Source organism: Eucalyptus grandis, chromosome 6, assembly GCF_016545825.1.
Source record: "Eucalyptus grandis isolate ANBG69807.140 chromosome 6, ASM1654582v1, whole genome shotgun sequence".
NCBI lineage: Eukaryota > Viridiplantae > Streptophyta > Magnoliopsida > Myrtales > Myrtaceae > Eucalyptus > Eucalyptus grandis.
The window spans coordinates 25787830-25859918 of record NC_052617.1 but is presented as its reverse complement, the minus strand read 5'-3'; the positions used below and the strand labels follow the sequence as shown (position 1 = coordinate 25859918).

The 72089-nt window shown below is 39.5% G+C and overlaps 4 protein-coding genes and 1 pseudogene across 4 annotated transcripts; 3 read left to right on the top strand and 2 right to left on the bottom strand.

Annotated features, from left to right (window-relative positions):
• The first annotated feature begins 15226 nt into the window (after window positions 1-15226).
• On the top strand, window positions 15227-17499 carry LOC120294402 (probable amino acid permease 7). The gene is made up of 7 exons (XM_039314466.1): window positions 15227-15296; window positions 15395-15628; window positions 15722-15815; window positions 15914-16128; window positions 16391-16524; window positions 16651-16878; window positions 16997-17499. Exons 1-7 carry the CDS (start codon window positions 15227-15229, stop codon window positions 17402-17404), a joined length of 1383 nt encoding a protein of 460 aa, XP_039170400.1. The 3' UTR covers window positions 17405-17499.
• Window positions 17500-17752: 253 nt separating this feature from the next.
• On the bottom strand, window positions 17753-34247 carry LOC104449081 (proteasome activator subunit 4). Its single transcript, XM_010063101.3, is given in 37 exon segments — window positions 17753-18191; window positions 18288-18441; window positions 19218-19310; window positions 21003-21127; window positions 21454-21518; window positions 21521-21534; window positions 21757-21935; window positions 22151-22246; window positions 22331-22594; window positions 23039-23739; window positions 23742-23939; window positions 24348-24442; window positions 24661-24806; window positions 24880-24922; window positions 25055-25098; window positions 25176-25344; window positions 26105-26275; window positions 26400-26517; window positions 26634-26713; window positions 26800-27016; window positions 27286-27494; window positions 27601-27677; window positions 27804-27959; window positions 28049-28264; window positions 28355-28472; window positions 28590-28717; window positions 28806-29039; window positions 29201-29417; window positions 29505-29606; window positions 29694-29761; window positions 29853-29969; window positions 30980-31145; window positions 31227-31328; window positions 32001-32123; window positions 32493-32605; window positions 32699-32801; window positions 33900-34247. Coding segments are annotated over 37 exon segments (5424 nt in total). The 5' UTR covers window positions 34061-34247; the 3' UTR covers window positions 17753-18149.
• Window positions 34248-40270: 6023 nt separating this feature from the next.
• Window positions 40271-41639, top strand: LOC104449079. The gene is made up of 2 exons (XM_010063099.3): window positions 40271-41153; window positions 41266-41639. The coding sequence occupies exon 1, from the start codon at window positions 40392-40394 to the stop codon at window positions 41076-41078; it is 687 nt and encodes a 228-aa protein (XP_010061401.2). The 5' UTR covers window positions 40271-40391; the 3' UTR covers window positions 41079-41153; window positions 41266-41639.
• A 43-nt stretch (window positions 41640-41682) lies between these two features.
• On the bottom strand, window positions 41683-46113 carry LOC104449080 (THO complex subunit 3). Its single transcript, XM_010063100.3, has 11 exons — window positions 45960-46113; window positions 45717-45812; window positions 44911-45040; window positions 44391-44482; window positions 44126-44194; window positions 43637-43694; window positions 43397-43496; window positions 42594-42680; window positions 42419-42497; window positions 42020-42152; window positions 41683-41936 (listed from the first exon to the last, which is right to left on the bottom strand). The coding sequence occupies exons 1-11, from the start codon at window positions 46020-46022 to the stop codon at window positions 41902-41904; spliced, it is 942 nt and encodes a 313-aa protein (XP_010061402.1). The 5' UTR covers window positions 46023-46113; the 3' UTR covers window positions 41683-41901.
• A 3332-nt stretch (window positions 46114-49445) lies between these two features.
• LOC120294401 lies at window positions 49446-53127 on the top strand (annotated as a pseudogene).
• Window positions 53128-72089: the final 18962 nt, after the last annotated feature.

Sequence of the window (72089 nt, the reverse complement as noted above, 5' to 3'; positions counted from 1 at the left end):
GCGCTAAATATAATGTCATCCCTTAAGGCATTAAATTGTTCAGATATCCGAAGCAACACTAAACCATCCAACATAAAGTTCTAGATCAACAACAAAACCTATCAAAATTCCATAATTGCAAACAAACCCACGCCACTCTTTGTTGAGAAGTGAATCCACTAATTATCAAATGAAAACCAACTAATCAAACTCTCAAACGATTGCATTCACTGCACTTACAATCCTCGACCACATCACCTAGAAGAAAATATTATGATAGATGGGTAATTACGCGCACATCACCTAGAAGAACTTCATGTCCTATTGCTTCAAAGTGCTCCAAAAGTCCGAAACATCGGATGCTCCCCGAGTGAGGAAGGAGGAGCAGACCTCGTCCGTGACACCAAATCTGGTTGCAAGGATAGGCGATCACGGCTATGGTTTGGACGACGCAAAATCTGGTAGCTGAGCCTTGGCGACAATGACGAGAATGTTGTGGAAGTCGCCGTCCAGCCATGGTGGTTCTTTGGTGATGTAATGATGACCATCGGCAGCTAGGGTAAAAGGTTTAATTTTATGGCTCTGATACCATGTGAACAAAAGAGTTTATTATATATAGTGAGAATTAGGGTTCACTAACAATAAAGAAGACTAAATCACCCTTCAACAAAAGAGAGCAAGGGTCCGTTTGGTAACATTCTTATTTCTCTCAATTTTTGTTCTTTTGTTTCCTAGAACAAAAAAAAAAAAATCCATTTAATAACATCAACTAATTTTTCTATTCTTTGGAATAGAAAATTAGCTAGTGGATAGATTTGTAACATAAACATAAACAAGAAATAAAAAAAAAAAAAAATTGCTTATTGTCCCCGAGAATAATTTCTAGAAATAATTCATTTTCTTTCTTTTCCTTTTTTTGTTGTCTTCTTCTTCCTCGTCGCTTGTTGTTTGCCATCCCTTATCGCCGATTGCTTGCCGACGTACCGCTGCGGGTCGCCGAGCACCGTCGGCAGCAGCAGTCATCGAACGCTGGTTACCAAACACCGACGACAACAACTAGAGGAGGAGCAAGAAGAAGAAGAAAAAGGGAAAAAAATAAAATCTAAAAAATTAAATAAAAACTTAAAAGAAATTCTATACTAAAAAAAAAAAAAAAAAACCGTGGGTTATACCAAATGCATTTATATTCTTTTCTATTCTGAAAATAGAAATTTTATCTAGTTACCAAACATGTTCTTTTATTCAGAATTTTTTTTAGGAAATAGAAATAAAAAAAGAATTTTTCTAAAAAAAATTATCACCCAGAACAGAAATTTTACCAAATAGACCATAAACTATCCTTCAACAGTTCTAATGCCGCATGAAATTTTATGGCCATCACACATATATGTTATGTTTAGAGTAGTGCATTCATAATTTATACTCCAGGGTCTTCATATTTAGGCAATGCATAGAATAATACATAGTTTTCATAAATGAAAAAAAAACGTTGTTTAGGTTTCACATAGATTATATATAAACTTAGGGTTAATCAGTCTCATATCATGAAATATACGGCATTTAGAAAATCATATAGGTAATTTTAATTGTTAATGAAAACAAAAAATAACGAATTAGCATTGTATCATTTAATCATTAGTCATATAATATTTAATGTCTAGTTCATTAGGTCACGTTAGAGTCCTAAGATTTAGATTCACTGCTTTTATAATAAAAAATAAAACATAGAATTTTATATAGTTTGCATTATAGAATTAATTTGTGATTATCTTTCTGTTATTCATTCATGTGGATTAATTTGGGATAGAAAACATAAAATATGTATATGTCATTTTGCATATAGGATTTAGAATGCATGTAGGGTCAATTTGATCTTTTGTTAATTAACAAAGAAAAGGAACAAAAAAATAAAATCTAATTAGAGAGTCTCATATACATTTCATTAATTAGTAGAATTACTTTTAAACTACACAATGCATGTCGTTTAGTGATTCGCATGTCATTTAGGATTAATTTTAATTAGTATGCCATATAGATAACGTTTTGAATTAATGCATGTCTAATTCCATGATATGTCAGGTGAGGATAGTTTAAGGTAAACTAGGAATCGAACCAAACTGGCCATAGGAATTGGTTCGATTCCAAGTTTTGACGGTATTGGTTTTTGTTGGGATTAACGGATTCCCAAAAAATCGGATTCGATACTAAATCGAACCCCTAAAACGAATGCAGAAGACAAGCCTGGGAAAATCACGTATCACCGATCCTAAAGCACACCACGAATTCGAGCGTACCTTGTTAGCCACAGATTAAACACTGACGCCGATAAGAGGAAGAGAAAAACGATCCTGTTCGATCCGATGACGTCAATTGGCCTTGAAGGGAAGATGGCGTCACTTTAAGCTTTTTGGTTTTCTTTTTGGAGGGAGAGAGGGAGAGGAAACGTACGCTCTTTTTGCCAAAAGGTGTCTTTGTCTCACTCTTTTTTCCCTTATATACGTTCCCTCAAAAATAGAAATGTACCCCTTCATCGTATCCCTCCATCCATGGGCCCTAATCCTGTGGGCCGGGCTTTCAGGCCTAACATGGGCGGACGGGCCTTAAGCCCATCACATAAAACCATCATCTCCCACTCGCACATGGTGGGCTGAACATGATTCTCTTTACCTCTCTTCAACATTCATACCGGTGAATAATCCGTGTGACCAGCATACTTTGAGAGCTCGTTGCTATACATCTGTTAGGAATATATAGCAGCTCATAATGGGCATCACACTTTGAGTAGATTTTGTATGCAGTACCCTAGATCGATCGATCACATTTATATCTCTCTTGATCTCTTTTAACCAATGATATATATATTGTATTCACAATTATGATTATCCCAAAGACAGTCATAATTGGTCGACCAGTGAACACAAAACTTAGAATGTGATTCTCCAAATTCGATCTTCATTTTCCCTTCAAACTCTCAATTTCAGTTCAGCTTGCTTTTCTAGAAATGCCCCATTAGATCGAATCAACTCATGACCATTGGCAACATCCTAAGAGAGCAAACACTAAATAGAAATCTTGAGAATAAGTAAGAGTCCTGAGGGCACTAAAATTGAGGAACTATTTTCCTCAAGAGTCTCACACGGCATAAAAGTTGAGATCAAACTTTTGCCACTCTTATTGGTCGTCTCATGCATACATAGTATGAAATACGTATTACGGTATTAACTCCTTTCCCATGGAGCGTATGTCTTTTCCTTCAATACCGTACAGATGATAGTTCAGACATACCCAATGTCTAACTTGAGTTCACGTATCTACTCATTCACAAAAATTCATCAGAACTCACATCTGGCATCTTAGACAGATAAAGTAAAATATGTGGGTTATTTTACTTTCGGACATAATAAATATTATATCATCATCTTAACATTTAGTTAATGCGACATATATATTTTAAGCTTGAGCTCTCAATTATTACCTAGATAATAAGCTTAAAGACAGTCTCATCTCTATTTATCACACAGTAAATAGAGGCGATTACTCGTGTGAGTAGGCTAATCTTTTATTTGTCCGACATACTTTCTCAACTTAATGTAATGCACTGAGCATTAAGATGCATAAAGATCAAACAAAGATTCATAGGCATTAATAATGAAAAAACACAAGTTCATAAATGTGAACAACTTAGGGAAATTACAATCCAGTACATCAGACTCTACGCAGTCCTAGAGATTTTACATGATCACAAAACACATCTCTAGGTATTGGCTTTGTCATAGGATCTGCTACCATTCTATGCGTAGATATGTACTGTAAGTTCACATTCTTTCGTGCAACCATATCTTTGACAAAGTTATACTTGGTATCTATATGTTTGGTCTTGCCATGATATTTTGGATCTTTGGTGTACGCTATAGCTGCTTGGCTATCACAGTTAACCAACAATGGATTTGCAGCTTTTTCAATGACACCTAAATGATCCAAAAATCTCTTAAGCCAAACTCCTTCTTGTACCGTTGCTGATAATGCCACGAACTTAGCTTCCATCGTGGACAAAGCTATACATGTTTGCTTCTACTGCTTCATGATATGGCGCCATTGTTCAGTAAGAAAGCAAATCCAGAGGTAGATTTCCTTTCATCTAAATCTCCTCCCTAATCAGCATCTGAATAGCCTTCAAGTCGCAGATCCTTTTCTTGGTAATTCAACTTGTAATCAGCAGTTCCCTTCAGATACCTTAGTACTCTCTTAACGGCTTTCCAATGTGCTGGACCTGGGTTGGATTGGTATCTACTCACTATTCCAACTGCATAACATATGTCAGGTCTTGTACACATCATAGCGTATATCAAGCTTCCAACAGCACTAGCATAAGGAACATGTTTCATTTGTTCATTCTCTTGTGGAGTCCCTAGACACAATCTATGGCTCAATCCTTCACCTTTTGCAATAGGAGTGTCTATGGGTTTACAATCTTGCATACGAAATCGTTCAAGAATCTTATTTATATATGTTTCTTGCGAAAGAGACAACGATCTCTTCGAATGATCTCTTGAAATCTTAACTCCAAGAATGTATGTAGCCTCACCCATATTTTTTATCTCAAAGTTGGAAGACAATCAACTCTTGACAGTATTGACAAGCTCCATATTACTTCCGGCAATTAGTATATCATCAACATATAATGATATGATCACAAATTGATCATTGGATCTTTTGATATGTACACAATGATCCTCATCAATCATTGTAAAATCATATGCCATTATGGCACTATGAAAACGTATATACCATTGTCTCGATGACTGCTTAAGGCCGTATATCGATCTCAAAAGTCGACATACCTTTTCTTCTTGGCCTTTCACTATGAAACCAGCAGGTTGTTCCATATATATTTCTTTCTCTAATTCTCCATCGAGGAAAGCAATCTTTACATCCATTTGATGTAACTCAAGATCCATAATAGCCACTATTGCCAGAATAATGCGAGTCGAGGTAAATCTCACTACAGAAGAAAATGTATCTTCACAATCAATTCATTCCTGTTGATTATATCCCTTTGCCACAAGGCGAGCCTTATGCCTTTCTATCGAGCCATCAGCCTTTCGCTTTATTTTGAGAACCCACTTGTTCCCAATAGCTCGCATCCTTTTGGAAGATCAACCAGTTCCCGGACTTAGTTTGATTTCATTGACTCAATTTCCTCTTCCATTGCATGAATCCATTTTTCCTTACTAGGGCAATTCGAGCCTCATTAATATTTCTTGGCTCATCCTCATCTTGCGAAGCAATCATAAAAGTTTCCCCTTCAATGTCAAAACGTCGACGGGGAATACTTTGGCAACTTGTTCGCCGTATGGGAGATTGTACACTTTGCACATCATTCCCCATTATGCTCCCACTTGGATTAGATAATGATGACGTCATCTCATCATGTGGTTGCAATTGAGAATGAGTTGAATTCAATTCATCACTTCTCATATTACTCCCACTTGGACAAACTCCACTAATATCATTATCTTGATCCAAGGTCTCAAATAGGGAGTAATCTTCCCCTATTTCGCCCTTCTTAGGAAATTCATCCTCTAAGAATGTGACATCTCGTGATTCAAATTCAGTTATACTCCCACTTTCCTGCTCACCTATGAACACATACCCTTTCGAGTGTTCGGAGTATCTTATGAAAATACTTTTCTTTCCTTTGGGACCCAATTTCCCAAACTTGTGAGAGGACTCATGAGTATAGGCAGCACAACCCCATGGCTTAAGAAAACTTAAGTCCGGTTTTTCTACCTATCCATAACTCATATGGAGTAGAAGTAACTGATTTAGAATGCACTCGGTTAAGTATATAGGTAGCAGTTAACAACGCATCACTCCAAAAAAGTAATAGGTAAGTTAGCATGCGCCATCATGGACCTAACCACTTCCAGTAGGGTTCTGTTGCTTCTCTCCGCAACACCATTTTGTTGAGGAGTATATGGAATAGACAACTGTCTTTCTATTCCTTTTTCACCACATAATTTTCTGAACTCATCAGATAAATATTCTCAACCTCGATCGGATCTAAATGCTTTTATTTTCTTGTCTAATTGATTTTCTACCAAGGTTCATAAACCTTTTGAAACAACTTAATGCTTCAGATTTATGAGAAATCAAATAAACATATCCGTATCGAGTATAATCATTTATAAAAGTGATTAAATAAACAGCCCCATGCCTTCCTTTCACATTCATTGCACCACATACGTCAGAATGGATTAAATGCAGAGGAAATTCAGCTCTTTTACATTTTCCAAATAGTTTCCCTGTCGTTATCCCTACTAGGCAATGCTCATATATGGACAAATCGACTTTTTCAATGTTACCCAACAAGCCCTCTTTGGCCAGTATATTCATATGTTGTTGGCCAATATGACCAAGTCTAGCATGCCACACATTCACATCATTATCAAATGAATTAGGAGATGTGAGAAGGGAATAACAAACATTTGTATTAACATAGTCAATATCTAATATAATGAAACCATCCAGAAAATAACCACAAGCATAGTAGTTTGTATCCAAACACAAATCTACACCTCTATTATGGAAGTTCATATTAAAATCAAGCTTAACCAACACCAAAACAGACACTTAATTTCGACGAATCTCTAGAGCATATAGAACATCATGTAGGAACAAGGTGCGTCCACCACGCATGTTCAATTGGCAGGTGCCAATCCCTTTAACTTCATCTCTGGAGTTATATCCCACATAAATCCACTTAGTTCCAGTTGATACTCGTCGGAATTCCACGAAGAATTCTCTATTCTTCGCTACATGGTCTGTCGTTCTTGAATCTACAGTCCACAAAGGATTGGATTCAGCCAATAATACAGAACTTGACACATAAGCAAAGTTCTCAAATGTACAAGATGTGTTTACCTTTTTCGGCTCACAACACTTGCGAGCATAGTGACCTTTCTTGTCACTATTGTAACACCTCACCCTTGACATTTTCTTCACTTGATGTCGTTTTCCTCTCTTGTGTTGGTTAACTATTGATTTCTTGCAATAAGAACTTGATCATTTGCATTCCCACATATTGAACGAATCAATACGCTTGCGCTTAGAGCTCAAAACCCTTTCTAAGCTAGAACCTGCATTGCAAATATCTATTTTCGGCTCAAATGCCGTTATGCGGTCCTCTTCTAGCTCAAGGTGGCGCACGGCATCCTCAAGATCTTCAATAACATGGTCAAGAGCTTCTAGTGCTTATTGCTTTTCCAGCATATATTGAATCTTCACAATTGTTGTCGTTCATATCAGCAATTATGTTCTTAGTTGCTGAAACCATCGATTTGAACACATCAGACATATATGCACGAATAATTAATGCCTATCATTTATGCATCCACTTTGCACAGACCCATCATATCAATGAACAATTTCAAGTAAGGTTTTAGAATCAAAAGGTCACTATGTTTCCAATCATCCTCCAAAAATCCTAACTTAAAACTATTATTAATATAATTGTCTTATGCAAAATAAATTCTATGAAGTTACAAAAACTTCTATGAACTACCTACATCAGTCAACAATAAAAGAAAGCAAATAATATTTGACATCCAATAGAAATATAATGCTTTCACATAATATAATTATCTATTACACTAAGTAATATACTCAGAAGAAAATATCAACATAGAAAGAGATATTTACACCAAAAAACATCTCAAACTAATCTAAGAAATAAATATGGAATGTCCCTTCTAATCTATCAGTCAAAATATCTGAGAAATTTGAAGGCACATTTGCCAACCATGGAAAGTTTTTTGGAGAGCTTTCATGTCGCCTCCAAGGCGCATTCATTCTGCGCCATGTGGCGCTCAATCTAAGGGTTGAAGTTTTGGTTAACTCAATCCTATAGTACTATCTTACAAAAGCTACCACTAGCCTTCTATAACCCGGGACCACGTTGACCTCCCATAGCCGATCTAACACTGCTTGCCATTCAGGTGGAAGAGTGTTCATCAAAGCCGGCACCTTCTCAAAATCCGGCATAAGATAACCATTCCAGATGATTTCTGTATCATCCGATTGATCCCGACTACGTGTGATACTAAATCACCGTCATGCCACCGATAATTAGCTAACTCTGTCATCAGCCTTTTAAGTCTTTCTTTTCCTTTGTTCGTTCTCGGGATTGCAAGTATCCGTGCATAACGCATCATAGTTCCTGCAACAAATGCAGAACTAAAAATGGATCACTTATAATCCATAATAAACATAATGGAAAATACATAATTTTCCATGATTCATGCAACAAATGCAGAATTAAAAAATGGATTACCTCTAACCCACATAGACATAATTGAAAAAGAAACAAATTCTTTTTTTTTTTGTCAACGGTCAACGGTCGTCGGTCAACGGTCAATGGGTCTGGTCATCGGATCGGACCGGTAGGACCGGTCGGGCCGGGTTGGACGAACTGACTCGGCACGTGCCTCGCACGCGCGAGCGACCGGTCGGGTGCGGTCGCCGGCCGGCAACTGTTGCCGGCGATGACGTCATCGATGATGTCATCCCAGCGGTTACTGACCGTTGGGTGACATCATCACGCGTCGGTTTGCCGGCCGGCGGCGTCGCGCACGTGCCGGTTCGCCGACCGGCGCATGTGGCACACGCGCTGGCTGAGCCAGCGCTTCAGGCACGTGGCGCCCACGCGCAGCGGCTTCTGGCCGCGCGTGTGGGTGCGTGCAGCGTCTTCCGGTGGCGGTCGACCAGTCGACGGACTCGTCTCGACGAGCTCTTTCACCCTATATCATCAGAAATTGATTTCGACTTACAGAAACTCGAAAAAATGGATGAGCAGTGCTCGGGTGTTGGGATTTTTCGCCCCGATCGATTTCGGCCGAATAATTCTGCGAAAAATCAATCAAAAACATTCATAAACATGAAAGGGGTTGGGAAAAACATGAACTTGAGCTCTGATACCAATGTTGGGATTAACAGATTCCCAAAAAACCGGATTCGACACTAAATCGAATCCCTAAAACGAATGCGGAAGACAAGCCCGGGAAAATCACGTATCACCGATCCTAAAGCACACCACGGTTCGAGCGTACCTTGTTAGCCACAGATTAAACACCGAAGCCGATTCGATCCGATGACGTCAATTAGCCTTGAAGGGAAGACAGCGTCGCTTTAAGCTTTTTGGTTTTTTTTTTGGAGGGAGAGAGGGAGAGGAAACGTACGCTCTTTTTGCCAAAAGGTGTATTCGTCTCACTCTTTCTTCCCTTATATACGTTCCCTCAAAAATAGAAACGTACCCCTTCATCGTATTCCTCCATCCATGGGCCCTAATCCTGTGGGCCGGGCTTTCAGGCCCAACATGGGCGGACGGGCCTTAAGCCCATCACATAAAACCATCAGTTTTTAAAAAAAAGTAGGACTGATTTTATACAGTTTGTTTCCCGAGTCTTGGTAAGAACTGAACCAAAAATTGAATTATTGAACTGGGAATTAGACCTAACAAAATATGTCCCAGGATAGGTGTGTCGTGTTGTTACTAGATTCAGTAACATTTACACTTCTACATTTTTACATCTAGAGACAGTACAAAGGCAATACGACACAAACATCATATAATGTTCCATGAAGCAATGTTGTCCACACTATATGCGTAACTTGTTTTATATATTTGTGACGCTCGAAAGCTTCCAATCGTGATGGCATATCAATTTGTCCTAAAACTCTACTAGAGAGAGTTTTAGACAAACTTGCCTATGATAACACCAATTCTCCATAAATTGAGAGGCTACTTCTCTAGCATCTGTCTCTACTCTTCTAATGCCAACAACAAGGTCTTTTTCTTGTTTGGTTAGTATGTAGTGAGTGCAAGACTAAATTCATGAAAAACAATTTTCACTTGTCAATTTTGGCAATTGTTATTGCATTCACTTTCATTTTGTTAAACTAAAAATGAAAAGAAGAAGTAGAAGCAAAAGGAAAGAAGGAGGAGGAGGAGGAGGAGAAGAAGAAGGAGAAGAAGAAGAAACCAAAAAAAAAGAAAAAAAGGAAAAGAAATTGGCCAATTCTCGTATTGACCTTGGAATTGATTGATAAGGTAGGTTTCAAGTTCCACAGTAGGCTCCACGTTCCAAAACTAGGGAATTGGTTTCAACATGGTCGGTTCTAGATGAAACCTAAACTGTTCCTAGAATCAATCACCTATACTTTAAACTTGACAAAATCCTATGTCGGTGGATAGTTTAGGTCAAATGACTAATTTGACCTTGTGCAATTGGCCTATTGTTAATGAAGATATTTTCCAATGGTTTTATGGAGCAAGTACTCTAATTTTAACATTATAGTGTCGAAAATTTCTACTAAATCAAGATAATCTTCATATTCTAAAATCCTTGAGAACATTTTGAAGTTTTAAAAAGCTAATGATTCACGATCATTTGAAATTAAGGAACATTACGCTGGATGACTCGTTGATTTGCCCTTCTTTGAAGAGAGTTGAGATAGCTTCATATTTACCCTTGTTGAAACTTCCCTTTAGCAGGAAGAGCACTATCAATCCATTGATGGTGAATAATCATGATGGTCTACATTGGTGAGGCAAGTCAATGCCATCGAACAATGGCTTATGATATTTTTGCAACTTCGCTTAGTTTTTCACTATAACTCGTTGCTTCTTATTCATCTTATTTGTTGCGATTAAAAAAATACTAGAGGTCACATTTTAAGCTGAGCTTTCCTTTTATTTCTTTGCAAGTACAATCTAGATGGCTATTGTTCGTTGTAAGAGATGAAAATCATCCAATTGGTAAAAATATCGAAAAAATGATATTTGTGTATTTTTTTACCTAAATTTGTCAAAATTTTGATTGGCCATAACTTTTTCGTCCAATGTCTAAATGACTCAACTTTTGCATTTATGAAAAGTCTGTGACCCAATTATTTAAAAAAGCAATTTGATTGAAAAAAAAGGGGTCGAGATTGCAAAAATCCAAGAATCAGACCGTGTTAATGGTCATGATTTTTTCTTCGTTAAAAAACCGAATGCCATGATTGGACCTAAGGTAATCTAGATGATTAAAAAGCTCTAAACCTTACAAGATCAATTATTTTACATCATCTAATTTGGTAAAATTATGAAATTTCATATTGTCTTTTCTTACCTAAATTTAGGAAAACTTTAGCCGGGCATATCTTTTTTGTTCAACATTCCCATTGACTCGATTTTTTACATCTATGAAAATCTCATTACCCAATTGTTATAAAATGCAATTCAATTTTCAAAAAAGTGTTGGATCATGAATTTCCAATAATCAGACCACATGAACAACCGTGGTATTTTCTTCATTGAAAATCTAATCACCGTAATTGAGCTAAATAATATAAATTATTTGAATGCTGTGAATCTTACAAGGATAACTTTCTATCCTACATCCTATTTACTCGATTTTTGTATCTACGGGAAACTCGTAAACCGGTTGTTTCCAAAATGTTGTTCAAAATAAAAATAAAAATAAAAATTGTATAGTAAATTTTCAAGAATTCTATCCAATGGACAGCCATGATATTTTCTTACTAAAAGTCTGATATCTACGATTGACCTTAAGTAATTTAGATGATTAGAAAGCTCTAAACATGACAAGGTCCTATGCTTGTGGGAAGTTTAGGTCAAATGACTAGTTTAACCACGTACAATTGCCCTAAGCTAATGAAGATAGCCTTTGAGTGTTGAAGAGCGCTACGAAATTGAGGAGATCATCATTGTACTCAAGTATCCTTGCTTGGACTCGAGAACATTTCAAAGTTATAAATAGCCAGTATTTCATTATCTTCTCAAATTGAAGAACGTTACCTCGAATTCCTAAAGAGAGTTGAGATAGCTTCATGTCGATCTTTGTTTAAACTTCCCTTTAGCAGGAGGAAAGTAATCAATCTAAGATACATTTACGAATGATGGTGGTCTACTTAAGTGTGGCAAAACAATGCTACTGTTTTCATTAATCCTAATTACAAATAATGATCCTAAGGTATCAAAGCCATTAGGTGATCATGCAATGTTTTTGTAGGTTTTCATTTTTTTCCTAAGCTAACCTTAACCCATTTTAGGAAAGCAATTAACATTCAATTTATTGAAAAATACTGCCAGGAGTAAACACCCAAGTATTAAAAGCAGCTAGGTAACAGTATGGAGTGAGAACTCAATACGAGTTAGGCAAAAAATACACATGGCATTGTTATAAGCCCCAGGACAGCAAAGTATTGATAAGTAATTAACATTATTCATTCAAAATGATCCATCGAAGTACATATTGCCCAATTTCTTTCTTGACTTGGATAAGTATCGATGTTTTGAGTTGGTCGATGGAGATACGTTGGATGCTCCCGCATCACTTGTTCCCTCCCTAATCTCTCTCGCCCCCTCAAGCAACGTCCATGTCCAGACAAAATCCGTTCCTCTCCCTCTTCGCTCACTCCTCCGCACAAATCCGTCGAGTGGGGAATTGATTGGAGAGAGTATCCGGCCTCCTCAGCCCCATTCAGAAGCTCTCGTGTTGAGCTCGCACGCTGTGCCCATGTTCCCACGTGCTGGAGCGAGCGCGTGAGGAGCATGGTTGGCTGAAGGGTGGAAAAGGCTGGGACAAGAAAGAGGAGAATGGGCTGGAAAGGGGCAAGGGCTATGAGAGAAAACAGAATGATCTGGGAAATGAGAGCGAGGTCGCGTGATAGGGCCAGACTTGGACTAGCCCTCCTACATCCTCTAGTCATTAATTTTCTAAAAAAAATGTATTTTAAAATTATCGGTAAACTTCCGATGTCAACAGTCTCGTACAATGACCAATAACTATCAAATAGATTCTACAGGCAAAGAAATGAATGGGAAAGCCCAGCTTAGTACATAACCTCTGGTATTTTTTTCCTATTACAACATACAAGATGAATAAGAAGTAAAAGTTATAGGAAAAGACTACATGACGTTGCAAAATATTCAAATGCTTTTGTTTGATGGCATTGTCTTGCCACACTCATGTAAATCACTATGATTATTAGCTATGGATGGATCTTAAATTGCTAGCGTTCTTCCTGCTAAAGGGAAGTTTAAACAAGGATGGACATAAAACTATATCAATTCTCTCAAAGCAAAACAATGAGTCATTCACCGTAATGTTCCTCAAATTTGAAAGATCATGAAGTACTAGCTATTGAAGAATTGAATTAGAGAATCTCGGGTATTTTGCATTAATTAGTAGAATTAATTTCCAACTGCACATTACATGACATTTAGGATTAATTTTAATTAGTACATCATATAGATAACATTTGGAATTCACGTATATCTGACATCATGATATTTAGTTTAGGACTCATTATGAATGTCGAGTAGCCATGCCATGCAATTAATTTAATAAGTTAATTGGCACATGTAGGCCAATTTCTGTCACATTGAATCTTACGATTCATTCATATGGTTTCTTAAATTATTCATGTTGATTACATGAGGAATATAACAAAAAAAAAAAAAAAAAAAAAAATAGTGTAGATTGCATATTAGTTTTTTTTTTCTTTCATGCACAATTATGCATGACATTATGCATTTTGTCTGCATATTTTCTAATAGTCATAGATTGTAGAAATCTCATGACGATGGATAGTAATACGCTTTGCTTCGGCTTAGGGCATCTAGGTTATTTTAAATTTTATGCAATTTATTAATTGCTCTGATTATTGAGTTTTATTTTATTTTTTGCGCATTTGGATAATCACCCCTCGCGTGTTAATGGCAGCTCCAATAAAAAAGCCAAATTGCATATTTAAATTGAATATTAAGTTATGGTTGGTATGGCTTAGGAGAGCCAACTTGGTTGATCTCAATGAAGGCGGCGAGATAAAAACAAATAACTTTCGCAGCCCATAATAAATAAATAAATAAAAGAGTTTGGAACATTAAATAACACGTATCCATAGAGCATTTGACGTTACATAGATCACAAATAAATAAATAGGAGTTAATACGATTCCAATTGCCGTTACAAAAGTAATTAGTATTATTGGCACTAAAAGATATATTTGGCAAGTAATTATTCCAAAAAATACCATCATTTCTGCAAGAAAGCCACTCGTACCGGTAATGCAAGGTTTAGAATAATCCAAACCTTGTGCTTGGAGGAAAAAGAAGGCCACATATCAAATTTATGATTTTTTGTTTTTAAGCCTCGAGGAACAGATGATTCGGGATCTTTTGTTCCCGAAAAAGATCGTGAAAGTCCCTATGGTTTATGAAATTTGTCAAAACAAACGATAACTGCCCATAAATTCCTGCGGTTGATTGGGTTGCCATTCTTGGCTTTAAAAACCTCCCCGGCGTCTTTCTTTACCTGTCAAATTTCACTGAAGAGTTGATCTGCTTCCAGGAGCGCAAACACCGAAAATATTCAAGAACATTTCAAAAGGGTGAAGCCTCTTTCCTCTTGAAAGCATCAAGATCCATCGGATCTGATAGTTGGGTGTGCTTGCACTGCGATTTCTTGCGTTAAAAGCAACTTTTCCTGAAGCGGGAAAAGCAGTGGAATTCGGTTAAGTTTTGGGTACAATCTGTTGCGGAGTCTGCAACTGTTCTTGAGGAGGCAAATACTGGAATTTTGCGGGCGCTGGGGATTTATGAGGCCTCGTTCAGGTGGTTTCCTAGCATATGGCAGATTTCCATTTCCAGCAGTCCATCCTTCTTCAGGCTCTTCGATCAGCAAGATCATTAAGGTACGATCCCGGTTCGTTCTTTACTTCGGTGACACTGGGGTGACTGATGAATAACCTTCCCGAGTCACTTAGGGCGTGTTGTTTAACACACATTATAATGGTGACGGGGATGCATATCATGTCATCATATTCGTATCAAGTCACTACCAAGACACGGCATCCTTTTCTTTTTAAGCAATGGTGAAAATGTTTAGATTTCTGCCAGTTTTGAATTACTTGTGCCGTGTCGTGTTCTAGTTTCGCATCAGGAATTGCCACAGTTTGGAGCTGAGCTAACTCTTTGAAAGCTTAAGATCTTATCATGTTGGAAGTGATCATATAGAATTTCGCTGTATGTGAAGGAGCATCGAGTGTTGCAGCTTGTGTTGAGTCCTTTGAAACAAACGTAGGCTTAGGTGCATATGATCCACACGTAACACCATAGTTGAACTTGTCATGCGCATACAGGTGATCAAGTATCAATTTTATCGTCGATTTGGATGAAACAATGGTTGCCAAAGATAGTTCCACACTTCCTGAGGGCCTGTTTGATGATGACGAGCAACCGAAGAGGACAGGTGAGATATTTCAAGGAATATTGATTTTGCCGAGCAGAGTGAACCTTAGTGATTCTTCCTCAGTTTTAACTTCTTTGTACCAAAATGCTTAAATGTAGGTACCGTAAGTAGCTGCATCGCTCATATCCTCACCGCAGTCATTGGATCGGGAGTTCTGTCCTTAGCGTGGAGTATCGCGCAACTGGGATGGATAGCGGGCCCGGTTTATTTGCTTTGTTTAGCAGCCGTCACCTATGTTTCCGCTTCTCTGCTGTCCGACTGTTACAGGTCTCCAGACCCTGTAACAGGCACACGAAATTACTCTTACGGGGACGCTGTCAGAGTGAATCTAGGTAACTACAATGGACCTATTCTTATCCTGAGAAGATCTCAGAAATTCCCTTCCGCAGATTGTGAAATATCCACAAGTGGCTTTCCCATTTCAGGTAGAACGCAGATGTGGTGTTGTCGTTTGCTTCAGTATCTGAGCATGTATGGTACGGGTATTGCTTATGTGATAACTACGGCTACCAGTATGAGGTAAACGTTTATCCAAGAATATTGGTTTGATGTAACTAAATGCGTTGTCGGCCTATTTTGACTGGAAAAAAAATATGCTGTGCGGTCGTAATCTGTAGATCCATTCATAAATCAGCCTGTCACCACAAAGACGGGCAAGAGGGATCATGCGAGTACGGCCAGGAGGTTTATATGGTGATATTTGGAGTTACTCAAATCATGATGTCGCAGATCCGTGACTTTCATAACATAGTCTGGCTCTCGGTTCTTGCTGCGATGATGTCCTTCTGCTACTCTTTCATAGGATTTGGACTAGGTGTCGCGAAAGTAGCAGGTACTCTCCGGGAAATTCACTTTGATAATTCTTCAATTGCAGCAGAGTTTAACCTCTACTCGCAAAGCAATCTATATCAGTTCCTCACTTCCTTTTCATTCGGTCTGTTTTGAAGATTCTATTGTTAAGGTGACAATATGAAAGAAAAGCTATTAAATTTCTGTACTCTTGAGGTTTATTCTGTCTGGAGACTGAGCAGATCAAAGGAGGAACTGTTAGATCGTGAGCTGTTTTACTTGTCTAACTTGCGTCGCTGCTTCAGAAAATGGGAAAATCCTAGGAAGCATCGGCGGAGTCCCAGCTGCCAATCCTGCCAAGAAGACGTGGCTTGCATTCCAAGCAATGGGCGACATTGCTTTCGCGTACCCGTACTCGCTCGTTCTTCTGGAGATACAGGTGCCCATCATCATTTTCTCAATTGTGCCATTTTCACAATTGAAGTACTAGTTGAGGAGCTCAGCTGTGCTTGTGCTATAACAGGCTTGAGTGAATAAACCTAATTTTGCCTTTGCTGAATGAAAGGACACTCTGAAGTCTCCCCCAGCAGAGAACAAGACGATGAAGAAGGCCTCCGTGATAGCCATCATAATCACCACCTTCTTCTACCTATGCTGTGGTTGTTTCGGATACGCGGCCTTCGGTGACGTCACGCCAGGCAGCCTCTTGATGGGTTTCGAGTCCTTCCACCCGCACACCCTCATTGATTTCGCCAACGCTTGTGTTATCCTCCATCTCTTGGGAGGCTTCCAGGTATGTACTGAACTCACGACTTCTAATGGCTTTACGAAAATCGCAAACTGTCAAAGTTCTCGTTTTTGTTATTTGGGCATTGCTTACTTCTCTTTTGATGTGTACATAATTCTTGCAGCTATACAGCCAGCCGGTCTTTGCGACCCTGGAGAAATGGTTCAGGACGAAGTTCCTGGCCAGTGACTTCGTGAACAGGTTCTACAGAATAAGCATCCCACTGTTGCCGGATCTTCAGGTTAATCTCTTCAGGCTGTGCTTCCGTTCAGCATACGTGATATCCACGGTCGGGATCGCGCTCATCTTCCCTTACTTCAACTCGGTCCTGGGAGTGCTGGGGGCGTTGAACTTCTGGCCCCTGGCGATATACTTTCCGGTGGAAATGTACTCCCGGCAGAAGAACATCGAGCCTTGGACGCGGAAATGGATCGTCCTCAGGATATTCAGCTCCACCTGTTTTCTGGTGACCGTCGTGGGATTATTAGGGTCCGTTCAAAATCTAGTTAGTGCAAAGTTAGGGCATAAATAGACATGATGTTACCTCCGTCCAGTGAAGGACTGCATTTTGTTCACCTGTTGTAGGTTGATTGATCCATTTTGACCTCACCTTTTCTGCCGGTTCGCAAAAAAATTTCGAGTTCCGTAATTTTCATTATTTTCCGCTCGTAATGCTTTTAAGTGTGTGAATTACTTTAAGCCCAATTTCCCAGCGAAGGCTTTTGCTTCGTCGCCGGTGTTCAGAAGATTGTCCCAGCCCTTGGAGAGCTGCTCTTCTGAAAGCACCAAGATCCTTTATCCTTTTGCCCACAAAAGCACAATGCGAACCGCAATCTCCATCTGCCTCGAAATTTCTATCGAAACTCGGCTTAACAAGCGGTTGTAGTAATTTGATTGGCACATCCGAAGCATTCATACAAACATGACGGGACGAGCAGCCCTCCCATAAGCCAGAAGAGGCAGGGAGCAGGAAGGGCATCAAGATAGATGCATCTATTTGGCATTTTACAATCTGAATTTGATGCTCCAATGGATGCAATGGTAGTATAGAGTTTAAACAAGAAGACAGGACAGGAAGTGAAAAGCCACCTACACTCAACGGCAGTAATGAACTACTGCACTACAAGAGGGAGTAAGAAAAAAATGAGTACATGTCTGCAGATCATTACATGACATCTAAAGCAAACTTATACACAAATGAGGCTGAGCTTCTATGCTGTTATTCTTCATCCTGTTGTTTTGTGTACTGTCTAATGCCAATGGGAAAGTAACGTCGGTCAAGCAAAATAGGATGACGAGGAGGAGGTGTCGGCCAGGACCTGCAAGTGAAGGTGAAATGCGAGAAATTTGAGCACACGAGTTCATTTGTGAAAGAGTCTGAGAAGAAGAGAAATAAAATTTTATAGCATATCCACCTCAAGTTGCTCTTCCGTGAATGACTCTTTCTGAAGAGTCCATGTGTCTGCATGAGTCCGTCTAAACTCGGCAACAGCTTTTGTCACGGTAGATTTCACAGGAGATGGCTCCCCAGCGAATCGCGACAGTAACGTAACATGCTCAGGTAGCCAACTACAGAATAACCAAAGAAAACAAAATTGTTGTCAAGAGATAGAATCATCGCTAGTGAAACATACGGTAATCAAGATATCCAGCTTAGTTCAACATGGTCCCTTCCCTTAAAGAGATAGCAATGTGAAAGTCACCAATACAGAAGGGAAATGGCATTATTACAAATATTCACAGTTATTTTTAAAAAAAAAACTCAACATGGAAATGTCCAGAAAATAAAAATTTCAAAATCAGGCTCAATCATCTCTCACAATTTACAAATAGGTGCAAGCAAACGCAGATGTTTCTGTCAGGAAACCCACTCTTCTTCTGTTTGCCATGAAAATGGGAAATGTAGCTGTCACAGACAGCAAATGAAAATATCCCAAAACTACAAGCCGGCTAAAAATTACTATTCCATCTCAGATCCACAGAGATTCTTGCGAAAAGATCTGTAGCGGCTCATAAAGTTGTACTACTGAAATAGAATTTGAGAGCATAGGAAAAAGTTGAGTCGTTTCTGTACTCTTAGACAAACTGAATATGTTTGAAATTCAAGGTAGCATTTCAAGGGAAAACAGCAATCTGTGTTGCCTCATTTGACACTAAATCATCTCCTGGAAAGAAAGTGGAAGTTGGCCAATGAAGGATATGTCATCTAGGCACTATGCAAACAAGTCCTAGATATACGTTCACGGCTCATTGGGCCATCTCATCATTGTCCTGACTGTGAATAAAACAGATTTGGACAAAATAATAGAAGAGAATAAGAGACTCTTGATCTAAGGGAAACCCACCTTGGCATATCATAAGGGACTGATAACACAGAAGCAGCCAGAGCAAGTACAGCGCCATGCACCGAAGCAATAGATTGACCAGAGTTTATATTTCTGATTAGGAGAAGAGAAGAAGAAATACATCAGATAGGAAATGCACAGAACATGTAACCGAAGAATCAATATATTTGAAACTAGAAAAGGATTTTATTTTTATCTCATCTTTTTTCTAAAGCAATTAGAAGCAAAACATAAACAAACAGATACAATATATCTTGAACAACAAAAGTGAAGATTTGTCCAACATCTAAAGTTTATAGAACCTTGTGACTGTATATATAAACATAAAAAAGTGGGGACAATAGTCCCAACTGAACTTCAAGGAACTGTTCGTAAAGTTTCATGTTTTTCAGAGATGTCTTAATATGACCCATATTTTCCTTTAATAAAAATATGTTGTCTAAGTCCTTATCCGATTTCAACCCAAAAAAAAAACAAAGTCCTTATCCGATGTCCATCTTTTCATTGCAGTTAAGAAGAGGACTTGCTAGATAGTCATACAATTATAAACATTCAGTTGCAGCACACAAACAGAATGTACTTTAGTACTCTTCTCATCTAACATTTTAGCATAGTAATATAAACAAAACAAAAGATTGGAATTTGATCCAGTTTGATTTACTCTTAGGGGTACTTGTTTCACAAAAAAATTCTTAATGGAGAAAAATTCTTTCGGTGATCATTATTTCAAGGAACGCGATTAGTTTTCAGTAGTTTGTTGGTGCAAAGGAAAAAAATTTCAATATTTAAATCTCACATTCAAAAATTATATAATTATATTTTGTTCCTAATAAAAGACACTAAGATGATATCCAAATCTCTGTCTAAGATATTACCCTTATGTAAAGTATCAATTGTAATCCGTTTTATCCAAAAAAAAGTAACCTGAAAAAGATGCCGAAATAATAGGAAATACAAATAAATAACAAGCTTTAATCTCTCGGTGCTCATAAAACTTCACGTGAGAATGGTTCTCCATTCTGTATGAGTGTGTGAGAAAAAGGAGCTTGGGAAAAGTATTTCATCTTTGTAGGATGGAGAAATCACTTTCCTCAATTTTATCTACGGCTGTTTTCCTAAACCGTAAAGTGTGTTTTCCGTTGATTGGAAAACCTTACACATGAAAGTTGGAAAACGTTTTCATGAAAGTTTGGAAAGCCTTTTCATGGAAATCATTTGCATAAAAACAAACAAACAAACCCTAAGTTAAGAAACTGTTCATCCCAATATTTCTAGATCCGTCCCTCACCGCAGATGATGAGCTTAAAATGACTAATGAAAAAGGAAAACATGCCTCTATAGGGTATATCGAAAGCATTCTTTCTCCCACTGCATTGATCACAGAAAAAAAAAATGCATAGTTGGAGCCCAGTGCATAGTGCACTTCTGCTGATTGATAATTCAGCAAAACATGTTATCGATCTGTTAGGACTGCCAAGGTTATATTGATGAAGAGATTCAGAAATATCTTAACTTCAATAAGAATTATAAACTTCTCAAGATATAACTTATGTGATAGAGTCTACGGTGACAAAAAATGCAAAGCTACCCGCAGCAAGAGAAAATATTCTTTCTGGTACAAGTTTAAGAGTGTCGTATTAAGTTAACATATGACTGGCAGAAAGACAGATTTAGGGTGTCCTATGAGAGTTAATATTTAACTGGCACAAAGATGAAGAAATGATCGCAAAAAGTATCACAATAGAAATCAGCTAACTTAAAGTCAATGGCTAAGAAAATAATAACCTTCTCCTTTTCTTTTTCAAGACATCATTTGCCCCTGCAAGAGCACGAGTGCGGAAGTTACTCGCTAAATCTTCATCCCCTCCCTTCATCAAGCCTGCTAACACTGCAGCGGCATGCTCTCTTACCTGCACCACATGGATTTTTTAGGATAATAACGTCATTTTAGAAGACAGTCCACAAAAAACAAAGAAAAAACACTATGATCAATCACCGTGACACCACTTAATGCCACCATACTAGTTTGTGGCCAAAAAAAAAAATTGCTACAATACTGCTCAGCATTAAACTCATTGCCAGGAAAATTATAATCATTTCACAAGATCAATCTTACCAATGGATTTGGTCCTATGTTGCAACAGAAAGTGAACTTAGATGAGAGCTTTCCGTTATTACTGACTAAAAGCTACTAGACATCAATAACTAGCAAAACCTAAATCATCAAGAAACTCACCTCAACTTGATTGTCTACAAGAAGTCGCCCCACTGTTTCCCAGATTTGCTTTTTCTCTGTAAAAAGAGAATAAAAGTGTGCCTAGCACGAGAACAATTCATGAGTACAAACATCGGTTTAAGAAAACAGTGTCTTATCAAATGCATTACGTATCCTCCTAAGGCATCATAGAAAGATACGACAACAAACAAAAGTTGAACACAATCAGCTCAACAATGTAATTTACTAAAACATAGATGACTCATTAGAATAATTTATTTCAATTGCCACCAACGCATAAGAGCCTTTCATAAAATGCAATACCTGTACATGAACGTTCTAAGATACGTTAAAGTAGCAGATCTTGTCCGCCAGTTAGGATCATTGACTGAAGAAAGAATTACGTCCACCACCTTCTGCAGATAGGGCTTCCAGAAAATCCTCCATTTCAACAATTCAAAAGCTGCCTTTGCCAGTGTTGACAGATCTTTATGTGATGTTTCCTAGAAAAGTCATATAACGTAGCTCTAAGCATCAAATGAGCAGATGCCCCAAATAAGCATTGGAATAAACACAATGCCAGAGTACCAAAGCTGATCATCTATTAACCAACCAGCTCTTAATTGAAAAGTGCAGTTTCTTCACAATCAGGCCAGAGAGATAAGAAAGCAGAATGGAATGAATTGTGACATTAAGTTCATATTTCCATAGACTTTACCTGCAAGGAAATTACAGGATGAAGAAACCCCACCAGTACATCAAGCAAATAAGAAGATCTTCCAGACTTCAAAGATGATATTATGAAGTGGAATAACTGCATACCAAAAAAAATCCATGTTAAAAAAAATAAAAAAAAATCAGTCGAGCAGAAAATAGTATAATTATTTTTGAGGAGTACCGTTTCCATCCACTTGACATCTTGCAAGTTATTTCCACAACCATCTTCCTGACTTGTAGTGCTAGAGCTCCCCAAGATGTCAGACTGGCCAGAAGATTGAATCCGTATGACCATTTCAGATGCTTGTCTAGTGAGAGATTCAACCCAAATTTGGTCATGTGCATCACTGATTTCTCCTTCATGTGAATGATCTTCACAAAGTGATCTGTACAGCTGAAAGTTGGAGCACAACACTGAAAGAGTGACCCCTATAGATTCCCTTACCTGCCACACAAAAAAATGCAGCAGACCAGAGAATCATTGCAAACTTCATGGCAGGATGGAGATACTGTGGGAAAGTACAAGATCGCCTAACAGCAGCAAGGTTTTTAAATTTCTCATTCAAGAAACAAGACAAATGAAACATATACAATGATGAAGTCCAGAGATAGCTTTGCTGGAATCCACATATATTGATGTTAAATACACCAAGATTAATAGCTGCAAGAAGAGAAAGAAGCTGCATCTACACATTGGGAAGGAGCATGCATAAAACAACTACAATAACGCAGAAATGTGTCACAGCTCAGCATGGTTATTCAGTCTTGCCACCATTCTACGTCGATTCACCATAAGGTTGAATCCTTATGGTTGAGTGTCATTATTTTCACCATTTTACACTGAAGACAACAGAGGCAAATGCCACTGGGAGTCAAGAGGCACTCTTACCTGTGCAGAGGAATGGCACATATTATCCAGCAATTCTTTTAACAGGCAACTGTGAAGATGCACTTCGGAAACTGGCATTTTCTGAGGGGACAACTCTATTAGAGCTGCAGCGAGGAATGCATAGCGCTTAGCAACTACTGTAGTTGTCGTGTTTAGAGGCAAAGGTTTAACCAAACAATCTAGAATTCTTTCTCTGAGGACGGGAAGTCTTGTTCCATATTTTCCTTTTCCTGTAACTGCATAGCGTATACAAGCTGCCCACTCAGGTACAGATTCAACAGATTGTGATAGGATGACACTCTGCAACTGAACCATCATCCAGCTGTCCCATGCTTCAACAAGGCCATCAACATCAGAGTGCAGGATCCCTGCTAATGCTTCTGCAGCAACACATTGCTTAGACCTCTCTTTTGCATTTGCAAATTCCTCCAGGCTACTCCTCAGTGCTAATAAAACAGGCAAGCCACATTCTTGTACCAGTCGCTTAAATATCCTCGCAAAGTTTGAGTAAAAGGTATCACTTCCAAGTAAGGAAATCCAACTAGGGGTCCGAGGCCACGAAGATGAAAAGTCAAAATAAAAACGGGTGATTGATTTGTCTGCTACGCTCTGCAAAGATGCATTTCCCTGTTTTCCGCCAGAAGATGCGCTTTCTGTGTCAGTTATGATGTGAACATTGGAAAGACTGCTGAATGTTTCATGAAAAAACCCTCTTCCTGGAATATTTGAGTTAACGCTTCTTCAAGAGATGATTTAGTATTTCCTTGCATTTCCTTGTGGACTCCTGTACCTTCATCGACTGACAGTTTATAAGGCGATTCTTTCAGTAGTATATTCAGAGCCGAGATTGCTAGAATTCTGGTCTGAGGAAGCTGACTTTTCAAGTTCTTCAAAAAGTGACCTGAAATGGCATTTATGTCAAATAATGTTCAACCTGACTGATCCAATTCTCTTACAACCATGAGCGCTCCGGCCAACTAAACAGCACGTGCAAAAGCTCTGATATTGACTAATCTGAAATTCAGATTTCAACTTGTGCCTAGAGTAGCTATTACTTTTTACTGTTTGCTTTTTCAAATCCTGCAGCACCCGTTCCTTGACTTTTTCTTTTTAATCTCAAGCACCGCAATCTTTCAAAATGCACAAATGTTGACATGTAACTTCACATCTTTCTAGAATTTGAGTAATATACTATATTTTGGTAGGAAACTGAAAGGGTTTCCTTTTAAGTCAAAACAACAAACTAGACGAAATTGCAACAGAAAACAAAGAACGCCAGGAAGATAATACCAAAAGAATGTACACTGACCGGCAGTTTCACTCAGAATCTTGGAAGAAAAACGTGGGTCATTTCTAGATGCCATAGCCAACAGCAAGAGAACTCGATTAGCCATTAAATTGTACCTGCATAAAGTACATGAAGAGTATTCGCCTCATTCCCCAGCAATCTCATCCAACTCCAGTATGAAATGACTTTAATAAACATAATCATGCTTAATTCAACATCTAAATTCATGATAAAAGAGCCAGCCAAAAAAAGTTGCCAATAGTTGACGGCTAGACAAACAGATGCAAAGTCTGAGAAAGCCTAACTCTAACATCAGAGAGCAGAAATCATTTACCGCCAATGCATGCCCATTGAATCAAAACCCATTGAACTAATCTGAGAAACCAAGTGCAAGAAGTCTGGCGTATCTGCATGATCATCTGATGTTTTGAAGAAGTTTCTAGACAAGCCCCCAAAGTGGATATTGTATTTGACAAAAAGCTGGCAGAAGTCAAAATCTGGACTTAGATTTCCTCCAATACTAGATGGAGACAAGATAAGGGAAACAAATTACCTCATTGATCGCTTTTTGAGCTTTTAGAGATTCATGATGGGAGCTTCAAGAGGAAACAGGAACATAAGTGATGACTATCAAGTAGTGATGTTACAATACTATCTTCAAACAAAGAGCACTTAAATTGAGCACTTAAATTAAGTTAATTTTCCCACAAATTAAGATAAATGCTCACCTTGAAAGAACTCCAATAAGAAACACAGAACATGACTTGGGGTCCTGAAATATGGTAGTTATAGAGCCATCAGTTTGACCTTTCCTAATCTGCTCTAAATTCTTTTTGAGAAATTCCTTACCATGGTCAAGTGCTTGAGAACAGTTTGTGAAGCAAGAATTGCACAAGAACCCAAAACTGCATATTCTGGTGCACTGGGGTTCTGTAAGTTCTCAGCTAGAGAAAGAACGCACTTTGAGATCAAAGATGGCCATTTCTTTATCATCTTTAATAACGACCTTCCAGCAAGTCTGATGAAGACCACAGTTTAAATTAAATAGATTAGACATTGATCTAAATCATAAAAAAGAAAAAGATAAGAACAATAACGTGTCCACGGAGGATGCCAAATAATAAAATAAGCATGTCATCCTGTGGTTTCCCTAGCATCTATGCAGAGTACCACCAATGTCTAACCTCCCCATGCCCGCTGTCCTCAGTTCCCCAAACATCAGGTTTCTAAACTAATTGAAATGCATACATGGATGAGTAATTGAATAATTCAGAATTTTCAACTAGTTTTATATTTTGGCCAAAATTTTCCTCCATGCTCGACACAAGCAGAGACTGATTCGGGTATTTCAGGCTTAATTGGCATCCGTGTACATCCAAATATCTGACAAGCTCATGCAGAAGATCTATTGATAGATACATAACAGATACCACCATAGTTACGGCATAGTTTTGCTTATTTGTTGCATTGCCACTCCCAAAACCACTTCAGTAGAACTATTTTGGAGAGATATATGCCTTTGCTTATGAGTTATGTCATGACACCACCTTTTGCCCACTCATACAGATGACCTCAGCAAAAGGGGATGGAAGTGGTTTGCCGATGAAGGGCAATGATGGTGATCCATTCCATCAAAATGAATCAAATAAAACTTCGTGAGGAATGACTAGTATGTTTGTGCATCAGTCTATCAAAAGTAAGTTGAAATAGCTTAATTATAACCACAGAATGGACGTAGCACAATCTTATAAAAAGACTGAAAAGCAATGCCAACTCACGCTCGAACAGTTTCATAACTATGCAGAGAAAGATCCAGAAGATCATCACTCAAAATGAGCAAATGATCTGATGGGGAGAAGCTTCCACTTGTACGAAAGAGATGGTAAGACGACTGGGATGTTCTCCATGTACTGTGCAGATATGCTTTGTCAATATGTGCCCACCTTGGCCTGAATTAAACAAATAGAATCAGCATTCGGAGCAAAAGGAGAAAATAAAAAAGGAAAGGCTTCTAAATTCCCTGTATCAAAAAATCATAACGATAATTTGGGATAGGAAGAAAAAAAATTTCACCTTCTCTTCCCTTGAGAATGAGATGACACAATAAAATTCACTGAAGGTTCAATTATGCCAGCAGTTTCCAATTTCCAAGCCTGTCGGTGATTTGACCACTCCTCATACTCCATACTCCCTGGATAGAACACACTCAAAAAGCAATAGCATTGGGAAGAGAACCAAACAGAGGGAATCTATGAGCAGCTATCCTGCCTCAGTATGATTTAGAATTCTATTTTCAGCTTCTCTTACCATAGTTTCCTAAAGCATCCATTATACGTATCACGAGTACCAGAAGAATACTGTCGTCTGATTTTTTCTCCAGTAAGTATCTGCAGAAGTTTAGAAACTATGAGCAAGTTATGCATAGTTAATATTGGCATAGACTCCCTATTTCCAACCGCAATTAAAACATTACTTGCACACAGTATGCATGACCCCTGCAGCTTTCTCACGAAGTGCCCTGCTGCCAACAGTCGAACCAGTTGCTCCAGCTATCAAGAATGGCACATGACCTGGATCTTTGATCATCCCATTCCTGGAGGATGGGCTGAAATCAGGCAAACATGACGCAACACCTTGCAATGACGAATCTATACGCAACAGAGTCACTTTTAAGTGCTCTTTCTCGTCCCCTGGCAGAAAAGTGAAAGTGCATTAGACACAATGAAAGTATATAACAATATGTATATATCCCAGTTAAATATGCAGGGATTCACTTTTGCTTTTCGATTAGCATTAGCCAACAAATTGACAAATGATTTGGCAAAATCAAGATAAGTTGACCTCAAGTCATATTCTCTAATTTCAACGTCATTATAATCAAGTGAAGTTCTTCCAAGCTGGGAATTCTCTACTCCTATAGAAGGATAAGATTTCCACAGAAAACCAAAAGAACTATTACCTGGGTCAGAATGTATCTTAGTTTGGCATATCTTCAAAAGATCGTCTAAAGCTGATTGAAAATGAATGTTCAAAAGTTCATTTGCAAATTGAACTTCTTCATCAGATGGAATATGCCACTTTGGAGCGATTAATGTTTCATCACCAGGATAATCCTTTGTGCTGATCCATTTCTCTAAGACAGTAGAATCAGGATGGAGCAAAGTACACCTAGAAACCAGAATACACTTCAGATTTAACAGAAATTACCTAGACAGATAAGAATAAGTAGAAGGAATAAATCAAGCCTATATCCCACAGGATCAAGATACCATACTTGTACTGATCAACCGGATAGTATGAAATCAGGCTTCCAAGAAGAGATCGTAGTACATGATCACCCGCTCCATTAACCTATCATTTCACTGAAAGTCAGACACAAGTACTGCTTGCATAGGAAAAGCTAGTATATGCCTTAAACACTTGACTATTACAATGGCAAGACATATCTCTACATTACATATAACTCAGGAATAGGACCTTCCAAGATGGTGAATCAAATGCAGAAAGTATAGCTTCTTTGAATTGATCCTTGTAACGGAGAAGTGAAGATCCCCCATAATTTATGGCAACGGACAATATCTTTAGCTGATAATCAATTGCTGCTTCAAGCGCTGGAGAAAGAGTAGGCTTTTCCTGGAGAAAAGGACAAGGTGCACTCAAGATGAAATTTGGACAAAGCTTGATCAGGAATTCAAAGGTAGCAGTTAGAAGGGGTCAACAACCTTCTTTGCAGAAGCATGAAAAGTTCTAGTTCCTCCATAACCTGTGTTGGGAGCTCCTTCCAAGGAGGATATGAGAGACGATAAAATTGGTTCCACAAGGTGAACAGCTGCCTCTTCTGGGTTAGCATGGACAAATGCACAACAAAGCATTCCAACCTCTGCAATTGCCCCAGGAAGTATATTTGTTTTGACAAACTTGGAGATCTTTTTAAGAGCCTGTCAAACAATGGAGGGACAAGTTCAAGGTGATATCTCTAAATTTCTGATCACTTGTAAACAAATTAAGCATAAATCTGATGACTGAACCTGGTTATACAGTGATTTCGACAATCTCCCCATCAATACTTCGAGCATGCAATAGTAGGTAGGACCATCCTCAACCAGAAAAGTACCTGACGTTGCTGAAGAATGAAGTCCTTCATTTCTGGGAAGCCAATAACAAAGTAGTAATGTCAAATCAGAAGAGTACCGACTATGTGCCTAACAAACTGAATATAAGGCTAGATAACAAAAAGGACACCACAAAAGAACCACTACTTACAAAACACTACTTGGCTCCAAGTGTAGAAGTAATGAGAAAAGGCGAATTAAAAATTCATCTAGCCACTCTGAAATGCCGATCCTTGACGTAAATGAAAACCCATCATTATTATCTTCCAGAGTAGCCATCTATTAATACAGAAAGATGTCAAGTTCTGGTTAGACTGTAGGTGATATAAGCTAAACTTGATTATAGTAATTAGAACTTGGAGCTTACATTGGAAAAAATGGAACCGATCAATTGCATGCTTGCCAAAGTTTTGGGAGGATCATTTGCATCCATACCAAGTAATGCATTAGACAATGACTCCACCAAAAGATCAATAAAGAACTCCTCACTGCTATTGTCATCCATGTTTACAGTAGAGGACGATAGAGAAGTGAGAAACAGAGCCCGTCCAGCATATGCAATTGATGTCACAGCAGATTTCAGCTGGTGTGTTGCAGTCATCTAACTAGACAAAAGAGGATAAAGCGAAGTTAATGGGATGAAACAGCAAAAAATAAATAAGCAAAGATGTACCAAAGATCCCAGCCACCAACCAAAATTCTGTCCAAAGAACACCATCAAGTCTAATGTAAACATTGGACCACCAAAAGAAAAATACTAACCGTCTCCAATGCCATATGAAAGCGAGAAGCTAAAAATGGAAGGACCAGAGAAGGTTCCACATAAGACAAGATGGAAGTTGCTGCAGCAACTGTCTCAGATAGGTGCTCACTCTTGCTGTATTGGCCACGATCAACTAATCTCAGCATTGCACTGACAAAAGACTTCCTCTCTGCCTTCCCTAGGGCCAGTTCAGCTGCTCCCTTATCGTCCAAGTTCCTGTACCATGATCACGTAGAACTATACAGACCTTGCAGAGGGAGGAAAACACACTCTAAGTTTAAGCATTGAAATTTGAAACCTTACTGTTGTTCACAATGCAAGCGCTTCTGGAATGTAATAACCATATAGAACAAGAAGCGTTCCAGTGAATAAGTCCAACGACCCCCATTAGATGGATGGTAATACCTGTATATTTAAAATGAGAAGAATTTCAAATAGAATTTTACCACACACAGAAAGAACAATGAGGAGTATAAGCCCCAGAAGACCAACTGTTCTAAGAGGTTGATCAATTTCTCTAAGTGCTCTTGGGCAGAACTTCCTGGTTTTAATGAATAGACCTGTAATGGCAGTAACAGTCAATGCATTAAAAACTGGACATGCGTATACGAACTCGAGGAAAATCATGCATTGCAGGGAATACTAACTTACAATTGCCTTTGCAATAGCCCTTGCAGGTGTAGTCGTCTTGTTTGGGAATAAAAACCTTGTATATCTAGGAACATCTACAGAAAAAGGATACGATGCGCCTCCATTTGCTACAGGAACCTACAAATGCGAGAAACAAGCATGGAATATAAAACTTCAAGATACTCACCACTGAGATAGACAGAGATGAGACCATTTTTTTCAGATTTCAGAGATAAGAGGAACATAACAAACTCGAATTTACCTTCAATGACACCAAAATAATTCTCTTTCATTGAATTTTTTCAAGCACACAGGCTATTTCCTAATATAACTTCATGAAGGGGCCTCCCTTCCAAGCGTCACACAACAAAGTACGAGCCGACAACCATGAACACCATACAGTGAACTCCCCCACTTATAGACATGATAGGGACGAGAGTCACAGCATGTCTGCATTACTTAAAGCACGCGAGGACATGATATTGCGAAAGCAAACATACTTCTTTGTTATGCCACTTCCAAACATCTATCCTCCAACCTAAATGGGAGTTTTTTTGGCAGTACATCTCAGGGGAACAAAGATGGAGGCCTCTGCCTTGCTTCAGTCAAACAAGATCTATCCTAATTCATCAATCTCCAGCTTAAGCTCTACATCATATTGAGTGGTTCTATACATGGTTTCATACAGAAACACAAAAACTCATTAAGAGGTAACTATTTAAATAGAAGAATAATTCTCAAAATTTAAAAGCCAGAATAATGTATGGGTCAAAATCTTTCAAAAGCGTATTGTCATTAGCCAAGGAAACTAGCTAGCTTCATATTTTGATTGCAGAAGATTCAGTCCTCTTCCTTTCTCACTGGTAATATTGCCAAATGGTCCTGACCATCACATTTCCACCACTATTTATCTTACCCAAATGGCAAATTAGCCATCAATGACAAACTCTCTACCATCAAAGTCAACGTCATCACCAGCTCCAATGCCATCTCTAAAGTGGAGTTCCTAGTGAATTAAAAAATTGTGGCCAGCATATCCAGGGAGAGCATTACATAAAAAGCCTTTTAACACCCTTAATCACTATGTTCGTGAAACACAATGATCCAAATCTCATTTTTTTATGAGCTTCAAAGTTTCACACACGCACCTCAAACATATTCAAGTATCTAGCAAAGAGAGTAGGCAAGAAAGGCTCCCAATCAACAAAGTTGTAGTTCTTAATCACACGCCCTATGATTGCAGCCCACTGACTGTTCCAGAATTGGGAGTTCGGTACAGCATCCCAGAGGTCTATACAATTTTGTATCCACTCCCTGCAATGCAAGCAAGAGAATAACTTTTCCATCACCCACAACTAGTAAGAGAATAAAAGATGGGAACATTGTTTACCATACATTGAAAAGAACTCCTGGTTATCCACATTCGCAGGAAGAAAGAGTCTAACAAAGCCACAACCTTCAAAGGACGAATTATGCCAAGGGTTTTCAAGTAAGCATCTGCAAGTTTGGTTAATAAAAAAACAGAAAGAAAAAGCCAATAACAGTTAGAGAGGCTGAGTAAATTAGCAAATAAACAACAGTCTGCATTGAGCAAATGAGATCCCAAAATCAGGCATTGAAATTAGCATACTAAATATGATAAAAGCCAAAATCATAATCCGGAAATGGTAAGAGAAAAAGTCACGATATCATTCCGGCATAGTCTATAACAGCATATTTATAAAGTTAAAACTATACCACACACCCAGATATGCAATGGCTTGTCAAAGTTATAAGTTTTTTTGTCACATGAAAAGACTAGAGAGATTGCTCAATCTCCCTCAACAATTAAAAGAAATGGAGAAAACAGCAGATGCATCCATCACGCCCAGCTAAACAAAATTTGACCTGAACTTGCTACCTGTTTAATCTAAATCCAAACTGAGACTCTTCAGCGTTATTTTAACCTGTATGTCATAAGCTACAATTTTTAAGTAAAAAGCAGCAAATACAATAGACACGCAATTTTTTTAGCAATAAATTACCCTTGCATACTTTTTTATAATGCTAAACAAAGAGACAGACTGACAACTTCTCAGAATCATCAACAGACTTGCAACAGTAGTGTTCCACATCATCAAGGAATTTAAAGAGGATGAGAAAGTCAATTTGGACTCCTCAGAAACTCACTTAAACTCGGACCAAATCTCAAGGGCAGAACCAGGCGGGAAGAATCTCCGACAGGATTGAATAAGGGAAGTGACAGTCTCAAAATGTCTTTGTCTCAATCTCCAACCTTCAGGGCCATTACTCCTACAAGTTGCCAATACAAATTTCAAAGTAAGTAGCAAATTTACATAAAATTGATTAAGAAGAAGAAGAAAAAGAAGGTGTGGATGGAAATGCAGGGTCGAAGTCAAGGAAAACTCCATGCGTACGAATTACTTATAAACTGTGATAGTTTGTGGGAAAAAAAAAGTGCAATCTCTAGGCAAATTAACAATTATACACAATTCCAAAATTATATAATATAAGAAAACATTCCACTGTTTTTGTAGCGCAACTAGAAACAATCATGCTCATACCAATAGTAATGAAGTTCTATCAGCAAAGCACAGTTCTGACATGTAAATGATGGTCTGCGCATTGCACAAATCTGACATGTTTATGAACAACTCTCACCTTGTAAAATGTGTATGGATAAGAGTATCATATAAGGGTCGCCACATAACTTTCAGAGACAACTTCTTCCGATACTTATTAAGGACCCTGACTATAAGGTTTCCCCATCTCACCTGATTCACAGAGATGACAATCAGCAAACATTTGTAATGGCAGGTAAAAAAGATGGTGACAAATCTAACATGCTGCAACTGCGAAGGGACCACCTGAGCATAAAGCTTATTCTGTGATTTAAGGAACAATTCCAAGCCAACATCCACAAGAGCAGCCACATCTTGCAGATCTACTTCACTTTTCGCCTTTATGAAACTACAGATGGATAAAGCAGAAGGATCACATAATAGCCATGAGACAAGATGTGTGTAATAATGCTAAACAACATTTGATTGGCCACTAGATGATAGTGTAGCAATTCATGAAGAATAATAGACTCCACTCTTCATAAATTTCAAAGTAATTCAGAAGAGAAAAAAAATTCTGGAACCAGATTCTCGAGCAGTAAGACTCAGTAATTCAGTAGCTATGATTCAAATGGTACAAAGTACTTCAAATAATTGGAGGGAAAATTGCAGCCATCGTAATCCTCAATCCTAAAAATATTAATTTCCTTTCCACGAAACTAGCAGATGATCCACTTTGATTGGACAAGCTGCGAAGAAGTTCCTCTCCCATCAACTCTTCATAAATAGCAGGGACAGCTGCTACTTGGTTCATTTGCAGATGTGATGACGGGTGGAAGCATGACCAGTTAAAAAATTGATTGACAGGACTAAAGTAAGTCGGCGCAAAGCACTGGGCAAAAGTACATCTACCGCAGGCATCTCAACACAGTTCTAACTTCTAGGCAGTGTGCTTCAAGATGAATTAAACAAACTAATGAAAAACGAAAAAAGTCAGATTAAATCATAGTCATGAACCACTGAACCCAACTGACAGATTGATTCATTACTTTTGCAACTCAGTGGAATATTACTTGTGAAATTTCTATCCTATTTATCCACTCGAGAATGACAACATCCTATGCAATACTATCAATCTTCCCCCACGGGAGAACCATTTTGGGAGGCATCCTCTCGTTGAGCTCATTATCCGCCACGCATTCGCTCAATCAGAGATGAAGCGCCGATTTGTCCATTCTGTCGACAACACTTCAGTTCAGCAAAGCTCCAACCACATCCAACCGCAGATGAAGACAACAACAGCATCAACAGCACTCGCAGCTTCTTCCCTCAATCTCCATCAGCCGACGATTTCATCCGAGACGAGAGCCGAATCGAAGCACACAAGCTCCGGCAACAACGATCGCGGTCCATCGACCACGAGAGAGAGCGAAGAGCAACGAGGAGAAATCGGACCGAGCGAAAAGAAAAAACGACGGGAGGTAAGAGAGGGGGCGGGGGCGCTCACGTTTCGAGGACGGAAATCCACTTGAGAGTGGAGTAGACGGAGTCGGGATCGTCGGGGCGGCACGATTCGCGGACGGACCGCACGGCCCAGGCGAACGACTCCCGCTCCTTCTTCGCCTCCTCCGCCACCGGCGGCGGGAGCCACGCATTGTACAGATGCATTCCCTCCTCCTCCTCCTCCGCCGTCAGCGGCGCGATCCAATCCGGCCGGCGCGATCGGAATCCGACGGGAGCGATGCGGGCGGAATTGAGGTGAGGTCTTCGCGAGAGCTTGAGGGGACAGTTTTATTTCTTCAGTGGAGTTAATTTTGTTTTTATAGCGGAGTGTGGGAATTGGCTCTTCTTCTGTTCATTGTCTTTCTGGACAAGAAATGAGGTCTTCTCGGTCTTTATATACGGACGGACGGGGGGTGGGCGCCGGGCGGGCGGGTGAGCGTTGGCCAGGTGGCATGGTTGACCGGCAACCGGAGCCACCGGCGGGGGATGGAGGCGTTTCACTACCGACTTCCCAGTTCCCACGGTCCGGTCAACCGGTCGCCGGTTGTGTTGTTCAATTTCTTTTTACTTTTTATTTTTTATTTTTTTTCCTTCGGGGATTTCTTGAGGGACAATTCAGGCTGAGGACCCTTGAGCTTGGACCAGCGTTTTTCAATTTCACATCGAAAGTCCAGCTGACATCCTCCATCGGGCTATCGTGTTGCTCAAGTCGGTTTCCGTACAGGTCAATACAATTGGATCAGGTAAATGGGCAAAATAAAAAATTGGATATTCTGTTCAAAGGATTGGATAAGCTCGACTTTTAAATAAACCGGTTCATATCAGGCCGGTCTCTCGTATAAGCTGAATGCAAGAGAAAGCTCTCACGTGCGGAGCGGTTTTTCTACCATCAGATTTAAATCATGATTATTTTAAGTGTGCAAAAAATGCATGCTCGTTGACTCTCAAAAAATCTATCGATAAATAGTATACTAAAACATATATATATATATATATATATATATATATATATATATAAGTGAGGGTGCAAAACGAAATATGAAAGTTAAGAAGAGAGTGGAAAAGAGAAAGATAACATCGAGAAGTAAAATAGTCAATTCTATAAGATATCGTCTCTCTCGAATCTCTCCTTTAATATGTAAAGGATCAAAATGGTTTAGAAATATTAAATTGGTATTCGAAATTCTATGAAGAGTCCGCATTTATAATTGACTACCATCTATTTATTTAAGCGAAAAACTACATTTTTCGAGGTTCCATTTTTGTTTGCAAAAACTAAAAGTAATTTGAAATATATATGTTTTAAAGGTTATTATTTATATTGTTGGAAATAATCAGTCAACATTTAAAATATTTTCAATGAAATTTTTTTATTTTATCAATTTTATAAGTGATGTAAGTAATTATTTTCTTAAAAGTAATTTCTAGATTATCCATTTCTCGTTAAGTGATTGGAATTTAGGACCCGACATTGTCTATTGGGGGAGGGAAGAGAATCATTCCGCCCCCATGGCAAGGGGATGGGGGGATTGCATTTGGATCCAAAAAGCGCCTGGGCGTGCGTTGGTGACGTGGCAACGATGTGGCCTTTGAATTGATTGGTCGACCTTTTTCTGCAATGACCTCAGCACTTACAATAAGGGCACCCAGCATTTAGGTGCACCTCTTTCAATTGAGAGTTGGACATCGCTGTTGGGATCCGACCGGGTTTGACCGGTCCCCACAATTTTCGGGTTTTTCCTCTCCTTTCTTGGACCGGAGAGATCTTGGTGAAGTAAGTGCTGAGGTGGGGAAAATTTGGGCCCCCGCATGGCGGGGCGGGCCAGTTGGGCGTGTTGAAAAGCTAAATTAAATATTCATTCTTTCCCCAATTCAAATTTTTTCTTTGGACTAGAGGAGAGATTTCTCTAATTGCAATTTTTCTAACTTTTTTATATCATGTTTTAGGTTGAATTTTGAAAGATTTTTTGTTTTTTCAGTTTCATTTTCACGCAATTCCTTCATATGACAGAACATGGACATACATGTAGAGAACTCGGGAGGGACTCCGCAATTAGGTGCACCTCTTTCAACCGAGAACCAGACACTGGGATCGAACTGGGTTTGACTGGTCCCCCTTTTTTTTGTGTTTTTCCTCTCCTTTCTTGGACCACAAAGATCTTGGTGAAGTAAGTGCCGAGGTGAGGAAAATTTGGGCCCCCACGGGGGCGGGGGGCGGGCCAATTGGGCGTGTTGAAAAGCTAAATTAAATTTCCATTCTCTCCTTGGTTCAATTTTTTTCTTTGGACTAGAGAAGAGATTTCTATAATTGCAATTTTTCTAACTTTTTTATATCATGTTTTAGGTTGAATTTTGAAAGATTTTTCATTTTTTCGATTTCATTTCCACGCATTTCCATCATATGATAGAACATGGACATACACGTGACTTAGCAGTGATAATAGAAAACTCTACAGAACTTGAAAACTTCAAAGTCCAGCTCTTTCTTTTTTTTTCTTTTTTTTAAATCAGTAAAGAAGATAGGGAGAGGCAACTATAACATCCATAATTTTGGCCCACAAGTCGGACCACTAACCTAGCTACACTAGGCAAGTTTGGCCACAAACCAACCCGACTCACGGTGATTCGGCTGCGAACCTTGATTCGAATAAGACAGTCGATCGTGGATGAACATGAAAAATTCTTATGTGACCCTATTAGTGCTTCTACTGGTCCATTTCTCATGTTTAAAATATTTTTTGGAAAAGAACAAAATGGAATATTCTAGGGATTGGCTTAGCTTGAAGAGCAAGTTTTGATCAAAAGCATGTTACTAAATTTAAGCTTCATGATGACCAAAATCTAGACATTTAATGAGAATGGATAAATCACCCCATTAGGTGGCTATGACCATCATTGCACAAGATTTGGCGATGATGGTATGTGGATTGGCTTTGAGAATAAGTAGCACATGTCATTTAGAAGTTAGTTCATAAATGAAGAGGATTGGTTAGAGAACTCTAGAAGGTGTGCCTTAGAGAACAAGTTAGTGAATATATTAGCATCATTATAAAAGATTTGGTTTGGGGAGAAAGTTAAAGAAAATGCAGTCATCATTGCCATGAGATCTTCTTTCGAGAACAGGTAGGTTTGACCTATAAATAGGGAGTCACCCCCTTCATTTTCTCTCCTCTCCTTTATTTTGCACGCCTCCCTCTCCCTTTTCGGCCTTACATATCCACCGCCTCCACTGAACAACCATCTCTTGGTGAAATTGTTGATTTTTAGTGCATTAGGTAAGTAGAATCTCTAATATTTGGCTAGGCAATGTACCACGTTATTGGGTTTGACTATGAACATACTAGTAATGTCTTTGCATAAGTAAGTGGATATTTTGATATATCGTTTGAGCTAATTGTATTCTTAATTGTGCTTGTATGTTTCGGTTGTTTAATGAGTTGTGCTTGCAATATTTTCTATAGTTTGCTCATGATTATGAATTCGCAAGTGGAAGCATACCTTGGGCTACAGATAGGTCTCGCTTGGCCTTGGATTGGCATTGAGGCGTGACAAACCGAACTTCACTAGGGCTTGGAATGAAAGTGAGGCATGTTGATCTGAGCCTCGCTTGGTGAAGGGTCAACGCATAAACGAGTCAGTTTGAGTCACAAACCTTATGCCTTGCCCAGCATATAATATGGTTATGGTATTATAGAATATGACATGCACTTGCTTGTATGAGCGAGCCATCTAATATGTTAGACCGATTTGTGCATTGTACAACATGAAATTACTAAATGAAAGATAAGGCCTATTGTCACATAGGTTAGCAGCGAGGCCTCATTCATGAGAATAGGATGCTTGGTGAAATCTAGATTCCCAATGGATCTTGGATGCTTAGTGGATTTCAAATGAACCGTAGAAACAATTAGGTTGATGAATGAACTTCTTTGTGCATGCTTCTATGTATATTGTTTAATGAGTTTGGTTAATTAATTTGAGGTAGAGTACACATTAATAATAAGCCAAAATGGCTCACATGCATATGATGCTTGGCTTGAGGTCAGATGCCCCAGTTGATACCATGAAGCCCCTAGAAATATGGGTTGCTTGGCTTGAGGTCCCTTAAAATATAGGAAGAATTGTTGAGACAATTAACAAACTTTTTATATATGTTGTTGTATATTGTTTGATAAGCTTACTTAGTAAGGTAGTTTGTTTAGTAAGTTGAAGGTAGCCTGCTAAGTAAGGTAGCTTGTTTAGTAAGTTGAAAGTAGCTTGTTCGGTAAATTAAATGTAACTTACTTGGTAAGTTGAGGGTAACTCGTTTGGTAAGTTGAAAGTAGGCAATGCATTGAAAGTAAGCTGATATAAACATATTCATATAATCAAAGTAAAGTAAGAGTAATCTGCTATCGATATTGTAGTGCGTGAGATGTTCGCATGGTTGACTCGATGACGAATCATCCTCCTAGATGAAGATTAGTAATTTTACTTATTGGGTTCTCGACTCACCCATTTATCTTTCAGATTTAAAGGCATAGAAGTCACACTAATTTCGAAAGTTGAAGTCACACTAGAGGAAATAAGAATTCCCTTACCCTACACAAATATATAATAATGTAAAAAGAAAAGGGCTGGTACAAAAGAGGCTTGTAAGGGCCTGCATGTTTTCATTCTTTTTTTTTTATGAACATAAAATTTGTTTCTTTGTTCCCGGGAACAAAAAAAGAACAAAAACGCGTTTGTTTGCGTTTTGTTCAAAATCAGATTTTTTTGTTCCTAGAACACAAAAAGAACAAAAATGAGAAAAAAAAAAAATTGTTTCTTGCTCTAGAAACACTTTTGAAGAAACAAAAAACATTTTTCTATTCTTTTCTTCTTCTTCTTTCTTTGGCTAGTTGCCGGCCTCGGCCATGGCCGGCGACCAGCCGTCGAGGGCCAGCAACATCGTCGAGGGTCGGCGACCTTGCCGGAGTGTCGCCGGCGCGGGCGAGCTCGAGCTTGCCTAGATCCGGGAGGCCGAGCCTCGCCAGGCGGCGACGCTCGGCCCGTCGGGATCTCGGGCGAGCCCAAGCTCGCCCGCCATCGGCGACGCTCGGCCTCGCCGGATCTCGGGCGAGCTCGGGCTCGCGAGGCCGAGCCTCGCGGGCCCGAGCCTCGCCGTGTCTGGGCGAGGCTGTCGGTGGGTCGTCGGAGGCCGGCGACCAGCCAAAAGAAGAAAAAAAAAAGAAAAAAGAAAGGAAAAAATGAAAAATAAAATAAAATAATAAAAAATTAAAAGAAACAAAAAAAGAATATAAAATCTACCAAACATGTTTCTATTCATTTTTATTCCCATAACAAGTTTACCAAACGCATATTTCTGGTCAAAAATTGTTTCCGGGAATAGAAACACTTTTTTTTTTTATTTTTTAATTTCTATTCCCTGGAATAATTTTTGAACATAAACGTTACCAAACTCGCCCTAAATGTACTGACATGATATAAAGGTAGTGGTCTATGTCATGTTTTCCTTACTACTTATTTGTTGTCTGGGAGATTGATGTTGTACACGCTTCCGCATGCTCATGATAAAAAGGAAAAAAAAAAAAAAAAAAGGGGACGGCGACACACCTGGAATATCACAACGATAACCCCCCATGACCTAGAGTCGAGTCATTACAGGGACCGCTGAATGACTCTTCTAGGTTTTATCATAAAAGTCTCACATCTTCTACAAAATCTTCAATTTGAACCATAATAATTCCGGATCACTTAGAATCCAAAGATTCAAGATTAGTGAATTCATCACTATAGCACAAGATGCTAGGAGGTCTTCGTACACGGCAACGCCGGTTTTGAAGTCTAGTTCTTATTATGTATGACCCAAGTCAAGGACCCAAGTCAAGGAGAAAGGAAAAGTGATTCTCACGAATTTTCTTATCCCAACCGAGACGGCAACTCGTTTCAAAATAATTTTAAAAAAATATATTTATGAATCTCCTGCTCGAAAGTCAACGCGTGATTAGCGCAAAAAGAAAAAAAGTCAACTATTCATGTTTAAAAAAATCAGTATCCATACCACAAAATAAATTAACAAAATTTCGTCACAAATTCTCATTATATTTGACGTGTCAAAAACGCTAATATCTCTAACACTACTCAACCATCCAAAATGGGCCTGGCCTGTGCATGGGCCGCGCTCTGATTGGGCCCTGGAAGATGACCGTTGGGCCGCGAACCGGATCCTACTCTGTTTCTATCGAGTAAACCGTTGGCGGATCGGGATCGGATTTAATTAATCGGCGGACCGAAAATATGACCGTTGCGAGCGAAACGCGCGCCCGTTGGCGGACTCGCGCAGCAAAAAGTTCACGTTCGTGCCCGTTCGCTCTCTATATATTCCACCCTCTCCTCCCATTTCCGATCACTGCTCAAGAACTACTTCGATCTCAACCTCTCTTCTTTCACGTCTCTGCTTTCCACATTCTGTTCGATTTTTCGCTCGCTCGCTCGATCGCCGATTGTTTTCTTCATGGCTTCCGAAACGAAAGATGCCCATCTGATCGAGATCCCCGTCGACGAGGAGCACCGAGAGAAGCTCTCCTCGGCCGCGAACGGGATGCTCGCCGCCATCCAGCACCACCCGCTGATGGAGATCTCGCGGAGCCCGGGCCACCTCCTCCTGCTCAAGCTCTGGCAGAGGGAGGAGGCCCTCTTCGGCCACCGGGCCGCGCTCAAGGAGGCGCGGCTCGACTCGGCCAGGCGCGAGATCTTCCAGCTCTGCTTCTCCTTCTTCGTCTTTCACGGGCTCTTCTTGACCCTCCTGTACACGTCCTCCGTTAACGACTCCGCCCACGACGACCGCCAATACCACGGTGCTTGCAAGAAGTGGTGGCTGCCCACCATTTTGTCGCTGTGTACTTCCCTAGTGTTTGTGGGCTTGGTGCAGGTTAAGCTCTGCCGCTACTGGAAGGCCTCGCGGCAGCTGCAGAGGGAGAGGAGCGACAACCGGGCGCTCGGGAGGTGCGTGCAGGAGCTGAGGATGAAAGGGGCGAGCTTCGACCTGTCCAAGGAGCCGGTGATCGGGAAGAGAATGAAGAGCTCCAGCGTCGAGATCAAGTGGAGGCCGCTCACCTGGTGTTCTCAGAACGCGGTCACCGTATGTCTCCTCTGTTTTACAGGTCTGGTGGCCCCTGCTTCGAAATTCATCCTTTGCTGAGCCGCTCTGTTGCCGGAGTTGAGTTTGCACGGGAGCCAATTTCGCGATCCGCAGAGAATGTGAAACCAGGGGAAGGTAACACTTCTGATCAGCGATTGAAAGCGCTTCCCTTTTGGGAAGATGGGTGACAAAGAAAAGGTAACAATAACGGGCTTTCTTTGAGTATCCATTTTAATCCATCTTGCAGATATTCGACGTGATTCAGAGCCGGACGTCGAAACCGGAGACTAGGCAGAGAGCGTGATTCCTTCGCCAGAAACTGAAGCTTTGCTCTCGCCGTCTCTTAATCCACGATCTCTTGGGGGATGAAGCAACTGGGTCCGATGCTGCTCGGGACAACATGAAATCGGCTTACTCCCGCTCTAAGCAATGCCTGCCTCTCATATTCTTACCACGCTTCTTAGGGCTTTTGAAGATCGATATCCTAACAGTGAGGATGATTCAAAGCAACACCGCCTGTGTGCTTTATTTATACAAAGAGTGCTGTATCAAGATATTTCATTTAAGGGCCGAAGGCCTGCATCGTGTTTAATAACATTTCTTTACGAGTTTCTGCAACAATTCTATATAGCCTGTTCCGATGAATTTGACATACAATCCCGCCTTTAAAAAAAAAAGTTTTGTGAAGTAAATAAGTTCTTGGTAAGATCAAAGAAAGAACACGCTCTTCCTTCGTAAATAGACAGACGTGCAAAGAACTCCTTGCAAGAAAGATAGATCCGTCCCATACACGAGATTTCGAATGTGTACAAAAAATCCTAAGCGAACACAAAATTGGAAACTCTTGTGCATGCGCAAAATCATTTCGCCCTGCTCTGAAATCTCATGCACTCTCAAATCCAAATATCCGGAAAACACCTGAAGCAAAAGGGCAAAAGAGATTAGAGCCGACACCACCAGTCAACAGAACAAAGAGAATGCCGCTAACTTGATCATAGTACCTTCATCTGCCTGGTACTTGTTTTTGTCATCCCCAGCATATGCGAGTAAATTGTATTTAGGATTCCATTCCACACTGTTCATCGCAGCTCGGCATGGAATTTGGTGCACTGTCCGTCCAGTTTGAACATTTGACTGTTTCCAGCAACATGAATTCCATCATTTCTTTAGCAAGAACCAACACTTGCAAATAATCAATAAATTACATTTTTTAAGAACTTTGCAGGAGAATGCTAATCAAGACTGAAACTTTCATGCAAAATCTTTAATGATAGGTTTACGTGCAAATCCCCATTCCCACCACACATCCTAAAGAATCAATCACTTCATCTTAAAAAAACCTAAGTTTTGCAGCTCAGGCAGAGAATGAGATCACAAAAGACAGTTTCACTTAAACATACAATGTCAATGAACAGATCTTCACTGGCAGAAGCAACGTAATCTCCAGTATGATTGAAGCTTATTGTCCTTACGGGCCATCTGCAAAAGGAAAAAGGGTCAATCTTATCCACAGGATAGCAGGTGGCCATTACATGCGCTAAATGAAATATTAACATGAAGTATTGGAGCACTCACTCAAGTTTCGTAAAAGTCCTCACACAGAGCATCTCAGAGATATCCCACAGGCTCACTAAGGAATCTGCACTTCCAACAGCAAAATACCTGCAGATATGAAAAGGATGCTTGAGAATAATGCCCGTCAGACTCTCTGCGTGGGCATTATTTGTTAACACTTTCAGGCAGGTAACATCACAAATAATCTTGTCAAATGCTGGTCATAGAATTTTTAAACACAGAATATCGACTTCCAGTATTTCAGAGACTTCAGACAGAATTAAAAACCACAGTGAATCAGATATTCCAAACCCATTGAGTAAGACCTCTCAAAGATATAGTCCTGTAATAAATACAGTTCATGAACAAAACGTAAATAATCAGGGTGACTTAGTTAACAGTTCTGCCAACCCTACTTCATGGAAGAAAATGGTTAAATTTAGCTTGGAGTTTCAAAGCAACCCCACAGGAGAGGGTATGCACATCTGAGGACATAAGCATCTTTTACTCAATTAAAAAAGGGACGATATTTGGTTCATGAAGCTCTGGTTGGTGTCTTGACCATAGTGACAGACAGGTTACGTTCACTAAGAACATATACATGAGGCTGAATGCAATAGTTCAATTGTGCATAAAACTCTGGACAGATACTAATCTTCCAACAATGTTCTTTAGATATTGCTCGATCCATGCAAATTCAACTAAACAACACAAATAAGATGTCAAGAACTGTGACTGTATAAATTTTGTCATGTCAAGAGCATGTTGATTACAAGTGAAAAGGTGGTACAATTTAAACAGAATAAAGCAGCTTTATTGCACACCTTCCAACTGGGTCAATTGCAATACAATAGCAACCAGCAGTGTGAGCCATAAGGGTATCAACAGGTCGAAGAGATGGGTATGCTAGTACTTCAACAGTACCTGGGGCAGTTCAACAAGCAGCAGTATATAATTAAAATACATAGAGAAGTCAGCACCATAAATTTGTTGGGTGAAACAGACCCTTTTGCCTGTTGAAAAAAAGAAAAAGAAAAAGTAGACGGGATAAAAATTGATCACACCATTTCCTGTTGTCAAAAAGAACATCTCTCCTGACATGTTCCATGCTATTTCATTTACCTGGAAGAGCAATGATTAGTCAGGTCGATTAATCAACCAAACAAAGTGAAGGGCAGTATAGATGTATATCATCACCAATCAGTGTCATGGATCTTGGTACAGAGAACTGTCCTTATTTCACTAAAGACAAGTTCAAATGATCCATAACATAGGATATAATAAGTCAGCTACAGAGACAGCATTTGAAACGAAATTGTCAGCTGATCATTTTAATTCTTGTGGTGGAATCATGAACAGATAAAATTGTCAGCAGCTCATCTTATGTTATTCTGCACCAGAGTTCCAGTGCATCATCTCATATAAGCCAAAAATTTTCCCAAGCTATTTCTCAAACCTCACTAAGAGAAGGCCACACAACTAAAGCTCATTTGAAGAAACCTTATAACGTAAAAGACTTGCCAAAGTTTTCTATGTCTGTTAAACAGGATTACCTCATAATTGAACTTCCGCTTGTGAATTGGCTTAAACTTCCGAACATCCAAAATCGTTAGCTCATCATCCTACATAGAGAAAGAATAAATTGAAATTTTTGTATTTGCTGGGCACAATAAATGACAAGATAGAGATATATTTTTGGATCATCTCGATGACTGAAACATTCCTAGAAAGCTATCATTCCACAATTTTTGTAATATTGCTTAGAGAACTATCTCAAAATGACTTTCTCAATCCTTATTACAGAAACATAGAGCATACCCTATTACCAACTGCCACATGTGTTCCATCAGGTTTGTAGGTTATGTTGATGTTTTCCCCACTGAGTTCTGCTTGCTGCGAGCATTTTCCACCTGTGTGACCCAAGGAATACATAATCAAAATCATCAAATATCCTCTGCATGTCACTGTTGGGCTTAATTTATCGGATTTCTGTCTACAGGTTAAAAAAATCGAAAGAAGTAGATTTGAAATAAAGAAATGACATTGCAAAGTATTCCTTTGAAGAATAAACAGATTCTATCAAGGAAATGTACCAAGAGGGCACCATCCCTACACAAATACTTCACAAAGGAAGCATCCCATGTATAAAATTACAAACCTGTTCCTATCATAGAAAAAGGAAAATTCTCACTAATTGATAATAACCGACAATACTGGAAGACAAGAGGTCAATACGCAGTCAGTTATGCTCATCCACCCAAGCCAAATGGAAGTAAAATTTCAAAAGAGCTAGAAAAAACAGTGAAATGAAGATCGTCAAAATAGCACAGTCACTTACTTCGTGCATCCCACAGCCGTACAGTCTTGTCGCCTGATGCTGTTGCAATTAAATCTGCATGCTTCGGATCCCAACATAATTGATCCACACTGTCCGTGTGCCCTTTCAATTCAATATCTTTAACCTTACCCTGTAAACCCAATTCGACATGGCAAGTAAACATTCTTTGTAATCGCTCCTAGCAATAAATGCTGCGATGCAATACTACAGCAAATAAATGCCCCCTAGAAAAATGCACTCCTGCCCCAAACCCCAGTCCTTTTCAATCCTACTGCAAGCCAAGACCGGTTTCCTCAACACATTGGGAGCAAAATCTCACAATCAATGAAATGAAGGCCGCTCAAGTATTGACGAAGCGGAAAGTTTTACGGCTTCAATTCGAGCATCCTATAGTGAAGATATATTGGATTGGTGTAGCTAAAAAATTACTCATTCATTTCTTCTCATCTAAAGAAAGAGCAAATCATTCATTTCAGTACTTCAGTTAAAAGGGTGTTCACAAAATTGAAGCTTGCGTGCAAAGAAGGTGAAAGTATCAGCACAATTCACCCACGCTCGTTTAAGCCTTTTCTATTTGCGTTGGCGCCGGCCCTTCTAATTCAACCCTAACTCCACTCTACCTGACAGTCCCAGTCCTTCACCACTTCCATCAAGAAAAAGAAAAGTAAGGAGCACAATTCAAAATTATACACATATAGCCCTAGCCGCCTAGCTGCAGAACAGCAATTCAAGACTCAACGACGCACGAAGCCACGAGAAATCAGACAAAAATCGAAGAGAGACGAAGCGCGGAGCGGGGGACTCACATGGCCGTGAGGCTCGATGTGCCAGACGCGAGCGGTCTGATCGACGGAGCCGGACGCGAGCTTCGTCCCCGTGCAGTTCCAGGCCACCGAATGCACCTGCCGTCACACCATTTCCCCGCGTTTTGCGGGGGAACCTGATTCGTCAGCGCGTTCGCTTACGGTACCAAGAACGACCGAAGAGCTCGGAAAGCCAAAGCGAGAGAGAGGAGGAGGAGGAGGAGGAGGAGGAGGAGGAGGGCGTGCCTTCTTCTTGTGACCTTGGTATTCTCTGCTTGGGAGATTCTTGAAGGGGATCGCCTCCTCCATGCGAGCGAATCGAAAGCTTGCGGAAGCTTGCTCTCGCGCTGCTAGCGACGCAGGAGGGGAAGAAAGTATTGAAAATCGATGGGCCGAATTTTTTGGGTTTTGGCTTGTTATTTATCTGAAGCTGTGTCCAGTTCCCCTTTGTTATCTTATTTTAAGATTGGTATCATTAAAAATCTCAAATCAATTAATGACAGATTTAATTCCTTTTATTTATGCGAAGAAAATGAAATTAGATAATAAGAATATTTTCATCAAGAATAACAATTCATGTATAAACATCTTGATGGATGATAAAAATAAATTCCATTTACTGATTTGTAGAAGTAACGCAAGTACGTACTTTTAAAAAAATATTTTTCAAATTATTCATTTTTTACGAAATAAATAAAACCTTACCCTTTAACTAATTTTCGTCTAAAAGAAATCACAAATTGGCACCTCTGACCAAAATCTACCCTCCTCGTTGACATTCCCCAAAAAAACAATTCAGTCCATCCGACTAATTTAAGTCGAAAGTTGCCGATGTAGTTACCGGTGGTCTAATTCGATTTTTTAGCGAGGCTGCATGGCCCTTGCTTGGATTTGCGCGAGGGCCCGATGCCTTCGTTCGTGGCGGGCAAGGGCGTTGTGCCCTCGCCTGGATCTGGGCAAGGGCCGCTGCGCCCTCGCCTGTGGTCGACGAGGGCGCAGAGGTCCTCACTTGGATCTAGGCAAGGGCCGACGCTCTCGCTTGTGGCTGGCCCAGGAATGGCCCTCTTTTAGCATTTCATTCCACTTCTTCATGATAGAACCATCTTATAGCCATCTGTCATGAGTATCAATAACACCTATCCATTTTTACTTTTCAGCATCATTATTCTTAACTACCCCCAAAAAAACAATATCAATCAAGAGTATTTAATCAAATATATAAACAATCAAAATATAAATTTTTGAACCGGTGATATGCCCTGTAAAACATTAATTTCGTTTATATAAATCCCTATTTGACAGAATGATGACTTTTTTTATCTTTGGGTTGTGCAAACCAAATAGAATGATGACTTTGGGATGTACGAAGCTTGAAACTAGGTGAAATTAGAGAGTAGTATCAATCTATCATGCACACGTTTGCTAAATAGAGGAAAAGCGACATCAACTGAAAGAGAGTCAAATTCGAAAAAAGAGAGTCAAATTGGAGTTAGCACGTGTTCTTAAACATGAAGAAAACTGAAGCCATGACCCAGACTCACCTATGATTTCTGAAGTGCGCCTAGGTCGGAGGTGGTTTCTTTTCCGATCGCAAAAAGATGGCCGATGCCTGGGCAGCTGCATTTGCTGTCGCGAATCTGTTGCGATGAGCGCCGCAGCGAGGGTGACCATCGCCCAAATCTATTCCGAGGAAGACCGTTGGCCAAATCTTCTCTCAATCTCCTTGACATCTCTTTGTCTGTGCATTGCAGCCGCAAGAGACGGCTTCACTTGAGCCCGGCGAGGGGCCAACGCCTGCTGCGTCGCCGCCGCAACAAGCATTGCCGGTGCTACCTCCCTGACCCTACCCATAAATTTACTATTTTCTGTCTTCCTTTTTTTGAAATTTGCTTGTTTTCATATTTTCGGGTAATTTATCAAGTTTTATAAATATTAAAAGAATTTCACACTGGCATTTAAGGGCTGTTAATGGCCATGTTGACGATTTACTTATGATTTTAATGGATCAACTGACTTGAAGAGAAAAAGCTACTAATTTAACTACACAATTAATTTAATCATGGACCGATTGAACATTTTGTAACTATTCAAGGACTAGTGGATTCGACCAAAAGAAAAAAGGACTAGCGGGCCTTTATCTCTTTAAATGATGATGAATGCTTGAAAGGAGATAACGAATCAAAATAAAAGAGAATAATCTTAGATAATCTACTTTTGGTGAGATATGACATATACCATATCAAGCAAATGCAAGGTGACTTTATATATTAGAAAAATAAACTCACGATACATAATCATCCGGGCGATGATACATATTATTTTCTTCTGTAGTATTTTTTACCTTCCATTAAATTTCAATGTTATTGTCGTTGTTATAGTTTTAGAAAGATCATATTTCCACGGAAGTCAACTACGTCAAGAACAGAAAAAGATTTAATCTTGTACTCGTGAAGACTTTTGGGCGTGGATTGAATGGTAAGAAAGAAACTTGTGAAGTAACTAAACTACGACGCATCAGGCATTTGTTTTTGCAAACTGGAAGAGCTTCAAGTTCATGTACAAACCGGTTCTTGGGAACCCCATCAAGCAAACTATCTGTCAACTAAAGTTGTCATATACTCTTAAATATGTTCAGCTTTATTCGAAGTTCTAAATTCAAACATGTTGTCCCAGGCGGGGCGCAAATACTAAGTTTTAGTCATCTGCATAGAACAATCCGATGCGAACTCCTAATTAATAACTAGACAACCATCAACCTCAACCCTAGGGACTGTAGGACCAGTAGCCAATTTGCAGTCGTCATTGTTGGTGAGTCCCCACCACTCTGGATCATTGAGTTGTATTGATTGGAAGGTGAAATAGATTAACACTCCCATGAAGGGGACTCCGGCATCCAGAGCGGCCGATAAGACATAGTTGTACTGGGCCCACCAACCTTGAACCTCTTATAAACATATACGTTGAAGAAGATCCCGACCACACCCCAGGACATGTAGATCAGGACTGAGGCGGGCGGAATGCTCCTTGAACCTCCTATGAAAATTGGCATATTAGGGTGCACATGGCAACGTTTCTATTCTGGGGAACTATTTTTTTTTCAGAAAGAATTTATTTCTTTATTTTTACTCCAAGAACAATTTCTGAGTAAAATAAGGTGTTTGGTAATTATACAAAATTTCTATTAATAGAAAAAGAATAGAAATGCGTTTGGTAAAAATTTATAAAATTTTGTATTTATTTGTTTTTTCTTCTTACTCACGGACTGCCGATTGTTGCCTGCCGCTGCACGACCGCGGCACAACAGCTGCATGATCGTCGCATGACAGCCACACAATTGCCACACAACTGTTGACCATCGCCACCGACTGCCGCACGATGGTTGCACGACTGTCGCACGACCACCGCACAATTGCCGCACGACTTTGAGTTTTGGCGTACGTAGAGCGTTATACTTTGAGTTTGAACGTGTGATAATTTTTGTGCCATGAGTTTATGTCCAAGTCAATTATTTATTTAAAACATTTTGGGTTTGGGGTTAAATCTAGGTATGAGAAACACTTGAGCGTGTGAGTGATTGTAAACTCTGATTCTCTAATTATAGTGGATTATTTATTGCTGGCTCTCTCCGTGGATGTAGGTACCGATATTTGTATTGAACCACGTAAATTTCTGGTATCCTTATTTTTCTCGTTTATTTCTCTAGCGATTTCGCATTGACGTAAATTGCAAGATCTTGTCATTTCCGCGTATTATATTACAACAAATATCATTGGAGCTTTCATGCTAGCACAAACGACTCAAGTATGTCAAGATAGATAAATACATACACAATCTGTAACTGACTTCTTCAAGCTATGGTCACCATCTTTCCTTAAAAGATGCGATTTGTTTATTCGCCTGTGTTTGATTCTCTTCTTGCTGAATGAATTTCAATTGCTTTGCTATGGTTGGGCTGGTTTGTTCAGACAATACCTGGTGGACTCTCCCTACGTGTGGTAGCCATCCAACCTTGTATAGGTCTCTCTGTTCAGGTGCCTGTTCCCTTTCTTTTAGCTCAAGCGAGACAAAAATCTTCTTCTTCTTGTTACCTTCCTCGGAACCTCACCTCCATTCGTTCACATTGCCAACTTTTTATCTCACATTTAGGGCTTTGTATGAAAAGGAAAAGAGGCCAAAGGGAGGATGTATGAGGATCTAATTTTTCCTGGTGTTTTTCATATCGAGCTTTGCTTATTATCTGGTGCCGGGATATCTTTTCAAAATAATCGCTTACCTCTTGGTTATTTGCTGGATATGGAAGAAATCAATCACTGCACATCAAGTTGGTTCTGGTTCCTACGGCTTCGGGTTGGGCTCATTCAGCTTCGACTTGTCCTCAGTCTCCTCATTCTTGGGAAGCCCTCTAGCCTTCCTGGGCTCTTCCATTCTCAACATCCTTGTCGGGTTCTTCTTGATTGTCTATGTTGTTCTTCCCATCCTTTATTATTCCAATACATACGAGGCCAAACAGTTCCCCATTATTTCCTTCGGGAATTTCAACTCATCTTACCAAGAATATAACATTACTCTGATTCTCAATGCCTAGAATTTTGACCTGAATCTGGAGGCCTACGATGGTTATAGCAAACTTTACCTTAGCATCTTCTTTGCCTTAAATTATGGGTTGAATTTTGCAATTTTGGCCACTACCCTTACGCATGTCGCCCTGTTCCATGGAAAGTACGTTTCTTCATTTTTATCTATTTTCTCCCCAGTTGTGGGCAATGTATCATTACTTGCATATGCAACATAGATGTATTACAAAGAATTTTAAATTGTCATTTACTCAACTCAGTGAAAAATTTGGTTTTTCAATTGTTATTTGGTTCAGAACAATCTGGCAAATGTCAAGGAAAACAACAGGAGGCAGTTACCTCAGAGACGTGCACACCAGGTTGATGAAGCAGAACTATGAAGCAGTTCCTCAGTGATGGTTTCACATTATCTAGATTGTAGTGTTGGGACTCGCTCTATGGGTTTGTGAAGGTTTCGACAAATAGTTCTAACTGCCTTGGTGGGGACTCCTCCTAGCGTGTGAGATGGCGCTACTCTTCAAATTACCAATTGGGATCATCACAGCCACGACAAACAATGTAATTTATATATATAGCAACACGAGAATGTGAGGTAAATTAACAGGCTGATACCAAAGAAAAACATTTCTCACACACATGAAATTTGCTGTTGTAGACGCCGGGGCTAAATGTGATCACGGAGTTGGTCATAGGATTTAAGCGATCTTATTTACTTCAAACTTCAAATTAGGTCACTACTTGAAGATTCCTCCGAAGTCGATGTTCCTAGTTCGGGTAAATTATATCACAGAGAATTGAGGCCTTTCAAACTCCTACCTTTTTCTCACTTTGGGCCTGGGCTTCACCCCCGGGGGGTTGACTACAGAAGGGACTCTGGGCGTCACCCCCGGGGGTTGCCGTCGGGCCAGCAGGGACTGCAGCAGGGACTCTGGGCTTCACCCCCGGGGGGTTGACTACAGAAGGGACTCTGGGCTTCACCCCGGCGGGGTGCCGTCGGGCCGGCAGGACTGCAGGTAGGGACTCTGGGCTTCACCCGGGTTGCCGTCGGGCAGCAGGACTCGGGCTTCACCCCGGGGTTGACTACGAAGGGACTCGAGGCGTCACCCCGGGGGGTTGACTCGGGCGTCAGGCCAGGGTTGCAGCGGCGGGGACTGGCAGCAGGGACTCTGGGCTTCACCCCCGGGGGGTTGACTACAGAAGGGACTCTGGGCTTCACCCCCAGGGGGTTGACTACATAAGGGACTCTAGGCGTCCCCCTGCTCACAACATTGTGAAACTTCATAATTCCATAGTTGGTTGGGACAATCATCGGTTCGAGCGTCTATTTTGCCACCGCGTGGTGGCTAATCACTAGCAGCCCCAACATATGCAACCAGTCCCAGCTACTAGAGGGAAGCCTATGGACATGCCCCGACGACAATGTCTTTTATAGCGCCTCAATCATCTGGGGAGTCATCGGCCCGCTCAAGATGTTTGGAAAGCCAGAGATCTATCACCACCTGAACTGGTTCTTCCTCATCGGACTGCTTGCCCCTGGGCAAGCTTGGTACCTATCGCGTAGGTTGAATACAAAAAGTGGATTCAGCACATTAAGAGCTTGCATGATAATGTTTCTATTTCTCCCAATTTATGTTCTTTTGTTCCTCGGAACAAAAAAAGAATAGAAATTTATTTGGTAACGTCAACTTATTTTTCTATTTTCTAGAATAGAAAAATGGCTAGGGAATAAATTTAGAATAGGAATAAGAAAAAAAAAAAAAAATAGCTTCTTGTTCTTGGAAATAATTTCAAGAAATAAGTTTTTCTTTTCTTTTCTATTTTTCTTTTGTTTTTCTTCCTTGTTGTGGCCACCGTCGGCCGCCTGCCAATCGTCGACCACCTCCTACTGCTCGCGGCCATCATCGACAACCGATCGTCAGCGACAGTTGTTGCCGCCCATAGCCCATTGGCCGACAACCATCACCGTCCACCGGCAGCCTGCCGTCGCCAATCGTCGCATGACTGTCGCCTGCCGTTGCATGATCGTCAACCGTTGCCGTCGATCGCCGCTGCAAGACCGCCACCCACAGCTCACTGACCACCGCCCTCTCCCGTGGCCGGTGGGGCTGTGGGAGGCAATCCTGTGGTGACGGTTGGCAGCGATGGTTGGCGATCGTGCAGCAATTGTGTGGCAGTTGTGTGACGGTTGTGCAACCGTTGTGCAGCGATCGGCGGTGACGGTTGGCAGTCGTGCAACAATTGTGTGGCGGTCGTGCGACGGTCGTGCAGCTGTCGTGCAGTGGTTGTGCGACGGCGGGCGACAATCGGTAGTCCGTGAGTAAGAAGAAAAAACAAATAAATACAAAAATTTGTAAATTTTTACCAAACGCATTTCTATTCTTTTTCTATTACAAGAATAGAAATTTTATATAATTACCAAACACCTTATTTTACTCAAAAATTGTTCTCGGAGTAGAAATATAAAAAAATTCTTTCCGAAAAGAAATAGTTCCCCATAATAAAAACGTTGCCATACACACCCTAACATGCCAATTTTCATAGGAGGTTCAATGGTTATTGCGCTCGCCTCAGTCCTAAACTACACTTCCTGGGGTGTGGTCAGGATCTTCTTCAACGTATATGTTTACAAGAGGTTCAAGGGTTGTTGGGCCTGGTACAACTATGTCTTATCGGCCGCTCTGGACGCCGGAGTTGCCTTCATGGGAGTGCTCCTCTATTTTGCCTTCCAATCAATACAACTCAATGGTCCAGAGTGGTGGGGACTCACCAATGATGACGATTGCAAATTGGCTACTGGTCCTACAGGGGTTGAGGTTGATGGTTGTCCAGTTATTAATTAGGAGTTCGCATCGGATTGTTCTATGCAGATGACTAAAACTTAGTATTTGCGCCCCACCTAGGACAACACGTTTGAATTTAGAACTTCAAATAAAGCTGAACATATTTAAGAGTATATGACAACTTTAGTTGACAGATAGTTTGCTTGATGGGGTTCCCAGGAACCGGTTTGTACATGAACTTGAAGCTCTTCCATTTTGCAAAAACAAATGCCTGATGCGCCGTTTAGTTACTTCACAAGTTTCTTTCTTACCATTCGATCCACGCCCTAAAGTCTTCGTGAGTACAAGATTAAATCTTTTTCTGTTCTTGACGCAATTGACTTCCGTGAAAACTTGATCTTTCTAGAACTATAACAGCAACAATAACATTGAAATTTAATGGAAGGTAAAATATACTACAGAAGAAAATAATATGTATCATGGCCCAGATGATTATGTATCGTGAATTTATTTTTCTAATATATAAAGTCACCTTGCATTTGCTTGATGTCGTATATGTCATATCTCACCAAAAATAGATTATCTAAGATTATTCTCTTTTATTTTGATTCGTTATCTCCTTTCAAGCATTCATCATCGTTTAAAGAGATAGAGGCCGCTAGTCCTCTTTTTTTTGGTTGAATCCACTAGTCTTTGAATAGTTACAAAATGTTCAATCGGTCCATGAATTTTTTTTTATTTAAATTAATTGTGTAGTTAAATTAGTAGCTTTTTTCTCTTCGAGTCAGTCGATCCATTAAAATCATAAGTAAATCGTCAACATGGCCATTAACAGCCCTTAAATGCCAGCGTGAAATTCTTTTAATATTTATAAAACTTGATAAATTACCCGAAAATATGAAAACAAGAAAATTTCAAAAAAAGGAAGACAGAAATTAGTAAATTTATGGGTAGGGTCAGGGAGGAAGCACCGGCAATGCTTGTTGCGGCGGCGACACAGCTTTATTCGAAGTTCTAATTTCATTTGGTGATCCTTGCAATTTCACTGTTCCTTCACGAAATAAATAAAATGTTGCCCTCCACTAATTTTCGTCTAAAAGAAATCACAAACCGGCACCCCTGACCAAAATCTACCCTCCTCCGTTAAAATTCTCCCAATATTCCATAAAAATAGATAGGTATTACACTTATGATGAATGGCTGGAAGATGAGTTTTTCATTGAGACGCAAGATGGAATGCTAAAAGAGGATAAATTTTTGGGTCAAGGTTATTAGATCGTTATTTTTTGCGAGACATAATGTGTTATTAGAATACCAATTTGGAATTTCTAGAAGTGTAAATCATTTTTGCTATTCCTTCTTAAGTAGCGAATAATGAAAAAGAAGCACAAATAGTTGCAGCATGCCGTCTCATAATTGATCATTTTGGTCGTCTTTTTCTTTATTATTTGTTTTCAAGTTGAAAAGAAATTCATTTGGTTGAGCTTGCGTAGATCTTCAGGTAGAAGACTTCTTCCGTGCATATCTAGTATTTCTGAAATTCTTGCGTGCTGTTAAAAACATGGATGATGAGCTTTAGTATGATTAACTTTACCTTCTTCCTCAAATCAGACATAATAATTAGTGCCAAGTAGACCTGGATGGGCTATTTTCTACAAAAGATAATAGCTTAATAGGGGTTGCTATAACCATAGGTCCTTGCGTCCGAAGCCGGGTTTGGGTGGGCTATTAGGCCCGTGATCAAGTCTACCTAGAACTCCAGAAAAAACAAGTTACAAGGATACAATCCGAATAGAAAAGAGAAATTACATTGCACTATGCAATCAAAACATCTAACAAGTAATAAACAGATCTAATGAGAATAATAATTTTTCTAGATGTAAGGCCTACCCTAATTAGGTTTGAGCTGGACCCGCATCGATGTCATGGGGATGGACAGGCTTGAGCATTATTTGAAACTGATCCGAAGGTCCGGTCAAGCCTGGGTTCGCCTATGGATCACCCTAGTGTCAAATAGCTTTTTTGTATATTAACAACTTTCAAGTACTTGGTATTTGGTTTTGTATGAGTGTCTTGAATCTCATGCGGAGCACTTGGCACATGGGACGTGAGACCTTGCCCTTCGACTCTCTCATTTCTAATTTCACGTGTTAAATGCAGAGCAAACATAGCACAGCCATACTCCACGCTGCATCGACTCGTTCTTGCTTCACCACTTACATGTCCTAATCAATTCATGGTACACCTTTCATTATGGAGGGGTGGGGATGCTGTTGGGGCTTGTTAAGGGCAAGATGAAAAGGGTGGGTGGAAGAGCGAAGGAGATGAATGCATGCCAAATTTTCTGGTTTTCCCTGGTGCTCTGTTCAACCAGCAAAACTTTGCAATTTGAATCTCTTGATTGTCAGTTTAATTTCTCTTTTCAAGTATGTCGAAGACCTGTCATGAATTATGACATTCTAAATTATGTATTGGCAGCTTGGGTTATGTTTGTTCTGTCCATATTCCTTTAATGGATCCGCCTCATATTCTTGAATTCTCAGTACTGAGTCGATGACCATCCAAGCTGCACATTCATTCATTTTGTGCCGTGTGTTCCTAATTTGCTCATAGCTGCTTCTTGGGCGTGAGAATCTTGTGAATAATTTGGATGAGCATTATTTTGGTTGGAGATGGATGAAAAGGACTAACCAAATTGGTGAAAAGTCGATGCATATCAATGATAACTTCCCTTACCTGTATCTTATGTGGAGTTGAGATGCCATCCCTCAAGATGTTTGGAACTTGCCTGATGGGCATGTCTATTGATTTTTAATGCTAATAAGGTCGATTACCTTTGCCTACAGTATTTAAATGATAGACGTCTAACCGTCAATAAGGCTTCCCCAAAAGGATCATGAGCAGAGTGCCTCCCTTGCGTTCTTGATGTTGAATATAGATTGTATGCTGGGAACCTGCCATGGAGTGTGGATAATGCTCGTCTGTAACAAGTTTTCAGTGATTATGGTGAGGTGGTAAATGCGTGGTTTGTTTATGATAGGGAAACTGGTCATTCTCGTGGTTTTGGTTTTGTGGTGATGGCGTTTGAGACTGAGATGAATGATGCCATTGCTGCCTTGACAGACAGGTACTACTATCTTTCCTGTTCTTTGCACATTTCTGGTTAACCAAAGCTCATCCAAGTGGTTCTGTGGATGTCATGGTTGAAGAAACCTGTACAAATTGTTTCGGACTCATTGTTTACACAGCAGCTTTAGAGAATATCTCACGTGGTTTTGTCAACTTGCTTGCTAGTATTTTTGTTATTAGTTCCGACTGCTGGAGAAGAGCCTTTACGCTAGTTCGAGAAGATTAGTTTCCTTTTTCTCTTAAGAAATTGCTGGTAAAGTAATAAAGAATGAGGAGTTATTTTGACCATCTGTGTTGCCTGGTGTTACAGAGCTTGGATGGGAGAACCATCGGGGTAAATGTCCCAGAGGCGAGACCGAGACGCAGCTCCTTTTAACTTGAAAGGGATGTGTTGTCATGCACAACATAGTTTAGTCCTTTAAAGCGCTATTAACGTTTGTCCCATCAAGCTGGATTTTGCTGGTGAATAAAACCACCCGCACTAAATGGCGACTCAAGGCGAAAAGCGATGTAATTGAGGATCGAATTACGGAGAGGGGACCCACTTCTTGATTGTTTACAATTTCCACCGTAGGTGTCATTCCTCTACGCCATATTTGTCGTGGAACGGCATTCCGCTGCATCCCTCATTGAGCCCAGACACACAGAGAATGCAAAAGCTGTTATTTGCGACGGAGAAGGGAACCCTCATCTCCATCCTCCTTCCTCTATTCAGTCTTTCGGCATAGCATAGGTCTCTAGTCGACGACTTTCCCTGAGTCGCGGAAGTTTTGGGCTGCGGCCTCCTTTGATATTTTCGGGAGCTCGAGCAATGGCGGCATCTGCAAGCTCTTGTTGAGAGCCCTGGGGAGGATGTGGTTAGGCACCTGGAGGAGCACCGCCATGGTCGCGAAGCTCAGGAAGGTGAAGAAGCACAAGTACCCCTGGCTCAACGATCCGTATCCGAATGTGAAGGGTGGAGTTCTCAACCACCTCTCGCACTTCGAGCCGCTCAAGGAGAAGCCAAAGCAGTCACTCTGGAGTTGGAGAAGCCGCGCTCGTCGAGCTAGAGACGAAAATCATTGACATGAGTTGCTTATTGTATCATGCGGACTTGTGATTTTGAATAAGTGACTGCCTTGCTGTGAGCTGATTGCTTTGGGGAATTGCAAACCGTGGTCCTTTGCAGGTGAGGAAAATGGCAAATGAATCTGGCTTAGACTTCCGCAATTAGATTGTTTCATTAGAGAACAAATATCAATAGGTTTGGCATCTCCGCTTTTGTAGCATTTAAATGAAAGTGCAGAATTTATATCTTGTTCTACACAGTACCATGTAATTCACTTCACTATTCACTTCACTATATTAATGTGTTGCGAGATTTATGGCCATATGTTAGATTAACTCATCAGGATCAATCATCATATGTTTAATGACAATCGACTATAATTGGGTTAAGAAGCATGCGGAGTGGATAATTAGTGAATAATTTTCTAACCAATCACATTATGAAGGACAAGAAGAGTGTTCAATGTCCTCCCGATGCATCCTCAATTACCAAGGACAAGATTGTAAGAGAATGTCCCCTGATAGGTGCAGCATCGAACTTGTTATAGGAAAGCACACCAGATAGCTCGAAAAGTTTGCAATTGTTCCATGATGAGATATTGGGAAAGCAAGTACTTCCCTTTCAGAGCTTAGAAATGCAAATGCTATGTGCAATAACAGACATTATTTGTCGCGAGCTCTCTCGGGAAAAATTAAAAGGAGGTAAAGAAGGTACGTGCATTAGGAGGATAGATTTTCATGTTGCAAAAGAGGTCAAGAAAAGAGCAAGATAGTCCACGGCGCAATGCGATTTATAGAGGATGTTTCAAAAGTAAAAGTGGGAGAAGAGTTCCATCATAAGACGAAACTCCTAGTGGTCGACACCTGTCTACTGCAGCGAGTTCCATCTCGTAATAGAATTTGTCTCTCGTTTTTAATTCTGAAACATCTCCTATAAATTGCATTGCACTGAACGTATCTTGCTCTTTTCTTGACCTTTATCGCAACATGAAGATCTGTCCCAATGCACGCACTCTCCTTACTTGCTTTTGATTTTTTTCTCGAGAGATAGCAAACGTAGCAAGACACAGTCCTTCGTCAGCATCAACAGTAAATGGTTGAGCGAGGAAGATCATGATTAATATTGGCGACAAAGGCACGTCAATGACCATAATGAGGAAGATCTTAGACAGTGTAAGGTCTCATGATAGCGTGCTATCCAGAAGCTCGATTTGGCATTAATGTAGCCAACATCAGAGGGTGGAAGGCTTCATGGATTGAGTTCCAAACAAGAACAAATTTAGCTATAATACCAAGGTAAAATGTGAGAAAATTTCGAATTGTTATTGATTTATTAAATAATTTATTACTTTAAACAGGTACCCTTTCTTAGTGTTCTCCATTTTTTCGACATAGTTTTATAATGTTTTTTGTCTTGTGCGTTGGGATCTCCTTATGTTAAAATGACATGAGCTAAATAGATCTGCATTTTCCAATAAACAATAAATAGTAGATCAAATATACACCATGGATAAACAAATGAATGGAAAAATTTGAATATAGAGTAGGATGATTTTGAGGTCCAGTGGTAATGGAGAGAAGTAAAGGATTCAACAATAACAAGTACCAAAGCAAAGGGTTGTGCAACAGCAAGACTGTAAAAAAGAAAAGTAATCGAATGATTGTGTCTGCCTTGAATGTCTGTTGCATTTTTTTATTTATATCTTCAATGTCGAATAACTGAACACCCAAAATCTTTCCAAAGACACAAATGTTCATATGTATGCATTTATAATTTTTCCTAACTGCAAATATTAATAACGATGTTTTTGGTTTCAATACATTGCAAGGAAAGCTAAAGGCTCCTGTGAAGTAAAAAATGGTCCCTTCTTAAGATAATGCTCCAGACTCTTAGGAAATTACATATCAAGACAAACTTAACTACAGAATTATCACCGTTGCATAGATGCAGCTTACCATATCAAACAATCAACAAGTAAAATATTTAAGAGAGTGAGGCAGATTCACCTTGTCAGATTTTGCATATTCCATTTCAGTAAAACAGACCTTTATAACAATTAGGCAAAACATAAACTAAATATGAGGCACATGCCTAGAACAGCACTTTGCTCGACCTATGCCCTTCTGTCATCATGGTTTTTTTTTTTTTCCTACTGAGCGCACTAATTGTTTTAGTCAAATGCATACACTAGAGATTAAACCATGAACATAATAAAAAATCTCCATTAAAGCTTTTCAGAGCAGTAAACACATTGGCATTGTAACCCATTCAATGGGAAGATAGTAAAGTCTTTCAAAGAGAACTACACAACCTATCACTCGCCCATCACAATCCATAATCACTCATGCACATAATGTCTTTCAAAGAGAACTACCCTAACAAAGAATTTATTCTTACCTCACAATCCTTTAGGATACTTATTCCCCTAACTAACAAAGAAATCTACTTTTACCAGCACCCCTATTTGATACTTATTCCAAATTATTGACACCTAAATCTTGACGACCTAATTAGTATTTCATTGCATAGAAAGTTACGGATTGACCCCCTAGCAAAAATATTAAGTTAAAATTGGATATAGATATTAGGAGCATCTGGATTAATAGTTACACTTGCATTGGATCGGCGGCGGATGGACTTAATTGAAAGGTTTTGAGCTTAATTGGGGACTGAGCTCATAGAAACGTCATTTCCATATTGATGAAACTTGGACAGCAATATTATACATATATCCTGAGAATTCGGAAATGAAAAATAGGAAAGGAAATATGAGCAGGATATATTTGGCTTGGCAAAGGGAGATCCACAACCTCGATCACATAAAATATTCACATGGAATCAGTCAACCAAGGAAAGTAATAATTGATTGAGGAAAAAAATATGAGGAGGTCGGTTCCTCTATAGTATAAATAGACCTTCGCACAGCCAAGAAGAGGGGAGGCCACACAATTGAAAACACGCGGCCACAAAATTAAGAGAAAGAGAGGTCAGCCACAATATAAAAATTGTGAGCGAGAGCCGAGAGAGAGAGAGAGACAGATAAAGGGGGTCTTCAAGATCCTGAGCGGCAGCACTTGGAGGACTTCTCTGGGATCAACATTCGGCACATTGGAGAGCATAAACTTGGTCTTCATAGAGCACTTGGCATAGACTACACAAAGAAGAAGACCATTCTCGTTGATCCTCGGGACGTCGATCTTTGCGTCAGGTCAGGAGCAGCTTCCCTGGTGCCATCGTAACAGTGATCTTGTAGTCTCGCCACTGCAGCCGCGAGCCTACTTCCAACCGTCATCACCGGAGACCCTCCCCGGCGCATCTATTAGGTCTAGTCACGCTCAGTCCATTGCGTAGTAAGTCCCTGTCGTAAACCACCGGGGACACGCTTGCTAGCTTCTCAGTCAAAGCCAGCAAGTCCGCCCTTTTCTTTGCACTCTCTCGAGCACTCAGAGACATTCTTCAAATCTTGACTATACAGGTGCACTTTACGAAAAAGACACAAGAAGGAACGAGTTCTTGGGACTCCTACACTTGCTTGTGGTCGTCTGTCGCTAATCGTTCCATTGGAATTCTGTTCTCATAAGTCCTCAAAGCGGCTGCCAGCATGGTTGAGAACATCGAAAACTGCCGATCTATCGCCTGCCACCACCAGTCATCCGTGACCTCGAGCCAATTCCGTCCAAGTTCAAATTTGGATACGTGATCCGCAAGATTAGGTAAAATCTTATCTGAACATGATTAGAATATTTTATTTCCTAATTTTGCATTATCGATTTGATTCCTCTAAGTGATAGACATATTATCATTAGGATATATTTCCTAATCCGCAAGAGCTTTAATTCTATCTATAAGGTTTTAAATAGAATTATTAATTGCGCGAGAATCATAAAAATTGATATTTTGATCTTTAAGACTTAATATCAATCTTTTGATTTTATTTGCAAAATTTCAAGTTGATTAGATATTTTTCATTATTTGAATTGATTGGATTATATCTTTGATAATCTCAAATGATTACATGTCTCATTTGGCTTTGATTGCGTGTCTCATTTGGCTTTGATTGCTTCAGTTATTTCGAAAACATAAACAAGATTGCACAGAATATTATATAGATTAGGATTGGTTTCCTAGATAGAATTGTTACCTACAGAATGCGTGTTTAGCTAATATCTAAAGTAAATAACATCTTTGCAATGAATTGTTAGTTCAAATAAGTTTTTAGGTTAAGATAGGATTTGAGATTCGTTTATTTTCTAATTTAAAATAGATAATATCTCAATTTAGGTAGATATTTATTTTTGGTAATTTTTAATTACGAATTGTGATAATAAAAAAAAAACCATGTGCATATGATATAGAATTAAGTCATGTAATTTGATAGAGGTCTACATAAGTTGCCTGTCAAGTAGAGTAGTTGCATATTAATTATTGCCCGTCATCAAAATTAGGCTAGTTAGTTACATTACATGACATATAGCGTAACTTAACTTTCATTTAATTAAGAGAAAACCCATAGAGGTTTGTATTGACACCAAAAAAAAATTTCTATCAGTTTATTTTACAAAAATAAAAAGTATACATAAATGTAAAAAGCTAAAAGTAAAAATAAAATGAAATGACCAGAATAAAAAAATCACAAAAAAGATAGTAAAAATCGAGCGGACTGGCTTTTATCTAGCTCCTCTTTTAGCAAAACTTTTAAGCCTATCATGATCCTCTCGTTTGTCTCCGGTTTCTCTCGGCAGCGACCTCTCCCTCTCTCTCTGCCGCTCTCTCCTGCAAAAAACCAGCCGAATGTTGCTTGCTTGCACCGCCTGGAACTTTCAGAGAAGAGGGAGAACTTGAAGGAGATACAGGGAAAGACGTTCGCATGAGAAGGAGGAGTAGGGCTGAAGGGGGCGATCGCTGGTTTCGAGAAGGAGGAGATGGAGGAGAGAACCGAGGAGGAGAAGAAGAAATAACGGAATAATATTCTGTTTTTGGAGGGCGTGGGCCACTGGGGGTTTCGCTGGAGAGAAAACCAAAGGAAAAGAGAATCAAAGGGCGCTCGCTAGAATCCGCAGAGAGAGACAGAGAGCGGCAGTCGGGGGGAGCGCGGGGTGAACCGCCTCTCCTGCTTCCGCATCCAGTCTCGCCGGAGAAAGTCAGCGTGCCGTCGGAGTCCGGCGACCTCGCGTCGAGCTCGAGCTCCGGATCGTTCCTCGCGCGTAGCGACGAGGAGGAGTCAGTCGAGAGTGAGAAGGAGAGGAAGCGGAAGAGCTCGCTCGCACGACAAAGGAAGGAGTCCACGTTCATCGGAGGCCAGTCCGTCGATCGCCGTCCCCCATAGCGCCGCGCTTGAACCAGGTAGGTGTCCCTCGTCCGTACGTCAATCACGCGAACTCCGGCTCTGCTGGTCCCGTTAAGGTTGTTGTACGTGTATACTCTCGTCTACTTGCCGTGTACGCTAGTATGCCCGTTGACAGTCTCGGTCTGAGTTCGAGCTGCGGATGAGTCGGAGGTCTCCTGTTTCTTTAGTGCACACCGCATGTTTGATAAAATGCCTAAACGAGATTCTGAACTGCGTCTTGCGAGATTCGTTTCTGTGATACCATCTTTATACGAGTTTGACTCCTCTTCGTTGTGTTTTGTCCGTTCTGATGGCAATGCCCGAACCATTACATTTTTTTTGTCATACAAGATTTTAGAGCATGAAAGTTCTTCGCCGGAGCTAGTTCGGCGTCGATGACAACCTCCGGCCACCCAGCGGCCGGCAGTAGGTTAGCGCGGGTCAGAGTAGGCGACCAGCAAGGGATAACCAGTGAAAATCAAATTTCGGCTGAGCGTTGCATTTATCCATGGGGCGTTGGTTGCAGACGTGGGAGGACTTCGGGGAGGGAGAGGACAAAACAGAAAAAGACAAAAACAACAAAAGAAAAGAGAGAAAAAGAGAAAAGCCCAAAAATAGGGAAATAGAAAGTAAAATGGGCTTCGGGCTTTTAAGTTGTGGGCCGGTCGCCTTAAGAAGAAGAGAAGGGTTTTGGGCTGGTTGTTGTGGGTTAGGTTATTTTTAGAGTTGGGCCAAAGAATTAATAAAAATAAAAGTGTTCTTAGAATGGTTTGTTTAATTCCGAGTGGGCTTCTAGGGTTAATAATTTTAGTCCAACCTGATCCGATAGGGTTCGGGTCGGGTCTCTTGACCCGGTCCGATTGCTTATATGTTAATATTAAAAAAATATTAATAATTAAAATTTCAGAAAATGAAAAAAAAATTTAAAATTTAGGGAATAAAAAAATTAAGAAAATTCGAAAATCAATAAAAAAAATCGGAGTTTTAGAAAATCATTTAAAAATAAAAAATCTAAAAAGTCATTAAAAATAATATAAAAATAGAAAACCCTTGGGAAGTAAATCCTAAAATTGGACAAGCCTCTAAGGCTTTACAATAGACTTCCCCTTTTGATTGTCTTTTTTCTATTTTAGAGATAATTTGAGGATGCGTGCATGCTTTCTATTATGATTATAATTGATTGTGCTTTTCAATTTTGGATGTTGCTTTCCTTCTTTAAAATGGTTAGGATGCTACTTAGAACCCTTGGATAGGCTACTATGGTGTTAGCTAACGTGTGATTAGGTTACGTACCAAAAGGGCGTTGGCCTTAGGGCAAATGTAATCAAATTCCCGAGTTTAGAATCTCTGATTGCATAATTAGTAAGATATTCTCCCACATCTTATTGGTTTTCTAATCGATCTAAAAATGCTAATGGTGATTCCTTAGTCAAAATTTGTATAGGCTTAAATTGATTAAAATTTTGGATGCCCGATGTGACACGAGATATGGATTTGGGAGAAGCTTCCATCTAAATCATGGGTAGCAGGTCCATCCAATATTCTTAAAGCTAAATTTCCCCCTCCCCTAGTTGGAAGGGTTACGTCGCAACAATTTGAGTGAAATTTTGTGACAATTAGAAATCATATTTAGGTTAAATATGTGTTTCTAATTAATATTTGTTGCAAATGCTTACATTGCATCAAGGTAACTATTCTCTTTATGCTTGCAATTTATATATTGCCTTGCTTTATTAAGTGTTGAAATAATGGTTGTGCACTTGCCTAATCACCTTGCTTGTTAGAGGATATGTTAAAATCAATTCAAATTGTCTACAAAAATATTTTTGGAAATGAAAGAGAAAAGGTATTGAAAGGGTGTGTTAGAGCAATCTAGCACGATCAAGTTCCCGAACTCATTTAATCCCTGGTTCGTAGTAGTAGTAAGGATTCTCCAAATGCTTTACTTGAATATCTAATCAACTTGTCATAAATCGATAAGTGGCAAACTCCTAAATAAAATTTATTTGCATGCAAGTCTAAACTTAGTAATCTATTAGTTAAAACTCTAGGTGGATCCAACCCGCTTCGGGGAGGTTGTAACACAAGTGTTTGTTGCCTTCATTACGTTGCTCTATTGTTTGGTTTCTGAACCTCCACCATAAATATTGTCCGAAATGTTAAAGCCATCTCCTCCAAGGTGCACCCTTGGTTTTGGGCATCGTGATGAAAAATAAAATTGATGATGCCCACTGTGAACAAGAAAGTAACCCTATAGGATGGTTGCCTTGAACAATAGTACAAACAAGAATGATATCTCTAAACCTGACAGTTGGCTTGTGGTGAAACTAATTGTGCTTTATTGCTCACGTAGGTGGCGGGAATAATTCAACGTTGTAAATGAACGTGACTGGTCCCATATCTACTTAGTAACATGCCACATAAAAGAATAATGAAGTCATGCACCATGTTGACAAGTGATTCTTGTCCATTTGGCCAATAATCTTTATGTTACTTTAGTCAATAATTATTAAACGAGTATCTAAAAAGCTAAGAGAGATCCGATAATCTGCCAATATTGCACAACAACCTTCATCTCCAACCTAGTCAACGGGAGAGTTCATATGAAGGTAAACAACCCTTACCAATTTTACTAAAAATTCCATAACAATTTTGTTGGTGGCGTTGACATTAGCCTTCTCAAATATTCGAGGGTTGAATAGGAGAATAATGTCCATGCCACATGCCTATTGGAAGTCATGGATACTAATAACATAGATGATCATGTCGTAGGGGCTGGGATCGGGTGAAGGAGCTTTCGCCACACATCCTTCATGCTAATGCTTTGCACATGGACAATGTTGCTATTGGACTCTCTTGGGATGATGGTAGCCTCCCTGATTTTGTTAACAAAGAGTGTGCTTCATATCTTTCAAGCATCTACCGACCACCAAGGGGATTCTGCATGGCGCGAATCACAATGATGATGAAAGAGATACAAATGTATAAAAAAGTTATTTTCCCATAACGAAAAGACAAAAAGTTATAATATATAAAAAATAGAAAAAGATACTACAAAATTTTTGTAAAAATAGAGATTGATAAGTACCTTAGGCAAGGAGGTGAAGAAGCCATGGAAGGAGGCAAAGGAGATCTCAATCACATAAAGGAGGCAATCATTGGGGTGTAGCCAACTCCTATGTGAGCAATGAATTGGCCTAATGAGATGAAGAAGTTGGGAGTGAACCCATTAGGAAGGACCCAAAAAAGAAGAAAAATTCCATCAAGACAATTGTCCGGCGGTGGCCAAATTTGTCGGCGATTCGCCCTACCATCACCGATCCAACAAGCAACACCACATAAAGGATCACTGTTTGGACATCAACATGGTCATTGATTATCTTTGGTTCTTTTTGAATATATTGCCATCTCGATCATTAATCCTGATTCTGCCAAAATTTAAGGAAAAAAACATATATAATAAATCTTATTTGTAAGGACCGACCTTTAACCCTACTTGCCAACGATATTGTTCGCTTTGTTCAGTAGGACTTACCCCTTCATGGTTTTGTTTCCTTAGCTTCACCAATAAAAGGCCTCATTCAAGGTAGAGGTGCCACCGCACTATTATCCCTCAACCTAACTTCGATATTGTCCTCTTTAAGGTGCAACCGCACTGTCATCTCTCGAAAGGTTATGTCCGTGGCACATCAGAAACTACTACCAAATGGCCTTGTTGGTAGTTAAGATTTGTGATACTCATTATATAGCACATTACTTCATTGTCTCCAAGTGATATGAAATTCAGTTCATTCTTGTCCCTTTTGTCATCTTCAAGGTAGAGTCACACTCCCATCCCTCACGGGATTGAGTCATTACATTATTTATTATCATAATCATTGAAAAAAACAATAAGTGCTCGATATTTCTTCCATTTTCCATTGATATGTGATTATAAGATAAAAAAGATAAGAATAATAAGTGTGATGAATTTGTCCAAGATTAACGTGCTTGGCCAAAAAAAAGTAAATTATGTTATTTGAAATTAATTAATCTTTTCTTTTTCTATTTTTAGTTTTTTTTTTTTAAATTTCGAATTGGTATAAAGCTAGAAAAAATTAGGACAATGAGACTAACAACCTAGTAATATAAGACGTGATGGAGGCGGCAATCACGCATCTTAATGTAAACTTGTTCACGATCGGCTTTGTTGGAAGATGATTGAAGATCTCAGTTGTTGTTGATACTAGAATAACTTAATAATTGTGGATATTTGCAAAGTCAATTAATAACTTATGTACATCAATAAGTGATGTATCTAAAAATATAACGTTATATTTTGAAATATTATATAAGTTGTTGAATTGACTTTGTAGATATCAACAGTCATGCTATGTGATTATGGTGTCAACAACAACGCTCAAATGGAGTTGACTAAGAACTCCAATCATCCTCTAGTAAAGCTACTCATGAACAAGTTCACATTAAGATGCGTAATTGCCGCCTCCATCATGTATATATTTTACCGGGTTGTGTTTAGTCTCGTTGTCCTTATTTTTTATAGCTTTATACCAATGGGGAATGAAAAAAAATAGAAAAGGAAAATATTACTTAATTTCAGATAAATTCACTCTTTTTTTGGCCAAGCAAGTTAATCTCGGATAAATCCATCACACTTATTATCCTCATCATTTTTATCTTATAATCACTTATATTTTGAAAATAAATTCAATGAAAAATGAGAGGAAAACAGGGCACTTTTTTTTTTCAATAACTGTGATGATAAATAACGTAACTACCCAATCTTGCGAGAAATGGGAATGTGGCTTTGCCACGAAGGAGGCAGAGAGAGATGAAGTAATGTGCTATATAAGGAGTAACACCAGTCTTAACTACTAACAAGGCACTTTGGTAATAATTTCTGCTACACTAGGGACAAAACATTTCAAGGGATGACAATGCCGCTACGTCTCAAAAAGGATTATTAGGTCAAGTTGAGGGATGGTAATGTAGTTGTGCCTCTACTTTGAACAAGACTTTTTCTAGGCAAAGCCCAAGGAACAAAGTCATGAGAGCTTGGGATAAGTGAGTCCTACAGCCCAAAACAAACAATATCATTGGCAAGTAGGGTTAGAGGTCAACCTTTACAAATAATATTTTTTATGTGTGTGTTTTTCATTGAATTTTAGCAAAATTAGGATTAATGATTGAGACAGCAGCATAAGTAAAAAAAGACATATGATAATCAATGACTATGTTGATGTCCAGACAATGATCTTCTATGCGGTTTTGCTTGTTGGATTGGTGATGGTAGGGTGGATCATCGACAAATTCGGCCGTTGTCGGACAATTGTTGTGTGGGATTCTTCTTCTTCTTCGGGCCAATTTTGATGGGGTTCGCTCCCAACTTCTTCGTCTTGTTGGGCTGATTCATTGCTCACATAGGAGTTGACTACACCCTCATGATTGCCCCCCATTACGTGATGGAGATCTCCCCTGCCTCCTCCCATGGCTTCCTCGCCTCCTTACTTGAGGTAATTATCAAAATCTATTTTCAGAAAAATTCTGTAGCATATTTTCTATTTTTTTTATGTTATAAATTTGTCTTTTCCATTATAGGAAAATCATTTTTTTTTATATAATTTGTATTTGTTTCATCATCATTGCAGTTCGCACCATGTGGAATCCTCTAGAATAATTGGTCATGCAAAGACGCTCGGAAGATGTAAGGAGCATCCTCGCTAGGATTTTCGATTCCGAGGAGGAGACTGCTACCATCCCAAGAGTAATGGCATCGTTGTCCATGTGCAAAGCATTTGCACAAGGGACGTGTAGTGGGAGCTCCTCCACCCGACCCTATCCATCTACCATATGATTATTTGTGCGATTGGTATGCATCTTATGACAGGCATGTGACATGAACATTGTTCTTCTATTCAACCCTTGGATATTTGAGAAGACCGATGTCAGCGCCACTAACAAAAAAACTATTATGGAATATCACAATCGTATTGGTAAAGGTGGTATATATCTTCGTAGGTACTCTCTTCATTGACTGGGTTGGGCAACGACAATTGTTGTTGTGCAGCATTGATGGGATTATCGAGTCTCTCCTAGCTTTGGGCACTTGTCTAATTATATGATTAACCAAAATGACATAGAGCCTATTGACCAAAGGAACAAGAATCACTTGTCAATGTTGTGCATGGCTTCATTGTTCTTCTACATAGCATGTTACTCGGTAGGTATGGGATCGGTCACTTCCATTTAAATTGCTAAATTATTCCCACCACACCTACATGCGCAAGGAAGCGCAATTAGTTTTGCCATTAGCCAATTGTTATTCTTATTTGTATGGTTGTCATTTGTATGGTTGTCCATGACAACCACCCTCGGTGGCGTTACTTTTTTGGTTGCAGTGGGCGCCATCATCCTTTGATTTTTTTTTTCATCATGATGCCTGAAACTAAGGGTGCACCCTAACGGAGATGGCCCAACATTTTGAGCAATATTTATGGTGGAGGTTCAGAAACCAAGAAATTGAATTGCCGAGAACAATGGGTGACACAATGAAGATAGTGAACACTTGTGTTGTGACCTCCCTAAAACGGGTTGGATCTACCTAAGGGTTTGACTAATGAATTATTAAGTCTAAACTTAACTCAAATTCTCTGAAGTCCTTATCGATTCGCAACTTAGGTTTAGGTTTTTAGGCTGCAAATGAATTTTATTTAAGAATCGCTACTAATCAGTTGATGGTGAGTTGATTAGATATACAAGTAAAGCATTAGGAGAAATACCATATTTCTACGAGTTAGGGATTAAATGAGTTCAGGAACTTGATTTCGCTAAGGGCGCGTTTGGTAACATTTATGCTCCGGAGACCAATTTTGACTATTTATGTTCCTAATAACAATTTATGTTTTAATTTTTCAATATTTTTATTATATTTTTCCCTTTTTCTCTTTTTTTTTTCCTTCTTTCTCCTTTTAAAGAATAGAGGTGCGCCGAGCTAAACTTTCCAGCCACCAAGGGTCGTTGTTTGCTTTAAGCCTCAATATCGCATTCGGCCTATTGGCCTTGGCCAAGCAAGCCTTGCCAAGCCATATTGGTGAGGCTCAACCTTGCCCATCAACCTCGCCCAAGCAATGCAAGGTCGGCCTTGCCTTGGCTGGGTGGGCTCGAGCTCGCCCAGATCTGGCGAGGCTTGATGTTGTTGGGGGACCATGACCAACCAAAAGGAAGAAGGAAAGAAAAAAGAAAAGATAAAAAAAAATTTGTTTCTCGGAATTATTCCCGAGAACAATAAGCAACTTTTTTTTACTTCTTGTTTCTGTTCTAAATCTGTTCTTGGGAACAAAAGTTTTACCAAATACGTTTTTGTTCCCTGGAACAAAATAACAAAAAAATTTGTTCCGGGGAACAGAAACACTTTTAAACAAACAAACCTTAAATTACTCAAATGCTCTTTCGGTACCTTTTTTTATTATTATTTTTAAAATATTTTTGTAGACTTGGATTGATTTTTACCTATTATTATATAAGTAAAGTGATCATGCGAGTGTACAACTATTATTGAACACTCAATAAGGCAATAAATAAATTGCAAGCATGGGGGAAAATTTACCTTGATGCAATGTAAGCATCTGTAACAAATATTTTAATTAGAAACATATATTTAACCTAAATATGATTTCTAAGTCCCACAAAATTCCACTCAAATCTCTTTATGGTTTTTCTTGTATTTAAATGAAAACTAAGCCATATGTCATGCGATTGAACTAATTAGCCTAATTCTAATGATGGGCAATAATTAATGTGCAACTACTCTACTTGACATGCGACTTAATTAAGTAGACCTATCATGCAATTTCTAAATGACGTGTAAGTATCAAATTGGTATACCTGATTCAATCATATGGAAATATCAGCAACCTTAGAGACATTGTAATGGATAGCCTCGAGAGATATGGGGTTGGGCTAATAGACCCTCGGAGGATACATGATCTTTATTATGATCTCCATAGCAATTTGGCGAAATACGGTGCGGATGGAGTGAAGGTAGATGTTTAGAATATATTGGAAACCTCGGGACAAGGATATGGTGGATGAGTTACTTTGACCAAGCAGTATGAAGAAGCGCTTGAGCAATCTATTGCAAGGAACTTCAAAGAAAATGATATCATTTGCTGCATGAGTCATAACACAAAGTCCATATACAGGCTATGTAGTACCGACATGGACATGCGACATAACATGCTAACACGTCATTTCTAAAAAAATCAAGAATTCTGACATATTATATATTAAATATATTTTTATATATAAATGCACAAATAAACAAATAATAATAAAAAGAACCCAGAATTAATTTACAGTAAAAACATTAATGCAATATTTGTTAATATTATTCATTATTTTAATTTGACAAATTCAATTACATTCCATTACAATAATCAATAAAATTTGAAGGAAAAAAAAATCTACATTCTACTATTAAAATCATGTGTCTCTATTGCCTATATAATCCATGCTGAAAATCGCACTACAAATAAGGAATTTAGCCTTTGTAGGCAAATGGACGCATGTCATAAAATGTACGAATTCATTTTATGCTTAAGTGAAAATCAAAAGTTATTTCTCGAACGTTATAATCATACCTAAATTCCATAAATTATGGGAAATTATATAAAAATATATGACATCCAAGTTATAATTATGAAAATTTCAGATATTGCCGAGCAACAAAAATCAAAATGCGTCTATTTGAAATCACAAAAAAGAAAAAGTAAGAAACTATTCAGACAAAGAGCAAAAGAGGAATAAAAACCGAATTGTTCCCCTGAAGAAAAAAGGAGGAGGAGGAGGAGAAGAAAAAAAACAAGGCGCAACATTTTCCGAGGATTATTCTCTCATCGATTCTTCTCGCTTCATCTTCTTGACCTAGAAATAGGACAGCGCCTCTCTCTCTCTCTCTCTCTCTTCCCATTTGCGACAGTAATGGCAGTCTCTCCGCACACCAAGCTGGGACTCCACCGACCCTCTCTCAGGTCATTCAAGCGCTCGCTTTTCCCTACACAGGACCCACCTTGGCTAAATTTCTCAATCTTGTTTTTTCAGTCGATTCTTTTTATGTTGTGGAATTTCGGGTTGCGAAATTTGGAGCTGCACCACTGCCATCCGTTTGTTCATAAAAATAGGTGGCGAAGGGGGGCTGGGGAGCCCCGCCGGCCACAGGCGAGGGCTGTCATTGCACAAGGGCATGGCGTCACCCAAATCTAAGGGACCTCATCGGCCCTTGCCTGGCCGGCGATCGCCTCACCTAGATTGGCAAGGGCTGCCCCCCCTCCACTATCACTGGCCCACTCCGATGGATACAGCAACAACGGCTCCCAGCCACAATCGCTACCCATTTTTTTTTCTTTTTTCTATTTTTCATATATTTAGATTTTGTTCCTCAAGTGTTGAAAATTTTTAAAATTGATCCTGTGCATATTGAAATTATGTGTCGGAATTCTGAACTCACGTGTCGAAGCATGT

Coding starts and splice junctions, on each gene's coding strand:
- LOC120294402 (XM_039314466.1), top strand. CDS start 15,227: ATGGTTGCCAAAGATAGTTCCACACTTCCTGAGGGCCTGTTTGATGAT. Junction 15,297..15,394: donor CGAGCAACCGAAGAGGACAG/GTGAGATATTTC, acceptor GCTTAAATGTAG/GTACCGTAAGTAGCTGCATC. Junction 16,879..16,996: donor ATCTCTTGGGAGGCTTCCAG/GTATGTACTGAA, acceptor TAATTCTTGCAG/CTATACAGCCAGCCGGTCTT.
- LOC104449079 (XM_010063099.3), top strand. CDS start 40,392: ATGGCTTCCGAAACGAAAGATGCCCATCTGATCGAGATCCCCGTCGAC.
- LOC104449080 (XM_010063100.3), bottom strand. CDS start 46,022: ATGGAGGAGGCGATCCCCTTCAAGAATCTCCCAAGCAGAGAATACCAA. Junction 45,041..45,716: donor ACATCGAGCCTCACGGCCAT/GTGAGTCCCCCG, acceptor TTGGGTTTACAG/GGTAAGGTTAAAGATATTGA. Junction 43,497..43,636: donor CTTTTTGACAACAGGAAATG/GTGTGATCAATT, acceptor GAACTGCCCCAG/GTACTGTTGAAGTACTAGCA.